At 47.8% G+C, this 72,089-nt stretch overlaps 1 protein-coding gene across 5 annotated transcripts; it reads right to left on the reverse strand.

The window, feature by feature from the left end:
• Nucleotides 1–21,141: 21,141 nt before the first annotated feature.
• LOC129716062 (protein rapunzel-like) lies at nt 21,142–46,595 on the reverse strand. Of its 5 annotated transcripts, none has more exons than XM_055665951.1 (2): nt 46,487–46,595; nt 21,142–22,998 (listed from the first exon to the last, which is right to left on the reverse strand). In XM_055665951.1, the coding sequence occupies exon 2, from the start codon at nt 22,950–22,952 to the stop codon at nt 21,780–21,782; it is 1,173 nt and encodes a 390-aa protein (XP_055521926.1). In that variant the 5' UTR covers nt 22,953–22,998; nt 46,487–46,595; the 3' UTR covers nt 21,142–21,779. The 5 variants fall into 5 exon arrangements, with proteins under 5 accessions (XP_055521926.1, XP_055521946.1, XP_055521937.1 ...); XM_055665971.1 differs by having other exon boundaries at nt 21,142–22,995; nt 46,487–46,579; XM_055665962.1 differs by lacking the exon at nt 46,487–46,595 and adding an exon at nt 31,002–32,034 and having other exon boundaries at nt 21,142–22,995.
• Between the last annotated feature and the right edge of the window lie 25,494 nt (nt 46,596–72,089).

Raw genomic sequence — 72,089 nt, forward strand, 5'->3', positions numbered from 1 at the left:
CAGTACTTTGTGTCTTTTGTCGTCGGCGTTGATGAGCTCGGCCGAAGGGCCTGTTTTGTGCTGTACCGTTCTGCAACTCTTGACTCCAAGTTGTGGGTAGTTTAAGGTGCAATACTGCCGCACGCTGGGCAGAGCTGGTATTACATTACTAACTGTGTCCGCGGGTGGGAATCGCTCCACTGAACAGACAAGGTAATTTCACACTTCTTCCAACCCATGACTACAACCCCCTGAAAGTTCAACACAACTCGCAGCAGGAAGCGTGAGGTGTTGCATTTTGGAAAGTCTAACATGCGCAGGACCTGCACAGTGAATGGTAGGGGTCTGGCGTGTTTTGTAGAGTACAGTAGATCTAGGAGTGTCGGTGCAAGGTTCCTTGAAGGTGGAGTCTCAGGTTGATGCGGTGGTCATAAAAGCGTTTGGCACACTGGCTTTCATGGGGGGGGGGGGGGGGGGGGGCGTGGAGAAGAAAGAAAACGGAGGAAGAGGAGCCCGAGGGCTGAGGGAGAGATAGGAAGGGGATGATATAGCAAGGGCTTACAAAATAGTAAGATTAAACGAGAACTTACCAGTTTGAAGTTTGATCTGTATTTTATGAGGAGTTACGATGAGGGATTACGTGAAGAGTCCGCTCAGCACGCATGCGCACATTTTTCAAAGCAGCGGTGTGGAATCACAGTTATTGAAATAAACATAGTCAAGAAAAGGAGACATCAGTTATCAGTTTTACCAATATTATTGAGGGTGGGAGCGGTGGGCACGTAATCCCTCATCGTAACTCCTCATAAAATACAGATCAAACTTCAATCTGGTAAATTCTCGTTTAATCTTACTATTTTACTTCGGAGTGACGTGAGTGACTACATGGAGATTTTAAAGCTCTGTAATTTCAAACCGTGTAACAGTTATTACTTCACTCACTGCCGAAGTCCTTGAGGGAGGAAGTGTGTTATCGTAATCAACCGATTAATCTGTTTGTACAAAAACACAATGGTATTTTTTAATAATAACAACAAAGAAATTAAATTGCTCCCCTGGGCTTAAATTAAATGCTTGCAGTCTGTAAAAAATGTTCTGCAAATAAAGCAGGTTTTGTCACCGGCATATTATAAAAAGTTCTGAACGTTCTTTCCTCCGACCATCCTGCTCTAGCCAGGATGAGGTCTATAGGCACGTCCATACTTTTGGCCGTCGACGTGGGTGCTACCCTGGTGGAGTGAGATTTAGAAACATAGAAACATAGAAATTAGGTGCAGGAGTAGGCCATTCGGCCCTTCGAGCCTGCACCGCCATTCAATATGATCATGGCTGATCATCCAACTCAGTATCCCGTACCTGCCTTCTCTCCATACCCTCTGATCCCCTTGGCCACAAGGGCCACATCTAACTCCCTCTTAAATATAGCCAATGAACTGGCCTCAACTACCCTCTGTGGCAGAGAGTTCCAGAGATTCACCACTCTCTGTGTGAAAAAATTCTCATCATCACGGTTTTAAAGGATTTCCCCCTTATCCTTAAGCTGTGACCCCTTGTCCTGGACTTCCCCAACATCGGGAACAATCTTCATGCATCTAGCCTGTCCAACCCCTTAAGAATGTTGTAAGTTTCTATAAGATCCCCTCGCAATCTCCTAAATTCTAGAGAGTATAAACCAAGTCTATCCAGTCTTTCTTCATAAGACAGTCCTGACATCCCAGGAATCAGTCTGGTGAACCTTCTCTGCACTCCCTCTATGGCAATAATGTCCTTCCTCAGATTTGGAGACCAAAACTGCACGTAATACTCCAGGTGTGGTCTCACCAAGACCCTGTACAACTGCAGTAGAACCTCCCTGCTCCTATACTCAAATCCTCTTGCTATGAAAGCCAACATACCATTCGCTTTCTTTACTGCCTGCTGCACCTGCATGCCTACCTTCAATGACTGGTGTACCATGACACCCAGGTCTCGCTGCATCTCCCCCTTTCCCAATCGGCCACCATTTAGATAATAAATTAGATAATTTGTACATGTTAGTGTTTATCCCAACAGATTTTAGCACCTGCTTGAGCCATCTCGAAATGGTTTGGCTCGTCACCCGACCATAAGGTTTTTTATGACTGACCCATAAGGCTTTTTCAATACCTCGAATATTTTTGGTTGTGTCTATGTAGGACAGTAGGTGGGTCATGGCACATAACCGTGGTTCTGGCGGGTAAGCCCGGAATTCCACGACTGAATTAGGTGTCCCTGGTCTGCTCTGTTTGATCATTCCCTGGATAATGACAGAGATCTGGTCTGGAGCTGTGAGCATGCTGTCCAGTCGCAATAGGTGTAGTGACTGGACCATCTGTGCAGATACAAGTGCCATCAACATGAGTGTTTTGAGCATAGATTGTTCCAAGTTGAGGGATCTGGCAGGTGGCCATCCCCTGAGGTATGTCAGGATCACACTGACATCCCATATATGGGTGTACCGTGGTCTAGGGGGTTAGAGTTGTAAATACTTTTCATTAGTTTGACCACCAGCGGGTGGGACCCCATGGCCTGCTGTCCTGGAGATTGTTTTAAATAGACAGATAGGGCACTTCCAGCTGTGTTGATGGCACTGCAGCCCAGTCCTTCAACGTGGTGAAGGTTCGCCAGGAATTCCAGTACGTTGGTAACTGTAGCGGTTGAGTAGGTGGTCCCTGTATCCAAGTAGCACTTCTCACATTTTTTTGATGCTGGACAAGTACTGTCTTCTTCTGGATGTTCGGAGGGATGTCGTGGAGTAATGGGAACCATGGCTGTGTAGGCCAGTCGGGTACTATCAAAATGCCTGAAGCAGAGTCCATTTGTACTGTGCATAGTACACGGCTGATGAGGCAGAAGGGAGGAAATGCATAGAAGAAGTCACGTCCCCAATCCAGCGCGAACGCATCCACCGCTGCTGCCTCAGGGTCTGGTTCCCAAGCGACATACATAGGTACCTGGTGATTTAGCCTTAATGCAAATAAGTCGATATCTGGCGTGCCATTTTTATTTTCTTTATTTTTTATTAATCTTTGTAAACACTTTGGGGTTTAACATCCATTCGGTGTTGTCATTAAATTTGCGTGACCTGGTGTCTGCCACTGTATTTAGCTTACCTGGCAGGTAAGTTGCTGATAGCCAAATATGTCTTTCGACACACCATTGCCAAATTGTGTTGACCAATTTGTTGCAAGATATCGATTTTATGCCGCCCATATGGTTAATGTAGGCCACCGCCATAGTATTGTCTATTTGTAACCGCACATGCAAGTGATGCATATTCTATGCATGTGCTTTTAAAACCATAAAAGGCACCCAACATCTCGAGATAGTTAATGCCCAGTGTAAGTAGTAATGATGACTCTACGTAAGTCCATCTACCACCTGTGCTGGATATGGAGTTAGTCGCTCCCCAGCCTTGAGTACTGGCATCTGTTTGGATAGCTAAAGTAGGGTTAATGATGATGATAGGGCTGAAACTATGCCAAACGTTTTCTGCCCACCACTGTAGTTCTGATATTGCTTCAGTGGTTACTTTCATGATCCGGTCATGACCTGCGTGTCGTTTTAGTGCCTGTACCTTTGCTCTTTGTAAGGTTTGATAGTGCAAAGGTCCAAATTGTGTAGCCGGAAATGCTGCAACCATTTCCCCACTTGTCGAATAGTTGGTCGCTCGTTGACCATTAAATTGTTGCATGATTGTGTCAATTCAGTTGTTTTGCCTTTTGGCAAAGTCACAGACATGTGGGCTGACTTAATTGTGAAGCCCAAACAGTCCATGGTGGTGGATGGCTTCAACCTAGATTTATCTGGATGTAAGACAAATCCCAAGGTTTTGAACGACTGTTTGGTAGCTGACACAGCTGACATGCCAATTCCATGGAGTTGCCTACTATTAAGATATCATCAAGATATGCCATGACCATATGTTGTTGTCTTATTAATATTGCCAGGGCTGGTTTTAGTATCTTTGTGAGAAATCTTGGGGCTGATGTTAACCCATCAGGTAATGATTTAAACTGCCATTGCTGCCCCATCCAGGTAAATGCCAGGTATCTGCGATGATCCTTATGAATGGGTACTGAATAGTAAGCATATTTGAGGTCAATGCTTGCAATGAAGTATCCTTTGGAAATCAGTTGTTTGGCAGTAACAAACGTTTCCATTTTGAAATGTACATTCTTAACAAAACATATTTAGCGAAGTTAAGTCAATGATGATGCGACACCCACCATCTTTTTTAGTTTTTGTGAATATATTTGACACAAATTCCAAGGGTTCATGTTTTTTTTTTCCCATGATACCCTTAGTGATTAGTTTCACCTGTTCAGCTTGTCCCTCTCGTTTCTCTTTAACTGAGAGGGAAAAGACCCTCTGGGGTGAACGTTGAACTGGTGGCAATTTATCTAGTATAAATTGTATTTTGTATTAACTAATTCTATTGAGTATATACTTGTCACTCATGATATACTCTCATGGTTCCTTAAACAGGTGTAACTTCCCCCCTGTTAGTATTGAGCCCCTATTTTCTATATGCTGGTAGGAACCAGACCCACCTACCTCCATGGTTATGGGTGTTTCTTCTGTCTCTTCCCAGACCAGCGAGTCTTGCGCGTTTTCTGACGTGGAGGTGTTGTTGGGGGGTGGCGCATTTTCCATGGGGTCCGCTCTGGGCCTTGGTCTAAAAAAGACCGGGTGATAAAATGCGGACCCCGAGCTTTCACCAGTCCCATATGGTAGACGACGACTGGTGGGTGCGGTGGGGTGCTGCCGCATGGGTATTGTTGTTTTGGGTTTGCTCGTCCCGGGGCCTGCCCTCATGGGACCAAAGGTTTTAGAGGCCTCTTCCATGATTTTTACTTTTTTCGTGAGGTGTTTGCCAAAGAGCAGTGTGTCTGGCTCAGTGGCTGGGGTTTTGCACAGCCCCGCGAATTTTGGATTTAGGGCAGGTCTTATGATTTATTTACGGAGGTTATTTATCTCGAACTGTGTGTTTGTACAACAGTGCGAGAGTGTCTTGTTGGTTAGTGGTCATCTCCGTATTGTCCACAGAACGAGTAAATGATGTGATGGCTGACGTCAGGAGCCTGAGGATCCGCTGCAGTATCAGCTCCTGGTTCTGAATATTTGTCCCGACGTGCCCCCAGATTTGGCTGTTGACCGCCGGCACTTTGAGGGACTCCCAATTTCCTGGAGCTGTGTACATTTTTAATGCCTCATTAACCACCTGCTCCTGTAGGGGCCTGTTGGAGAGGTGGTTGATGCTGGCCGCTAGTTTAGGCTCTAATGGCCCTCCTGCACGTGGGGCTGCCACGTAGCGGTCCTGCACACCCAGCAGATCTTCCTGGTCCTGCACGGCTTGCATACTCCCGACTTCTTCAGCCAGCGTCCCCTCTTCCTGACCAGCCCAGTCCTGGTCACCAAAGCTACCCTCGGGTAAGGAGGAAGCGATGACCAGTGCACAAGACACTGTGAAGGGAGTGCCTGAACTCCCCCTGCGAGAGCGCCCCACATGCAGCGCGTCTCGCTGGAGCACCTGGTCCAGGAGCCGCTCCATGCGGCTCGGGCGGCTGTCTCTCCCCCGTGCAGGTGGAGAGACGTCCCCGTCCGACAAGTCGGAAGCCAACGGCCTGGCGCTTCTTCGGTAGCTTTACATCCAGCCAGCTGTTCAGGCGCTAGCGGGACAGGGCTCGGCACGGTGTCGGAGCCCCCGATAAGCGGTCATACCGCCTGTTGCTCCTCCCCCCCCCCCCCACCACCAGATGGAACGCTCCTCCGTTGGAGTCGAGCGGGGGACAGGTTTGTTCAAGAGCCTGTGTTCTCTGCCTGTGAAACAAAGCAGAAGGCTCTCCTGTGAAAGAAAACCGACCTCAGGGTACTTACCTGACGGCCCGTTCTTTCATCCTGTAGCGGGAGCGCCTGATTCCCGTTGTGGCCGCTGCTGCACTGCTGAACGCAATGAGCACTGCTGAGCGAGCTCTTCACGTAGTCACTCACGTGACTGCGAAGTAAAATTGGGATAATTCAATGTTCATGCCCCCAGGATGCAGACTCCCTTAGCGGAATATGAGGTTCTGTTTCTCCAACTTTCGGTGGTGCTCGCTCCGGCCATGGAGGAGACCCACGACAGAGAGGTCGGATACGGAATGGGAGGGGGAGTTGAAGTGCTGAGCCACCGGACAGAACGGAGGTGTTTGCGAAGCGATCGCCAAGCCCCCGCTTGGGCTCACCGATGTAGAGCAGCTAACATCTAGAGCAGCGGATGCAATAGATGAGGTTGTAGGAGATGCAGGTAAACCTCTGTCGCACCTGGAACGACTGCTTGGGTCCTTGAATGAAGTCAAGGGGGGAGATAAAGCGACAAGTGTAGCATCTCTTGCGGTTGCAAGGGAAAGTGCCCGGGTAGGGGGCAGTACGGGAAGGAAGGGAAAATTGACAAGGGAGTTACGGAGGGAGCGGTCTTTGCGGAAGGCAACATGGGGGGAGATGGGAAGATGTGGTGTGATGGGAAGATGATATTGTGTTCAGTTCTGGGCACCATGTTATAGGAAAGATATTGTCAAGCTTGAAAGGGTACAGAGTAGATTTACGAGGATGTTGCCAGGACTAGAGTGTGTCCGCTAGAGGGAGAGGTTGCGTAGCTGGGACTATTGTTTGGAGTGAAGGAGGATGCTGGGTGATCTTAGAGAGCTGTATACAATCACGAGAGGAATATATTGGGTAGATGCACAGAGTATCTTGCACAGAGTTAGTTTAGTTTAGAGATACAGCGCGGAAACAGGCCCTTCGGCCCACCGAGTCCGCGCCGACCAGCGACCCCCGCAACCTAACACTATGCTACACACACTAGGGACAATTACGCATATACCAAGCCAATTAACCTGTAAACCTGTACGTCTTTGGAGTGTGGGAGGAAAACGAAGATCTCGGAGAAAACCCACTCGGTCACGGGGGGAGAACGTACAAACTCCGTACAGACAGCACCCGTAGTCGGGATCGGACTCGGGTCTCGGACGCTGCATTCGCTGTAAGGCGACAACTCTACCGCTGCGCCACCATGACCGTAGCCGGAGGACATCATTTGAAGGTGAAGGGGAAAGATTTAATAGGAATCTGATGGGTAGCTTTTTCACACAAAGGGTGGTGGGTGTAAGGAACAATCTGCCAGAGGAGGTATTTGAGGCAGGGAATATCCCAACGTTTATGATAGAGTTCGACAGGGACACGGATTGGACAGGTTTGGAGGGATATGGACCAAACGTGGGGCAGGTGGGAGGGGACTAGTGTAGGTGGGGTATGCTGGCTGGTGTGAGCAAGTTAGGCCAAAGGGTCTGTTTCCACGCTGTATCACTCTATGCCATAGTGTTAAAGAAGGCGTATGGTATACTTGCCTTCCCTGGTTGCCCATTGAGTATTTGAGCCAGGAGGTCATATTGCAGCTTTATAAAAAATCGGTTCGTCAACTCTATGGAGCATTGAGTTCAGTTCTTGTCGCCCTATTACAGGAAGGACGCGGAGGCTTTGGAGAGAGTACAGAAGTTTTTCAGAAGGCTATAATAGCATATAGTGCTGGAGTAACTCAGCAGGTCAGATAGCATCTCGGGATGGATGGATGAGCGCCATTTCGGCCCAGACTCGTCGTTGCACTGGGCCCATCCAGCATCGCCGCCGGACCGGGCCCACCTAACATCGCCGTCGCGCTGGGCCCGCCTAATATCGCCGCCACACCCGGCCTACCCAACATCGCCGCCGGACCGGAGCTCCCCGAACATGTACACCACAATGCACCCCACGCATCTCGTCGCCCTACCGGGTTGGTCGAGCCGCGACGCCCCGCCAACCTCATCTATTTCACCCGCTGCTCTAGATGTCAACTGATCTACATCGGTGAGACCAAGCGGAGGCTGGGCGATCGTTTAGCCGAACACTTGCGCTCGGTCCCCACTAACCAACGTGACCTCCCGGTGTCTCAACACTTCAACTCCCACTCCCATTCCCCATCCGACCTCTCTGTCCTGGGTCTCCTCCATGGCCAGAGCGAGCAACACCGAAAATTGGAGGAAATGCACCTCATATTCCGCTTGGGGTGCCTGCATCCTGCGGGCATGAACATTGAATTCTCCCAATTATGTTTGCCCTTGCTGTCTCCTCTCCTTCCTAAAAGGAGAGGAGACAGCACAGTCTGGTCACATCCCTCAGCCTTCGGGCTCCCCCTCCTTCTTTTTCCTTTCTTCTCCCCGCCACCCCCCATCAGTCTGAAGAAGGGTTTCGGCTGGAAACGTTGTCTATTTCCTTCGCTCCATAGATGCTGCTGCACCCGCTGAGTTTCTGCAGCATTTTCGGTCCAGACTCTTCCTCTTACCAGAATGCTGCATGGGTTAGAGGGATGAGGGTTTTCTTCTGTGCGTCGGTTATTGAGAGATGATTGGGTAGAAGTTTATAACATTGTAGAGTTTTCTCCCCAGGTTGGAAATATTAATTGCCAGATAGAATGTATTTGTGAGTCGAGAAACGTTTAAAGGAGATGTGCAGGACAAGTATTTTACACCCATAGTGAAAGGCGGCTCAACGGCGCGGGCAGGAGTCGTGGTGGCCGGACATACGATCGTGGCTTTTGAGACCACCTTGGTAGGTACGTGAGCGGGCAACTTGGACAGGTTGGGGGATTGGGCAGAGATGGGAAATAGTGTGGCAAATTGTGGAGTCATGCATTTTGGTAGTAGGAATAAAGACGTAAACACTTGTCTAAATCGTGAGGGAATCGGAGGTGCAAAGGGACTTGGGACTGTTGGTGCTGCATTCCCCCAAAATATAATCTGCAAGTCGAATCTGTATCAAAGGAAACAAACTCAATGCTAGCATTTATTTCAAGAGGGCTGGAATAAAAAACAATGTTGAGGCTCTTTCAGGCGCTGGTAAAGCCGCATTTTCAACACTTTTCAACATAATTGTATAAGGGGTAAGAATGTTGTAAAAACAAGCCTCAAGGCTTTGTGTCTCAATGCAAGGAGCATTCGTAATACGGTGGATGAGTTGTGGCAGATAGCTATTAATTACTATGATATAGTTGGGATCGCGGAGGCATGTCTCCAGGGTGACCAAGGCTGGGAGCTGAACATCCAGGGATATTCAATATTCAAGACGGATAGACAGAAAGGAAAAGGAGGTGGGGTAGCGTTGCTGGTTAGAAAGGAGATTAACGCAATAAAAAGGAAGGACATTAGCTTGGAGGATGTGGAATCGATATGGGTAGAGCTGCAAAACAATAAGGGGCAGAAAACGCTAGTGGGAGTTGTGTACAGGCCACCTAACAGTAGTACTGGAGATGGGGATGGCATCAAACATGAAATTACAAATGCGTGTAAAACAGTTATAATGGGTGACTTCAATCTACATATAGATTGGGTGAATCAAATTGGCAAGGGTGTTGAGGAAGAGGATTTCTTGGAATGTATGCGGGATAGTTTTCTCTACCAACATGTAGAGGAACCAACGAGAGAGCAGTCTATTCTAGACCGTGTATTGAGTAATGAGGATGGCTTAGTTAGCAGTCTGGCTGTGCATGCCCCCTTGGGCAAGAGTGACCATAATATGATTGAGTTCTTCATTAGGATGGAGAGTGACATAATTAATTCAGAAACAAGGGTTCTGAACTTAAATAAAGGTAACTTTGAGGATATGAGACGTGAATTGACCAAGACAGACTGGCAATTGATTCTTAAAGGATTTCGTTGCTTCAGGTGTGATAGAATTGGAGGGGCAAGAGGTGGAGGTGTTGTATTGCTTATCAGGGAAGATATTACAGCAGTGCTTTGGCAGGATAGATTAGAGGGATCGTCTAGGGAGGCTATTTGGGTGGAACTGAGAAATGGGAAAGGGGTAGCAACACTTATAGGGGTGTATTATAGACCGCCAAGTGGGGAGCGAGAATTGGAAGAGCAAATATGTAAGGAGATTGCAGATATCAGTAGTAAGCACAAGGTAGTGATTGTTGGAGATTTCAATTTTCCACACATAGACAGGGAAACACATTCTGTAAATGGGCTGGATAGGTTGGAGTTTGTAAAATGTGTGCAGGATAGTATTTTGCAGCAATACATAGAAGTACCTACTAGAGAAGGGGCGGTGCTGGACCTCCTGTTAGGAAACGAGACGGGTCAGGTGGCAGAGGTATGCGTTGGGGAACAGTTCGGGACCAGTGATCACAATACCATTAGTTTCAATATATTTATGGAGAGGGTCAGAACAGGACCTAGGGTTGAGATTTTTGATTGGAGAAAGGCTAACTTTGAGGAGATGCGAAACGATTTAAAAGAAGTAAATTGGGACAGTTTGTTTTATGGGAAAGATGTGGAAGAGAAATGAAAGACATTTAAAGGTGAAATTTTAAGAGTGCAGAACCTTTATGTCCCTGTTCGGTTGAAAGCAAATAGTAAAAATTGGAAAGAGCCATGGTTTTCAAGGGAAATTGGACACTTGGTTCGGAAAAAGAGAGAGATGTACAATTATTATAGGCAGCATGGAGTAAATGAGGTGCTCGAGGAGTATAAAGAATGTAAAAAGAATCTTAAGAAAGAAATTAGAAAAGCTAAAAGAAGATATGAGGTTGCTTTGGCGAGTAAGGTGAAAGTAAATCCAAAGGGTTTCTACAGCTATATTAATAGAAAAAGGAGGGATAAAATTGGTCCATTAGAGAGTCAGAGTGGACAGCTATCTGCGGAGCCAAAAGAGATGGGGGAGATATTGAACAATTTCTTTTCTTCGGTATTCACCAAGGAGAAGGATATTGAATTATGTGAGGTAAGGGAAACAAGTAGAGTAGCTATGGAAACTATGAGATTCAAAGAAGAGGAAGTACTGACACCTTTGAGAAATATAAAAGTGGATAAGTCTCCAGGTCCGGACAGGATATTCCCTAGGACATTGAGGGAAGTTAGTGTAGAAATAGCAGGGGCTATGACAGAAATAATTCAAATGTCATTAGAAACGGGAATAGTGCCAGAGGATTGGCGTACTGCGCATGTTGTTCCATTGTTTAAAAAGGGGTCTAAGGGTAAACCAAGCAATTATAGACCTGTTAGTTTGACGTCAGTGGTGGGCAAATTAATGGAAAGGATACTTAGAGATAATATATATAAGCATCTGGATAACCAGGGGCTGATTAGGAACAGTCAACATGGATTTATGCCTGGAAGGTCGTGTTTGACTAATCTTCTTGAATTTCTTGAAGAGGTTACCCGGGAAATTGATGAGGGTAAAGCAGTGGATGTTGTATATATGGACTTCATTAAGGCCTTTGACAATGTTCCTCACGGAAGGTTGGTGAAAAAGGTTCAATTGTTGGGTATTAATGGTGGAGTAGCAAGATGGTTTCAACAGTGGCTGAATGGGAGATGCCAGAGAGCAATGGTGGATGGTTGTTTGTCAGGATGGAAGCCAGTGACTAGTGGGGTGCCACAGGGATCTGTGTTGGGTCCACTGTTATTTGTCATGTACATCAATGATCTGGATATTGGTGTGGTAAATTGGATTAGTAAGTATGCAGATGATACTAAGATAGGTGGGGTTGTGGATAATGAAATAGATTTTCAAAGTCTACAGAGAGATTTATGCCAGTTGGAAGAGTGGGCTGAAAGATGGCAGATGGAGTATAATGCTGATAAGTGTGAGGTGCTACATCTTGGCAGGACAAATCAAAATAGGACGTACATGGTAAATGGTAGGGATTGAAGAATTTAGGTGAACAGAGGGATCTGGGAATAACTGTGCACAGTTCTCTGAAAGTGGAATCTCATGTAGATAGGGAGGTAAAGCAAGCTTTTGGTGTGCTGGCCTTTATAAATCAGAGCATTGAGTATAGAAGTTGGGATGTAATGTTAAAAATGTACAAGGCATTGGTGAGGCCAATTCTGTAGTATGGTGTACAATTTTGGTCGCCTAATTATAGGAAGGATGTCAACAAAATAGAGAGTACAGAGGAGATTTACTAGAATGTTGCCTGGGTTTCAACAACTAAGTTACAGAGATAGGTTGAATAAGTTAGGTCTTTATTCTTTGGAGCGCAGAAGGTTAAGGGGGGACTTGATAGAGCTCTTTAAAATGATGAGAGGGATAGGCAGAGTTGACGTGGATAAGCCGTTCCCACTGAGAGTAGGGAAGATTCAAACAAGGGGACATGACTTGAGAATTAAGGGACAGTAGTTTAGGGGTAACATGAGGGGGAACTTCTTTACTCAGAGAGTGGTGGCTGTGTGGATGCGCTTCCAGTGAAGGTGGTGGAGGCAGGTTCGTTTTTATCATTTAAAAATAAATTGGATAGTTATATGGACGGGAAAGGAATGGAGGGTTATGGTCTGAGCGCAGGTATATGGGACTAGGGGAGAATACGTGTTCGGCACGGACTAGAAGGGTCGAGATGGCCTGTTTCCGTGCTGTAATTGTTATATGGTTATATGGCTATATGGTTAATGGGTTGACGGTGGATATGCAATGGAAGGTATTTAAAGACCGCATGGATGAACTACAACCATTGTTCATCCCAGTTTGGCAAAAGAATAAATCAGGGAAGGTAGTGCATCCGTGGATAACAAGAGAAATCAAGGATAGTATCAAAACAGATGAGGCATACAAATTAGCCTGAAAAAAGCAGCCTACCAAAGGACTGGGAGAATTTCAGAGTCCAGCAGAGGAGGACAAAGGGCTTAATTAGGAAAGGCAAAATAGATATGAAAGAGAACTGGAAGGGAACATAAAAACTGGCTGCAAACGTTTTTATAGATATGCGATGAGAAAATGATTAGTTAAAACAAATGTAGGTCCCTCGCAGTCAGAAACAGGTGAATTTATCATGGGGAACAAGGACATGACAGACCAATTGAATAACTACTTTGGTTCTGTCTTCACTAAGGAAGACATAAATAAACTGCCGGAAATAGCAGGGGACCGGGGGCCAAATGGGATGGAGGAACTGAGTGAAATCCAGGTTAGCGGGGAAGTGGTGTTAGGTAAATTGAATGGATTAAAGGCCGATAACTCCCTAGGGCCAGATAGGCTGCATCCCAGAGTACCTAAGGACGTAGCCCCAGAAATAATGGATGCATTAGTGATAATTTTTCAAAATTCGTTAGATTCTGGAGTAGTTCCTGAGGATTGGAGGGTAGCTAATGTAACCCCACTTTTTTAAAAAGGGGGGAGAGACGACAGGGAATTACAGACCAGTTAGTCTAACATCGGTAGTTGGGAAACTGCTGCAGTTATTAAAGATAGGATATCAGCACATTTGGAAAGTGGTGAAATCATTGGACAATGTCAGCATGGATTTATGAAAGGTCTGACGAATGTCTGATGAATCTTAGATAATTTTTCGAGGATTTAACTAGTAGAGTGGATAAGGGAGAACCAGTGAATGTGTTATATCTGGAGTTGCAGAAGGGTTTCAACAAGGTCCCACATAAGGGCTTAGTATACCAACTTAAAGCACGCGGTATTAGGGTTCAGAATTGATGTGGATAGAGGACTGGATGGCAGACGGCAAACAAAGAGTAGGACTAAACGGGTCCTTTTCACAATGGCAAGGAGTGATTAGTGGGGTACCGCAAGGCTCAGTTCTCGGACCCCACCTATTTTGCAATATATATTAATGATTTGGACGAGGGGATTGAATGCAACATCTCCAAGTTTGCGGATGACACGAAGCTGGGGGCAGAGTTAGCTGTGAGGAGGATGCTAGGAGGCTGCAAGGTGACTTAGAGAGGCTGGGCAGTGGGCAAATGCATGGCAGATGCAGTATAATGTGGAAATATGAGGTTATCCACGTTGGTGGCAACAACAGCAAAGTAAATTATTATCTGAATGGTGGCCGATTTGGAAAAGGGGAGATATAATGAGACCTGGGTGTCGTGGTACACCAGTCATTGAAAGTAGGCATGCAGGTGCAGCAGGCAATGAATAAAGCGAATGGTATGTTAGCATCCATAGCAAAAGGATTTGTGTACAGGAGCAGAGAGGTTCTACTTCAGTTGTACAGGGTCTTGGTGAGACCACACCTGGAGTATTGTGTACAGTTTTGGTCTCCTAAGCTGAGGAAAGACATTCTTCCCGATAGAGAAGGTTCACCAGACTGATTCCTGGGATGTCAGGACTTTCATATGAAGAAAGACTGGATAGACTCGGCTTGTACTGGCTAGAATTTAGAAGATTGAGGGGGGATCTTATAGACACTTACAAAATTATTAAGGGGTTGAACAGGCTAGATGCAGGAAGATTGTTCCCGATGTTGCGGAAGTCCAGAACAATGGGTCACTGTTTAAGGATCAGGGGAAATCTTTTAGGACCGAGATGAGAAAAATATTTTTCACACAGAGTGGTAAATCTCTGGAATTATCTGCCACAGAAGGTAGTTGAGGCCAGTTCATTGGCTATATTTAAGAGGGAGCTAGATGTGGCCGTTGTGGCTAAAGGGATCAGGGGGTATGGAGAGAGGGCAGGTACGGGATACTGAGTTGGATGATCAGCCATGATCATATTGAATGGCGGTGCAGGCTCGAAGGGCCGAATGGCCTACTACTGCACCTATTTTCTTTGTTTCCACGTTTCTATTTGGGATATCGTGAGCAATTTTGGGCACCATATCTGAGGAAGGATGTGCTGGCTCTGGAGAGGGTCCAGAGGAGGTTTACAAGAATGATCACAGGAATTATTTGGTTAACCTATGATGAGCGTTTGTGTGCGTTACCCTATGATGAGCACTGGGCCTGCACTCGCTGTAGTTTAGAAGAATGAGGGGGGACCTCATTGATACATACAGAATAGTGAACGGCTTGGACAGAATGGATGTGGGGAGGGTGTTTCCACGAGTAGCAGTGCCCAGGACTAGAGGCCATAGTCTCAGAGTTAAAGGACGTTTTATTTCGGAAGGAGTTGAGGAGAAATTTATTTCGTCAGGTGGTGGTGAATCTGTGGAATTATTTGCCACAAAATGCTAAGGAGGCCAAGTCGGTTGATATTTTTAAGGCAGAGAGAGATGGATTCTTGATTAGTACGGGTGTCCGAGGTTATGGGTTGAAGACAGGAGAATGGGGTTTGGTGGGAGAGATAGATCAGCCATGATTGAGTGACGGAATAGACTAAATGGACCAAATGGCACGGGGCATGTCGGGGAACTCTGATTACTGGCTTTGCTTGGATTCACCCAGAGGTGATGGTAATGTCGGCTGTTTCCACGCGGAACCTCCACCGGGTAACCCGCACATTTGTTGAGGCACCAGAACATTTTTATAATTATTTTTGTTAACTAATAATGGTACAGATGTATGGATCTGATCCGCTCTGTCAGTGGACTGTTCGTACCCTTCTCTCCCGTCTTTATCTCCTCTTCTCCAGCCAACAATGGACCATTGTGGGCTAAACCCTTCTCTGGTCATCTGTTGCCGGCCCCAGTTGGTGTTAGCCATTACCTACCTCCGGTTACCCCCCACCTCCCCACCCCACCTCCCCACCCCCCTCCCTGACGCTACTTTCTATCTGAAGAAGGGTCTCGACCTGAAACGTCACCTGTTTCTTTTTCTCCAGCGATGCTGCCTGACCCGCTGAGATACTCCAGCACTCTGTGTCTATCTATCTTCGGTATTAACCAGCATCTGCAGTTCCTTCCTACACAAGTTCACACCCCCCCCCCCCCCTCCCGGCCTCCCAATATATTCCATCAAATATATTCCATCGATATGGAGTACCAAGTGTATATATCCGTTGTGCTGCTGCAAGTAAGAATGTCATTGTTCCGATAATAAAACACTCTTGAATGTTGAGGTGAAGAGACGGAGGGAGGTGCAATTACAACGTGTCCAGCGCGATGGGACTGGTACTTCGATTGGAAAGGTGGAGAGGTGTCTGATCTAATTCGGACAAATGGGATTGGCCTCGAGTTTGTATTATTATATAATAATACAAAACATTGTTTTGTATGATTATATATTATCTATTTGTTATTCAGTTTGCAGGCTTTTAAGCTGCTGCAAGCACGAATTTCAGGGTTCCGTTGTGGTTACAAATTAGAATTTTATTCGGAGTCACCTGAGTGACTACGTGAAGAAGCCGCCAGGACGCATGGGTGTCATATCATCTAACGCATTGCGCAACGACAGGCGGGGTGGAGCGTTCGCCCACAGCGGTGAGTTTAAAAACCAAGACCGGCAGGAAAGTGCTTTACTCTGCGGGCACTTTGTTCTTCCTGTGTTGGTTTACAGGAAGATCCATGGACAAATCCAAGAAGTCCACAAGGGCTGCGTCTAGGCTGGCTGGGGATGACCGCGCAGTAGCGGGCAGCCAGCAGCGGCCGACTGCACCGGAATCGCTAATCGGGCGATCAGCAGTTCCCGACTTGGCACCTGCGCCGGCCAGATCAACACCACGGCCGGGCGGGAAAGTGAAACAAAAAACGGACAGGCCCGTTGACTCGAGCTAGTGACCGTGATCGCTTACGCCGGTGGAGCAGATACTCCAGCGTAACAGACTCCGGGAGATGTAGTCGAGTCACCATGGGTGTTTTAATATTCCCATGGCATCAGCTTCCACATGGCTGCATAGTGCATCTCCCTCGACAGAGGGGAGTACTAGGAACCATTTCTGGGCTGGCTGCGAAGAGGGGTTGGCTGAAGACTCAACAAGTGTGCTGGGGGTTACACAAAAACGCTGGAGAAACTCAGCGGGTGCAGCAGCATCTATGGAGCGAAGGAAATAGGCAACGTTTCGGGCCGAAACCCTTCTTCAGACTGATCGGGGTGGGCGGGGACAAGAAAGGAAAAAGGAGGAGGGGCCCGAAGGCTGGGGGATGGGAGGAGACAGCAGGGGGACTGAGGAAGGGGAGGAGACAGCAAGGACTAAGAAAATTGGGAGAATTCGATGTTCATGCCCCCAGGATGCAGACTCCCCAAACGGAATATGAGGTGCTGTTCCTCCAATTTCCGGTGCTGCTCGCTGTGGCCATTGGGGAGACCCAGGACAGAGAGGTCGGAGACGGAGTGGGAGGGGGAGTTGAAGTGCTGAGCCACCGGGAGGTCAGCTTGGTTATTGCGCACCGAGCGGAGGTGTTCGGCGAAACGATCGCCCAACATCCGCTTGGTCTCACCGATATAGATCTGCTGACATCTAGAGCAGCGGACACAATAGATGAGGTTGGAAGAGATTGGAGGTTGGAGTGTGCTAGGGGTGCAAGAACAGGATATGCTGCTGGATATGGTGTCCAAATTTGCATTGCCAGCGCAGACAGGAGAGCCATTGCAACCCAAGCTAGCAGAAAGCATAGATCACCTCTCTTTTAACCAGCTGCAAGAGCAGGCTGTGTTGGACACAACTGCCAAATACATGGCACCAGAAAATTGTGTCTCCATCAACGTTCCCGTGGTGAACAGTACCATCTGGGGGTACATCGGTGCGGGCGTCAGATGCCAGGAGGTCAAGCTACAAAAAATCTTGAAGCTATTGTCTTCAGGAATTACATCGTTTGCCCGGTCGCTGGATGGCAAGCAGATGTCAGAATGACAGCAAGACGCTCGGGCACTCTTGTGCAATACGCAGTTTGAGATTAACAGTCTCAGGTAGAACGCCAACCGTCCGGCCTTAAACCCCCAGTTTGCAGGGCTGTGTAAACCTGGTAATACAAAGCCACCAATATTGCTATGTGGAGAACCTGTCTGAACAGGTCAAAGAGTTCGACGAGGAGGCTAAAGCCATCGGGCTCATGAAGGCTGCATTGGGCGACAACACCCCTACGCCCCCACCAGTAGATCAAGATACACCGACGCTGGTGAAAGCTCAAAGGCCGGGCAACAAGGACAGAGGTCTTTGTTAGGCCATGGCCTAGACCGGCCTACGTGGAAGATGCACCAACTCCACACTCCAGTGCCTCTACTTCTTTGGCGACAGAAGAACAAATAAATAAATACTCCACTGGTAACCATGGAGGTAGGTGGGTCTGGTTCCTCCCAAAACACAGGGGGTGTAATTGATACACAAATTGGTGGTAGGTTAAACTTCTTTTGGGAGGCATGATGTGCTATAACTACTGACGCCTATATCCTGCACAGTATTCAGAGTATGAAATCGAATGTGTGCACAAAAACCATCCTCCGGTTCAGCATGCACCGAACCGAACGTTTGTGCTTTCACGACAGGAAAAACGGGGAGCACATGCTGAGCTGGAGAGGCTATATGCTAAGGTGGTAATTGAGAGGTCCCAACACGATTATCTAGAAAATCGTGTCTAATATCTTTACAAAAAATAAAAAAGATGGTGGTTGCCACATTATTATAGATTTGACCAAACTGAATACATGTGTGCAGTATATTCATTTCAAAATGGAAACCTTTGTTACTGCCAAACAATTGATTTCCAAAGGCTACTTCAGGACTTGCAACGATTTAAAAAATGCATACTATTAGGTGCCCATACGGAACGATCAACGGCGATATTTAAAGTTTAACTGGATGGGGCAGCACTGGCTGTATAGAGCACGGCCTAATGGTTTAACATCTGCCCCCAGACTATTTACCAAGAATTTGAAACCAGCCCTAGCGTTTCCTCGGAAATAGAAACACATAGTCATGGCTTACCTAGATGACATATTAATTGTGTGGAAAACTTTGGATTTTGCCATATCAGCTGTATCAAGTCACCAAACAATTGATCAAAAACTGGGGTTCATCATCCATCCAGTTAAATCTAAGCTGGCACAATCCACTACTATGGATTACTTAGGGTTCACCCTTGATTCGGTTCACATGACGGTGACTTTACCTAAGAGCAAGGCAGCGGACTTAACTGAGGCCTGCAACAGCCTCATTGGCATCAGTGAACCATCAATTCGACAGGTAGCAAGGGTGATTGGCAAAATTGTGGCTGCTTTTCCAGCCACACAGTTTGGACCTTTGCGTTACCAACAATTTACAAAGGGCAAAGGTGCAAGCACTCAAATTCAATACTGGTCATTTCGTTATACCAATGAAGCTGCCAGCTAAAGCAATTTTGGAATTACAGTGGTGGAGGCAAAACATTCGGCATTGTTCCAGCCCTATCATTGTCAGCAACCCTTCAGTGGTGCTACAAACTGATGCCAGTGCTCACGGTCGGGGTGCTACTAATTCCATCTCCAGTTGTGGAGGTAGATGGGATGCACATGAGGCATCTTTACTTCAGCCACGGCATAAACTACTTAGAAATGTTGGGTGCGTTCTATGGGCTAAAGGCATATTGTTCAGAAATACATCACCTGCATGTCCACCAACAACTTGACATCACCACCGTGGTGGCATATATTAACCATATGGGTGGAATCAAATCGATATCATGTGATGATCTGGCTAACACAATGTGGCAATGGTATATTCATAAAAATATTTGGATATCAGCTAGTTACCTGCCAGGTAAACTCAATACAGTGGCAGACACCAGGTCACGAAGATTCAATGACAACACCACAAAGGTATTGGACCACAATATCAATTGTAGCAAGATATGGAACACCAGATATCGATCTATTTGCATCTCGGCTTAACCACCAATTGCCAAATTATGTTTCTTGGGAACCAGACCCCGGGGCAGCAGCGATGGATGCTTTCTCGCTGAACTGTAGGTAATTGCTTTTCTATGCATTTCCTCCTTTCTGCTTTATCAGTCGGGTCTTACGCAAAATACAACATGACTCGGCGTCTGGTATTTTGGTAGTGCCCGGTTGGCCTACTCAACCATGGTTCCCTGTGATTCTCGACATGGTCTTGGAACCATGTATCTCCATTTCGAAACGGCCAGATTTGTTGGTCCATCCTGTAACGGGCGAAAGCCACCCATGCCATGACAGGACAAATTTGTTGATTTGTAGAATCTAAAAATACCACTTCTGGACCTGGGGCTGATGGACCGAACTATGAATATGATCACGGCGGCTCACAGGCAGTCCACCAAACAACAATATCTGGCATATATCAGGAAGTGGGAGAAATATTGTTCAAGGACCTACATCATGTACTCTATGGTGAACGTAACGTCTGTTCTGGAATTCCTGGCTAGCCTTCACTATGATGAAGGGCTCAGTTATAGTGCCATTAGCTGCGCCAGGAGTGCCCTTTTAGCATATCTGTGGCAAGGATCAGAGCATCACTCTGTTGGGTCTCACCCCCTGGTAACTAAAATAATGAGGGGAATATTTAATACCAATCCCCCTAGGACCAGGTATTCCCATATCTGGGATGTGAGTATATTCAATTCAATTCAATTCAAAGCACTTTATTCGTCCCCGAGGGGCAATTTAAAAGGGCGCATTACAGTAGCTTTTTAAAAAGGGACACAATCAACAAACATAAGCAGCACGCACACTGCACAATCAACCAGCACACGCACGTTTGATTTTTATTTTATGAGGAGTAACGTTGAGGGATTATGTGCCCTCCACGCCCACCCTCGATCATAAAGTCGACTGGCATCCTAGTTCTATAATCTTACTATGTTCAGTTCACTTACTGCTATCTGTGGTTTCACACCGCTGCTTTGAATATTGACACGAACGCATCCTGGCGGGTTCTTCACGTAATCACCCAACGTTACTCCTCATAAAATGAAGATCAAACTTCAAACTGGTAAGTTCTCGTTTAATCTTACTATTAAACAATTGATTCGTGACTCGAATTTATTGAACTGATTACCGTGTACATCGTCTTTATTTTCACAGAACCGATTAATCACTTTAAGCACAGCCAAGCAAAGACAACGATTTATCTACAAGGATAAAGGGCATTAGAAGACCCCGCTGCCGGTGGCCATTGTGTTGTTTGCCGGGCAGCGGCTGCTGAGTGCAGGAGGTAACCAGACAGGGTCGTGTCTGCAGCGTTTGGTGTTCAGCGGACGGTCAGTAAACTGGGGAAGCGGCTGCTCACCGGTTGCACACCGACGGTGTTACAATCCGACGGTGACCTTTGATTGGACTCTAAGCGCCTAATTGTAACGCTGATAAATCTAGGATGCGGACACTGACCTGATTGGGTCCGGATTCATTTTAATCACCTATTTGATCAATTTAATTTCTACCATATCCCGCCATGACGGGACGTCGTGGTTTTAAGACTCAAATTTGGATAAGATGACACAGGCACGGAGAATTCTTCAAGGAGCCGAAAGCCTTTATTTGCAAATATTCAGCTGGAACATTCAGAGATGACATCACCTGTCCGTTATCTAATTGCTCTTCGATTCACAGAAACAAGCAGCTTTTATTAAACTCTTTCAGCCTTATCTCTGCTACACTATATTTCATGCTGCACCCCTTTGCATCAATCTGTCTTTGATTCTAGTATTCACTGTCTCGCCACATTTACTTCGGACCTTGGTTCAGTTTTATTAAACGTTACATTTCCCGTCATATCTCGTCCCTCACTCGCCACCCTTAAAATCAACTTCTAATGTCCCAGCTTTGTCCTGCCATTATGTTTCAGTTAAAGCCAAGGCTACACAAGCCAAGGCTTCCCACACCATATTACATTGTTACATATTGGTTTATTTATGTTTACACACAAAGATACACATGTATTTATTAAGAATATTGATACACAAAAGTAAAAATAAGTAAAAATAAGTAACTGGTTTAGTGCATTGATTACTAGATAAATTTAACGCTGCAAAACTAACAATCACGTGAGTCTGAGTACAATAAGCTGATCACGTAAAATAGTTGACTGTGATAAATGTCTTAAATAAGTCTTCTATAACTTCCATAGGGACCGGCTTTCCCCTGGGGCCATCATGTGGAGTGGACACAGAGGGTGACCCCACTGTAGTTCTCCCAGAAGTGGCAGTTGTCGGGGAAGTTATTGTTCAGCCACAGGCCATTGTAGCGCCTGACCGCGTGGATCATGTAGTTGCCCGGGACGTTGGCGGAGATGAAGTTGACCACTTTTCTGGCGTCACTCCAGCCATCCCTGCCCTGCATCAACCGGCGGATCTGCGCCTCGTTTATGGGCTTTGGGTCAATGGCGTAGGACACAACCACGTTGACGTTATTGAGCCGGAAAAAATGAAAGCGGTTTGGGCCATCAACACAGTGATAGTCAAAGCCCCCGATTGGATTATAGACGCGCACTGACCAGCGGACCCAGTCGTATTTCTTCATTAGTCTCTCCAGGATAAAGCCGACGCACTCCTCGTTATCTCTCTCCCCCTTGTCCTTCACCATCTTCTCGACATCTATCTCTGCCTGCTGCGCAAACTCGTTAACGCACTGATCTACCATGGATTTCATTTTGGCTTCTACTTGCGCCAGTTTCTGGTTCCACTCTTTCTTCAACGCCTCCACGTCGTTGCCGGTGACGGCGGCGTGGCCCAGGAGAGCGATCAGACCGATGCAGAAGAGCTCCTTCAGCCGGCAACACATGACTTCCATCAGGCGCCGGTTCCTTTGGTCGTAGCTCATGGCCGTCTCCAGGATGGGCTTCCCAAAGACGGCGGAGAAGCCCATGACCGCGTCGAAGAGCGTGTGCAGGTTCTGGTCGCCCTTGGTAGCGTCGTAGTGTGCGAGGAACTCGTCTCGCTCCTTGTCGCGAAACTGGGGCGCTGAGCTCAGGATCTCCATGTATTTGCGGAACTGGTTCTTGAGGTTCTCCTCGATGGGGAAGTACTGGTTGTTGATCGTGCTCCTCTCGATCTCCAACAGCACCTGCCCGATCTGATCAGAAATCACATCCAGTTTGTTCCTGACGATCTGGAACTGCTCCTTCATATATTTCAGCTCCGGGCTGTCCTGGTTTCCCATCACCAGCTTCAGAATGGCGCCGCCCACCTGGAAGATTCCCGACAACACACCGGCCGTGGCAGCGAACTTGGCTACATCCTGCAACAGCCCCATCGCTACACCTGCCTTCGCCATGTTCTCCGCTAGCTGCGCCGAAGCTCTAAGCAGTTCCGCGCTGTTCTCCATGACTGGGCCTGGATCCTGGGACTCCGTGGTCTGCGCCGCGCCGCTGCTGGAAAGAAACAGTTCAAACAGACCCAGATTAACGGAGACACGAAAAACTGAAGATGCTGGAATCTCAAACAAAAACAACAGCGTTGGAGCAACTCGGCGGCTCAGGCAGCACCTGTGGAGGTAATGGACAGACAAAGATTCGGGTCGCGACCCTTCTTCAGTCTGACCGGGTGCGGGGAGGAGGGGGGGGAGGGCTGGAAAACAGGTGGGGCAGGACAAAGCCTGGCAAGTGATAGGTGGATACAGGCGGGAGGGTCATTGGCAGATGGGCTGAGTAGGTGCAAAAGGCTGGCGGTGAAAGGGGGGTAAAGGGATGTCAGATAACGGGAGAAGGGGGGGGGGGGGAATTGTAAAGGCGGAGGGAGGGAGGTGGGGGAAAGGGAAAGTGGGGGAAGTTAATAGAGAACAAGATTAATGTTTGAACTAAATCCTGTGCCATGTCGCGGCTACGGAGGTCAAACTCGAATGAAGCAGACGGTCACGCCAAGAGCAGACAGGTGACGAGTCACTGAGAGATACAGCACGACAACAGGTCCTTAGGTCCATCCAGACATAGTCACAGATTAATACAGCACGGCAATAGGCTCTTACATGGAAAATAGGTGCAGGACTAGGCCATTCGGCGCTTCGAGCCTGCACTGCCATTCAATATGATCATGGCTGATCATCCAACTCAGTATCCCATCCTTACCTTCTCTCCATACCCCCTGATCCCTTTAGCCACAAGGGCCACATCTAACTCTTAAATATAACCAATGAACTGGCCTCAACTACCTTCTGTGGCATAGAATTCCACAGATTCACCACTCTGTGTAAAAAATGATTTCTCATCTCGGTCCTAAAATACTTCCCTCTTATCCTTAAACTGTGACCCACTAGTCCTGGACTTGCCCAACATCGGGAATAATCTCCCTGCATCTAGCCTGTCCAACCCCTTAAGAATTTTGTACGTTTCTATAAGATCCCACCTCAATCTTCTAAATTATAGCTCGTACAAGCCGAGTCTATCCAGTATTTCTTATTATGAAAGTCCTGCCATCCCAGGAATCAGTCTGGTGAACCTTCTCTGTACTCCCTCTATGTTAAGAATGTCTTTCCTCAGATTAGGAGACCAACACTGTACGCAATACTCCAGGTGTGGTCTCACCAAGACCCTGTACAACAGCAGTAGAACCTCCCTGCTCTTATACAGCGGTTCAGAACTGCTGTAGATTTGGGAGGAACAGCAGCAGCAGATTAGCAAAGGATACGACTGATTGGCTCTAGCCCAAGTGGGAGGAGAGGGGTGAAAACAGTTTAAGTAAAGGCCAAGGCCAGGCAAGTCTTTGTTCAGAACTGCTGTAGATTTGGGAGGAACAGCAGCAGCAGATTAGCAAGAGATACGACTGATTGGCTCTAGCCCAAGTGGGAGGAGAGGGGTGAAAAAAGTTTGAGTAAAGGCCAAGGCCAGGCAAGCCTTTGTTCAGAACCGCTGTAGATTTGGGAGGAACAGCAGCAGCAGATTAGCAAGAGATACGACTGATTGGCTCTAGCCCAAGTGGGAGGAGAGAAGTGAGTCAGTGTGGTAAAACAGTTGAAAACTGAGGAATTTGCTTTGTAAATTGGTAAATCAGGCAATTTATCAGTCAATTTAAGCAAGACGGCTCTTAGCGAGCGGCAGTGAGGAGCGGCCTAGTGAGGGAAGTCCTCTGTGAGTAAAGTGCGAGACTTTGGAGAGGAGACCACGCAATACGCTTGAGAGGTAGAGACGAAAGAAGGAGATGTCAGGCAAGCTGATTCAGTGCAATGCTTGCAGTATGTGGGAGGTCAAGGACACTGCTGGTGCCTCTGGCTCCTACAAATGCGAAAAATGCATCCAGGTGGAGCTCCTGAAGGGCCGTGTTGGGGAACTGGAGAAGCAAGTGGATGACCTCCGGTTCGTACGAGAAACGGAGTCGTTCCTCGACAAGTCCTACAGTACGATTGTTACACCTAAGGTACTGGAAGAGAGAAGGTGGGAGACAGTGAGAAAGGGAGGGAAGCATGGAATGCCAACGTCCCCGGGTGGTGTACCTCTTGTAAACAGGTTCACCCGCTTAGAAGCTGTTGGGACAGAAGACGTGTTTACACTGAGCGGCGGACTGGCTTGCGATGCGAATAGGGCTGTTGAGCCAAAACCAAAAAGGCCTAAGGCAGGCAAGGCCATTGTAGTGGGAGACTCCATCGTGAGAGGTACGGACAGGGGTTTCTGCGGCAACAGACGGGATGCGAGGATGGTGTGCTGCCATCCCGGTGCCAGGATCCAGGATGTCACGGACAGAGTGCAGAAAATCCACAAGGGCGAAGGTGAACAGCCGGAAGTGGTAGTGCATGTCGGCACAAACGATGTCGGAAAGAAGGGGATGAATATTCTGTAGCGTGACTTTAGAGAGCTCGGAAAAATGTTGAAAAGCAGGACCTCCAGGGTTGTTATCTCCGGTTTGCTTCCAGTTCCTCGTGCTGGCGAGAGCAGGAACAGGGAGATACGGGACCTGAACGCGTGGCTGAGGAATTGGTGCACGGGGCAGGGATTTAGATTCTTAGATCACTGGGATCTGTTTTGGGGTAAGGGGGAACTGTACAAAAGGGACGGATTGCATCTTAACAGGTGTGGGACCAGCATTTTGGCAGGCAGGTTTGCCACTGCTACACGGATGGCTTTAAACTGAATAAGGGGGGTGGGGTGTCGAATGGGATAGTGGAGGATGGAGTTAAAGGGAAAGGGTTTCTTAAATGTGTGAGCGTAGAGACCGAGGGGTGTAACATGAGGGTAGAAGCAATAGGTAGCAAGGTAAAAAGTAAAAGTGGCAGGCAGACAAAACCCGGGCAAAAAATCAAAAAGGTCCACTTTTCAACATAATTGTATAAGGGGTACGAGTGTTGTAAAAACAAACCTGAAGGCTTTGTGTCTCAATGCAAGGAGCATTCGTAATAAGGTGGATGAGTTGAATGTGCAGATAGCTATTAATGACTATGATATAGTTGGGATCACGGAGGCATGGCTCCAGGGTGACCAAGGCTGGGAGCTGAACATCCAGGAATATTCAATATTCAGGAGGGATAGAGAGAAAGGAAAAGGAGGTGGGGTAGCGTTACTGATTAGAGAGGAGATTAATGCAATGGAAAGGAAGGACATTAGTTTGGAGGATGTGGAATCGGTATGGGTAGAGCTGCGAAACACTAAGGGACAGAAAACGCTGGTGGGTGTTGTGTACAGGCCACCTTACAGTAGTAGTGAAGTTGGAGATGGTATCAAACAGGAAATTAGAAATGCGTGCGACAAAGGCAAAACAGTTATAATGGGTGGCTTCAATCTACATATAGATTGGGTGAATTAAATTGGCAGGGGTGCTGAGGAAGAGGATTTCTTGGAATGTATGCGGGATAGTTATCTAAATCAACATGTAGAGGAACCAACGAGAGAGCAGGCTATTTTAGACTGGGTATTGAGTAATGAGGAAGGGTTAGTTAGCAATCTTGTTGTACGTGCCCCGTTGGGCAAGAGTGACTATAATATGGTTGAGTTCTTAATTAGGATGGAGAGTGACATTGTTAATTCAGAAACAATGGTTCTGAACTTAAAGAAAGGTAACATTGAGGGTATGAGAAGTGAATTGGCCAAGATTGACTGGCAATTAATTCTAAAAGGGTTGACGGTGGATATACAATGGAAGACATTTAAAGACTACATGGATGAACTACAACAATTGTTCATCCCAGTTTGGCAAAATAATAAATCAGGGAAGGTAGTACATCCGTGGATAACAAGGGAAATCAGGGATAGTATCAAAGCGAAGGATGATGCGTACAAATTAGCCAGAAAAAGCAGCATACCGGAGGACTGGGAGAAATTCAGAGACCAGCAGAGGAGGACAAAGGGCTTAATTAGGAAAGGAAAAATAAATTATGAAAGAAAACTGGCAGGGAACATAAAAACTGACTGCAAATGTTTTTATAGATATGTGAAAAGAAAGAGATTAGTTAAAACAAATGTAGGTCCCTTGCAGTCAGAAACAGGTGAGTTGATCATGGGGAACAAGGATATGGCGGACCAATTGAATAACTACTTTGGTTCCGTCTTCACTAAGGAAGACATAAATAATTTTCCGAAAATAGCAGGGGACCGCGGGTCAAAGGAGTTGGAGGAATTGAGTGAAATCCAGGTTAGCCGGGAAGTGGTGTTGGGTAAATTGAATGGATTAAAGGCCGATAAATCCCCAGGGCCAGATAGGCTACATCCCAGAGTACTTAAGGAAGTATCTCCAGAAATAGTGGATGCATTAGTAATAATCTTTCAAAACTCTTTAGATTCTGGAGTAGTTCCTGAGGATTGGCGTGTAGCAAACGTAACCCCACTTTTTAAGAAGGGAGGGAGAGAGAAAACGGGGAATTACAGACCAGTTAGTCTAACACCGGTAGTGGGAAAACTGCTAGAGTCAGTTATTAAAGAAGGGATAGCAGCACATTTAGAAAGTGGTGAAATCATTGGACAAAGTCAGCATGGGTTTACGAAAGGCAAATCATGTCTGACGAATCTTATAGAATGTTTCGAGGATGTAACTAGTAGCGTGGATAGGGGAGAACCAGTGGATGTGGTGTATCTGGACTTCCAGAAGGCTTTTGACAAGGTCCCACATAAGAGATTAGTATACAAACTTAAAGCACACGGCATTGGGGGTTCAGTATTGATGTGGATAGAGAACTGGCTGGCAAACAGGAAGCAAAGAGTAGGAGTAAAGGGGTCCTTTTCACAATGGCAGGCAGTGACTAGTGGGGTACCGCAAGGCTCAGTGCTGGGACCCCAGCTATTTACAATATATATTAATGATCTGGATGAGGGAATTGAAGGCAATATCCCCAAGTTTGCGGATGACACTAAGCTGGGGGGCAGTGTTAGCTGTGAGGAGGATGCTAGGAGACTGCAAGGTGACTTGGATAGGCTGGGTGAGTGGGCAAATGTTTGGCAGATGCAGTATAATGTGGATACATGTGAGGTTATCCATTTTGGTGGCAAAAACAGGAAAGCAGACTATTATCTAAATGGTGGACGATTGGGAAAGGGGGAGATGCAGCGAGACCTGGGTGTGATGGTACACCAGTCATTGAAGGTAGGCATGCAGGTGCAGCAGGCAGTAAAGAAAGCGAATGGTATGTTAGCTTTCATTGCAAAAGGATTTGAGTATAGGAGCAGGGTGGTTCTACTGCAGTTGCACAGGGTCTTGGTGAGACCACACCTGGAGTATTAGTACAGTTTTGGTCTCCAAATCTGAGGAAGGACATTATTGCCATAAAGGGAGTGCAGAGAAGGTTCACCAGACTGATTCCTGGGATGTCAGGACTGTCTTATGAAGAAAGACTGGATAGACATGGTTTATACTCTCTAGAATTTAGGAGATTGAGAGGGGATCTTATAGAAACTTACAAAATTCTTAAGGGGTTGGACAGGCTAGATGCAGGAAAATTGTTCTCGATGTTGGGGAAGTCCAGGACAAGGGGTCACAGCTTAAGGATAAGGGGACATCCTTTAAAACCGAGATGAGAAGAACTTTTTGCACACAGAGAGTGGTGAATCTCTGGAACTCTGCCACAGAGGGTAGTTGAGGCCAGTTCATTGGCTATATTTAAGAGGGAGTTAGATGTGGCCCTTGTGGCTAAGGGGATCAGGGGGTATGGAGAGAAGGCAGGTACGGGATACGGAGTTGGATGATCAGCCATGATCATATTGAATGGCGGTGCAGGTTCGAAGGGCCGAATGGCCTACTCCTGCACCTAATTTCTACGTTTCTATGTTTCTATACTCAAATCCTTTTGCTTCGGCCCACCCAGAGATACAGCATGGAAACAGCTCCTTCGGCCCACCCAGTCATAGTCACAGATAGATACAGCACGGAGACAGGCCCTTCGGCCCACGCAGTCATAGTCACAGATAGATACAGCACGGAGACAGGCCCTTCGGCCCACCCAGTCATAGTCACAGATAGATACAGCACGGAGACAGGCCCTTCGGCCCACGCAGTCATAGTCACAGAGAGATACAGCACGGAAACAGCTCCATGGGCACACGGAGTAAGCGCCGTATTCATTAAAAATAACAATGCCAAAAAAAGCTAAAGAATAGACTGCAGATGCTGGAATCTTGAGTAAAAAACATACTAGAACATCCCTGCCCGAACCCATGTTAGGGCGGCGAACAGTACATAGATCCATTGCCTTGGAGTTGCGCAGCGTAGGTTCAATCCTAACGTTAGGTGTTCGATGCGCGGGGTTCACATGTCTCCGTGTGACAGCCGTGGGATCCCCCCGCGTGTTTACACAGACGTCCTCGTCGGTAGGCTAATTGACCGCCCCCCCCCCCCCCCCCCCCCCCCTCCCAGAACCCGTGCAGGTTAGCGGTGGAATCTAGATAATTCCTGTGAATTTGGGGAGAATAAAATCAGAACACAATCACGGACGGAAATCTCCCATGTTTTGGGAGGTGGGCGATAATGCTTTGTAATCCGGATTTTGAAATTCGGTGAAAAACATTTTAATTAAAAACTTACGCTTTCCGCGAGACAGTGGGGGTGGGGGAGTGATGATCGAGGGCGCCGATTGGACGAGAGAGGCGTCTGTCAGCAGGCAGTGGGGGTTGGACATGATGATTCAACGCGGTGATTGGAGGAGGGAGGTGTCGGTCAGAGGCGAAGTGGGGGGTGTGACTGCGGGAGACGTCCTTGTGGAGCAAATATCATAATGAGGAGATTCCGCTAACTTACTCCTCTGCACTGGGTAACACACGCACACGGGGTGGGCTGTGGGTCGCTCTCCTCCCTCCCTCGACAACTCTTTCCCGCCACCACCTTTCCAGCGGGCAGGGTGCGAGCGGAGCAGTCGCGGGGCGAGCAGTAAGTATGATGACACGCAGCGAGAGGCTGCTCAGCCCATCCAATCTGTTCGAGTGCCAGTGGACCAATCTCCCCAGTCCCACACCCGCCTATCCTGTGTGTGATTCTCTCTCCGTTGCCTGATCATCTGAGACTCTGTGGATGAGGCACTCTGTTTCCAAGTGTCCTTGGTTCTTCTTGGTTACTTGGTCCTCCAAAATATTCCATCTGGAATTTAAACTGGAGGTGGTGAAGGGAGGGATTAAGCCAGGAAGGGTTATTGGGAAGAAAGTGCTACTTTAAATTTACTGCACTGCCACACATTGGGGTAACTACACTGTGTCACACACTGGGGTAACTACACTGTGACACACACTGGGGTAACTACACTGTGACACACACTGGGGTAACTACACTGTGACACACACTGGGGTAACTACACTGTGACACACACTGGGGTTGCCCTGCACTGTGTCATATACTGAGGTAACTACACTGTGACACACACTGGGGTAACTACACTGTGTCACATACTGGGGTAGCCCTGCACTGGAGGGGGGGGGGGGGGGGGCTTCTCTCCATTCTGGGGACTCCATTGCTGCCATAGAACCACTTGTGTGTCCCCCAACTAAGGAGTCAGCTAGCACTATGCCACCCTTGCCCGTTGTGCCGCAGCCAGGCCTGGTGCCACAGACCCAGTTGCTACTGCTGCTTTCCGCATACCAGCATCTCCCCAACAGTATCCAAAGTAATCTACCTGTTGTGGAGGGGAATGGCCCTGGAGGATTCCTGCCTCTCTTCCTCCTCCCTTCCCCTTTTCTCTCTGCCTGCGCCTCAGGCGTGATCACGTCCCACGCCCACATTCCCCAGTACCATGCTGAGGTGACCAGCTCCAGCCACTCGACATGGCCAGTCAAGGGCTGCAGCTAGACCGCTCCTACATCTGTAGTCCAAACAACAAGAGCTGGAGCAGACCAGCACAGCGGACCAGGCAGCATCCATGGCAGCTCTGCCCTGTGTGACAAAGTCTACACTCTACTCCTCTAAACCATCGCAGCATTTCATAGTTATCTCTCCCTCGTACTCACCCATGCCCGCCATCATTCAGCTAAACCTTTACCTTGTGTCGTATATACTTTGTGTCGCCTCCTTCCTGCTGCTTTCCGCGAAGTCAGAGCTCTCCCCACTGCCTCCCTTCAACAGCTCTGCTCCCCCCCAATGCCTTTCCCCGCCTTAAGTAGCAGCGCTCGCCCTGTTGTTGTGGGGCAGATGAGGGCTGGAGCCCCTCCCCCTGGAGCTTCCCTCTTCGACCACGTCTTGGAGCCTCCACCCTCGACCACATCCTGGCCAAAGGGGCGTTTGTCACGAGATCAACAAAACTGGGCGGGTGATTAATGGCAGCGATGGAGATATCAGCAATAAAATTAACTCACGGTTTATTGGTTACGATTTATTATTGTCACGAGAATGGACAAACTGTGAAACATGTTGTTTTGCGTGCTGGCCAAGGAAATCACAACACATACCCTGGTGTGTAGGATAGTGTTAGTATGCGGAGATCGCTGGTCGGCGTGGATTCGGTGGGCCGAAGGGCCTGTTTCCGCACTTTATTTCAAAACTAAACTAAACTGACACTTGATGGAATAAGGTTTTTTTTAATGTAAATTGAATAGTTCGCTGCTCTCTTACATGTTTATTTAGGAAGTTGAAGAGGTTAATCAGATAAGAATGGGCCCAGCGGATGTCACTGCGGTGACTGGCTTTCGACTTGGCAGTAAAGAAAGCGAATGGTATGTTAGCTTTCATTGCAAAAGGATTTGAGTATAGGAGCAGGGTGGTTCTACTGCAGTTGCACAGGGTCTTGGTGAGACCACACCTGGAGTATTAGTACAGTTTTGGTCTCCAAATCTGAGGAAGGACATTATTGCCATAAAGGGAGTGCAGAGAAGGTTCACCAGACTGATTCCTGGGATGTCAGGACTGTCTTATGAAGAAAGACTGGATAGACATGGTTTATACTCTCTAGAATTTAGGAGATTGAGAGGGGATCTTATAGAAACTTACAAAATTCTTAAGGGGTTGGACAGGCTAGATGCAGGAAAATTGTTCTCGATGTTGGGGAAGTCCAGGACAAGGGGTCACAGCTTAAGGATAAGGGGGGACATCCTTTAAAACCGAGATGAGAAGAACTTTTTGCACACAGAGAGTGGTGAATCTCTGGAACTCTGCCACAGAGGGTAGTTGAGGCCGGTTCATTGGCTATATTTAAGAGGGAGTTAGATGTGGCCCTTGTGGCTAAGGGGATCAGGGGGTATGGAGAGAAGGCAGGTACGGGATACGGAGTTGGATGATCAGCCATGATCATATTGAATGGCGGTGCAGGTTCGAAGGGCCGAATGGCCTACTCCTGCACCTAATTTCTACGTTTCTATGTTTTTATACTCAAATCCTTTTGCTTCGGCCCACCCAGAGATACAGCATGGAAACAGCTCCTTCGGCCCACCCAGTCATAGTCACAGATAGATACAGCACGGAGACAGGCCCTTCGGCCCACGCAGTCATAGTCACAGATAGATACAGCACGGAGACAGGCCCTTCGGCCCACCCAGTCATAGTCACAGATAGATACAGCACGGAGACAGGCCCTTCGGCCCACGCAGTCATAGTCACAGAGAGATACAGCACGGAAACAGCTCCATCGGCACACGGAGTAAGCGCCGTATTCATTAAAAATAACAATGCCAAAAAAAGCTAAAGAATAGACTGCAGATGCTGGAATCTTGAGTAAAAAACATACTAGAACATCCCTGCCCGAACCCATGTTAGGGCGGCGAACAGTACATAGATCCATTGCCTTGGAGTTGCGCAGCGTAGGTTCAATCCTAACGTTAGGTGTTCGATGCGCGGGGTTCACATGTCTCCGTGTGACAGCCGTGGGATCCCCCCGCGTGTTTACACAGACGTCCTCGTCGGTAGGCTAATTGACCGCCCCCCCCCCCCCCCCCCCCTCCCAGAACCCCGTGCAGGTTAGCGGTGGAATCTAGATAATTCCTGTGAATTTGGGGAGAATAAAATCAGAACACAATCACGGACGGAAATCTCCCATGTTTTGGGAGGTGGGCGATAATGCTTTGTAATCCGGATTTTGAAATTCGGTGAAAAACATTTTAATTAAAAACTTACGCTTTCCGCGAGACAGTGGGGGTGGGGGAGTGATGATCGAGGGCGCCGATTGGACGAGAGAGGCGTCTGTCAGCAGGCAGTGGGGGTTGGACATGATGATTCAACGCGGTGATTGGAGGAGGGAGGTGTCGGTCAGAGGCGAAGTGGGGGGGTGTGACTGCGGGAGACGTCCTTGTGGAGCAAATATCATAATGAGGAGATTCCGCTAACTTACTCCTCTGCACTGGGTAACACACGCACACGGGGTGGGCTGTGGGTCGCTCTCCTCCCTCCCTCGACAACTCTCTCCCGCCACCACCTTTCCAGCGGGCAGGGTGCGAGCGGAGCAGTCGCGGGGCGAGCAGTAAGAATGATGACACGCAGCGAGAGGCTGCTCAGCCCATCCAATCTGTTCGAGTGCCAGTGGACCAATCTCCCCAGTCCCACACCCGCCTATTCTGTGTGTGATTCTCTCTCCGTTGCCTGATCATCTGAGACTCTGTGGATGAGGCACTCTGTTTCCAAGTGTCCTTGGTTCTTCTTGGTTACTTGGTCCTCCAAAATATTCCATCTGGAATTTAAACTGGAGGTGGTGAAGGGAGGGATTAAGCCAGGAAGGGTTATTGGGAAGAAAGTGCTACTTTAAATTTACTGCACTGCCACACATTGGGGTAACTACACTGTGTCACACACTGGGGTAACTACACTGTGACACACACTGGGGTAACTACACTGTGACACACACTGGGGTTGCCCTGCACTGTGTCATATACTGGGGTAACTACACTGTGACACACACTGGGGTAACTACACTGTGTCACATACTGGGGTAGCCCTGCACTGGAGGGGGGGGGGGGCTTCTCTCCATTCTGGGGACTCCATTGCTGCCATAGAACCACTTGTGTGTCCCCCAACTAAGGAGTCAGCTAGCACTATGCCACCCTTGCCCGTTGTGCCGCAGCCAGGCCTGGTGCCACAGACCCAGTTGCTACTGCTGCTTTCCGCATACCGGCATCTCCCCAACAGTATCCAAAGTAATCTACCTGTTGTGGAGGGGAATGGCCCTGGAGGATTCCTGCCTCTCTTCCTCCTCCCTTCCCCTTTTCTCTCTGCCTGCGCCTCAGGCGTGATCACGTCCCACGCCCACATTCCCCAGTACCATGCTGAGGTGACCAGCTCCAGCCACTCGACATGGCCAGTCAAGGGCTGCAGCTAGACGCTCCTACAGCTGTAGTCCAAACAACAAGAGCTGGAGCAGACCAGCACAGCGGACCAGGCAGCATCCATGGCAGCTCTGCCCTGTGTGACAAAGTCTACACTCTACTCCTCTAAACCATCGCAGCATTTCATAGTTATCTCTCCCTCGTACTCACCCATGCCCGCCATCATTCAGCTAAACCTTTACCTTGTGTCGTATATACTTTGTGTCGCCTCCTTCCTGCTGCTTTCCGCGAAGTCAGAGCTCTCCCCACTGCCTCCCTTCAACAGCTCTGCTCCCCCCCAATGCCTTTCCCCGCCTTAAGTAGCAGCGCTCGCCCTGTTGTTGTGGGGCAGATGAGGGCTGGAGCCCCTCCCCCTGGAGCTTCCCTCTTCGACCACGTCTTGGAGCCTCCACCCTCGACCACATCCTGGCCAAAGGGGCGTTTGTCACGAGATCAACAAAACTGGGCGGGTGATTAATGGCAGCGATGGAGATATCAGCAATAAAATTAACTCACGGTTTATTGGTTACGATTTATTATTGTCACGAGAATGGACAAACTGTGAAACATGTTGTTTTGCGTGCTGGCCAAGGAAATCACAACACATACCCTGGTGTGTAGGATAGTGTTAGTATGCGGAGATCGCTGGTCGGCGTGGATTCGGTGGGCCGAAGGGCCTGTTTCCGCACTTTATTTCAAAACTAAACTAAACTGACACTTGATGGAATAAGGTTTTTTTTAATGTAAATTGAATAGTTCGCTGCTCTCTTACATGTTTATTTAGGAAGTTGAAGAGGTTAATCAGATAAGAATGGGCCCAGCGGATGTCACTGCGGTGACTGGCTTTCGACTTGGCAGTAAAGAAAGCGAATGGTATGTTAGCTTTCATTGCAAAAGGATTTGAGTATAGGAGCAGGGTGGTTCTACTGCAGTTGCACAGGGTCTTGGTGAGACCACACCTGGAGTATTAGTACAGTTTTGGTCTCCAAATCTGAGGAAGGACATTATTGCCATAAAGGGAGTGCAGAGAAGGTTCACCAGACTGATTCCTGGGATGTCAGGACTGTCTTATGAAGAAAGACTGGATAGACATGGTTTATACTCTCTAGAATTTAGGAGATTGAGAGGGGATCTTATAGAAACTTACAAAATTCTTAAGGGGTTGGACAGGCTAGATGCAGGAAAATTGTTCTCGATGTTGGGGAAGTCCAGGACAAGGGGTCACAGCTTAAGGATAAGGGGGACATCCTTTAAAACCGAGATGAGAAGAACTTTTTGCACACAGAGAGTGGTGAATCTCTGGAACTCTGCCACAGAGGGTAGTTGAGGCCGGTTCATTGGCTATATTTAAGAGGGAGTTAGATGTGGCCCTTGTGGCTAAGGGGATCAGGGGGTATGGAGAGAAGGCAGGTACGGGATACGGAGTTGGATGATCAGCCATGATCATATTGAATGGCGGTGCAGGTTCGAAGGGCCGAATGGCCTACTCCTGCACCTAATTTCTACGTTTCTATGTTTCTATACTCAAATCCTTTTGCTTCGGCCCACCCAGAGATACAGCATGGAAACAGCTCCTTCGGCCCACCCAGTCATAGTCACAGATAGATACAGCACGGAGACAGGCCCTTCGGCCCACGCAGTCATAGTCACAGATAGATACAGCACGGAGACAGGCCCTTCGGCCCACCCAGTCATAGTCACAGATAGATACAGCACGGAGACAGGCCCTTCGGCCCACGCAGTCATAGTCACAGAGAGATACAGCACGGAAACTGCTCCATCGGCACACGGAGTAAGCGCCGTATTCATTAAAAATAACAATGCCAAAAAAAGCTAAAGAATAGACTGCAGATGCTGGAATCTTGAGTAAAAAACATACTAGAACATCCCTGCCCGAACCCATGTTAGGGCGGCGAACAGTACATAGATCCATTGCCTTGGAGTTGCGCAGCGTAGGTTCAATCCTAACGTTAGGTGTTCGATGCGCGGGGTTCACATGTCTCCGTGTGACAGCCGTGGGATCCCCCCGCGTGTTTACACAGACGTCCTCGTCGGTAGGCTAATTGACCCGCCCCCCCCCCCCCCCCCCCCCTCCCAGAACCCCGTGCAGGTTAGCGGTGGAATCTAGATAATTCCTGTGAATTTGGGGAGAATAAAATCAGAACACAATCACGGACGGAAATCTCCCATGTTTTGGGAGGTGGGCGATAATGCTTTGTAATCCGGATTTTGAAATTCGGTGAAAAACATTTTAATTAAAAACTTACGCTTTCCGCGAGACAGTGGGGGTGGGGGAGTGATGATCGAGGGCGCCGATTGGACGAGAGAGGCGTCTGTCAGCAGGCAGTGGGGGTTGGACATGATGATTCAACGCGGTGATTGGAGGAGGGAGGTGTCGGTCAGAGGCGAAGTGGGGGGTGTGACTGCGGGAGACGTCCTTGTGGAGCAAATATCATAATGAGGAGATTCCGCTAACTTACTCCTCTGCACTGGGTAACACACGCACACGGGGTGGGCTGTGGGTCGCTCTCCTCCCTCCCTCGACAACTCTCTCCCGCCACCACCTTTCCAGCGGGCAGGGTGCGAGCGGAGCAGTCGCGGGGCGAGCAGTAAGAATGATGACACGCAGCGAGAGGCTGCTCAGCCCATCCAATCTGTTCGAGTGCCAGTGGACCAATCTCCCCAGTCCCACACCCGCCTATCCTGTGTGTGATTCTCTCTCCGTTGCCTGATCATCTGAGACTCTGTGGATGAGGCACTCTGTTTCCAAGTGTCCTTGGTTCTTCTTGGTTACTTGGTCCTCCAAAATATTCCATCTGGAATTTAAACTGGAGGTGGTGAAGGGAGGGATTAAGCCAGAAAGGGTTATTGGGAAGAAAGTGCTACTTTAAATTTACTGCACTGCCACACACTGGGGTAACTACACTGTGTCACACACTGGGGTAACTACACTGTGACACACACTGGGGTAACTACACTGTGACACACACTGGGGTAACTACACTGTAACACACACTGGGGTAACTACACTGTGTCACACACTGGGGTAACTACACTGTGACACACACTGGGGTAACTACACTGTGACACACACTGGGGTAACTACACTGTGACACACACTGGGGTAACTACACTGTGACACACACTGGGGTAACTACACTGTAACACACACTGGGGTAACTACACTGTGTCACACACTGGGGTAGCCCTGCACTGGAGGGGGGGGGGGCTTCTCTCCATTCTGGGGACTCCATTGCTGCCATAGAACCACTTGTGTGTCCCCCAACTAAGGAGTCAGCTAGCACTATGCCACCCTTGCCCGTTGTGCCGCAGCCAGGCCTGGTGCCACAGACCCAGTTGCTACTGCTGCTTTCCGCATACCAGCATCTCCCCAACAGTATCCAAAGTAATCTACCTGTTGTGGAGGGGAATGGCCCTGGAGGATTCCTGCCTCTCTTCCTTCTCCCTTCCCCTTTTCTCTCTGCCTGCACCTCAGGCGTGATCACGTCCCACGCCCACATTCCCCAGTACCATGCTGAGGTGACCAGCTCCAGCCACTCGACATGGCCAGTCAAGGGCTGCAGCTAGACGCTCCTACAGCTGTAGTCCAAACACCAAGAGCTGGAGCATACCAGCACAGCGGACCAGACAGCATCCATGGCAGCTCTGCCCTGTGTGACAGAGTCTGCACTCTACTCCTCTAAACCATCGCAGCATTTCATAGTTATCTCTCCTTCGTACTCACACATGCCCGCCATCATTCAGCTAAACCTTTACCTTGTGTCGTATATACTTTGTGTCGCCTCCTTCCTGCTGCTTTCCGCGAAGTCAGAGCTCTCCCCACTGCCTCCCTTCAACAGCTCTGCTCCCCCCCAATGCCTTTCCCCGCCTTAAGTAGCAGCGCTCGCCCTGTTGTTGTGGGGCAGATGAGGGCTGGAGCCCCTCCCCCTGGAGCTTCCCTCTTCGACCACGTCTTGGAGCCTCCACCCTCGACCACATCCTGGCCAAAGGGGCGTTTGTCACGAGATCAACAAAACTGGGCGGGTGATTAATGGCAGCGATGGAGATATCAGCAATAAAATTAACTCACGGTTTATTGGTTACGATTTATTATTGTCACGAGAATGGACAAACTGTGAAACATGTTGTTTTGCCAAGGAAATCACAACACATACCCTGGTGTGTAGGATAGTGTTAGTATGCGGAGATCGCTGGTCGGCGTGGATTCGGTGGGCCGAAGGGCCTGTTTCCGCACTTTATTTCAAAACTAAACTAAACTGACACTTGATGGAATAAGGTTTTTTTTAATGTAAATTGAATAGTTCGCTGCTCTCTTACATGTTTATTTAGGAAGTTGAAGAGGTTAATCAGATAAGAATGGGCCCAGCGGATGTCACTGCGGTGACTGGCTTTTGGCAAAGAATGAAAAACAACTCCATATAGAAACATAGAAAATAGATGCAGGAGTAGGCCATTCGCCCCTTCGAGCCAGCACCGCCATTCATTGTGATCATGGCTGATCGTCCCCCATCAATAACCCTTGCCTGCCTTCTCTCCATATAGAGGTGTCTAAGATCATGAGAGGTATAGATCGGTGAGATGCACTAAGTCTCTTACCCAGAGTAGAATCGAGGATCAGAGGACATAGAAACATAGAACATGGGTGCAGGAGTAGGCCATCCGGCCCTTCGAGCCTGCACCACCATTCAATATGATCATGGCTGATCATCCAACTCAGTATCCTTTACCTGCCTTCTCTCCATACCCCATGATCCCCTTAGCCACAAGGGCCACATCTAACTCCCTCTTAAATATAGCCAATGAACTGGCCTCAACTACCTTCTGTGGCAGAGAATTCCACATATTCACCTCTCTCTGTGTGAAAAATGATTTTCTCATCTCGGTCATACAACTTCCCCCTTATCCTTAAACTGTGACCCCTTGTTCTGGACTTCCCCAACATCGGAAACATTCTTCCTGCATCTAGTCTGTCCAACCCCTTAAGAATTTTGTAACTTTCTATAAGATCCCCCCTCAATATTTTAAATTCTAGCGAGTCCAAGCCGAGTCTACCCAGTCTTTCTATATATGAAAGTCCTGACATCCCAGGAATCAGTCCATATATTTATCCAGAAAAGCTGGAGAAACTCAGCGGGTGCAGCAGCATCTATGGAGCGAAGGAAATAGGCAACGTTTCGGGCCGAAACCCTTCGTCTGAAGAAGGGTTTCGGCCCGAAACGTTGCCTATTTCCTTCGCTCCATAGATGCTGCTGCACCCGCTGAGTTTCTCCAGCTTTTCTGTGTAACCTTCGATTCTCCAGCATCTGCAGTTCCCTCTTAAACATATATTTATCCAAATGTTTTAAAAAATCAGAATATTCTCAATTTTACGGTTCGCTCTGGCAGAGCATCCCAGATGCAGACTCCCTCTAAGTGAAATAGTTGCTCCCAAGGTGCCTCTTAAATCTCTCCCTTCTCACCTTACACTTAATCCCTCTGGTTAGATACATTGGCACTGGATCTTGTACACCTCAACAAGGTCACCTCTTCGCCCCCTATGCTCCAAAGATAACAGTCCTGGCCTATCCAACCTCTCCCTGTAACTCAAGCCGTAGGTTTAGGAATTCCGGCTGGTCACGTAACTGAAATTGCATTCTGTACACCGTGCACTGTGCGCTGGTGTGGAGGGAGGGACTGTATGGGTGGTGGATGCGGTGCTGATCGAGCAGGGCTGTTATATTATGGCTTATGAAAGCTCCATGTAGTAGCTCTTGGAGTTGAATCATCCCCAACCCGGATCGCCACTGTAGGAAAACATCCTGTTGGAAGAACGCTGGAGGCAGAGGGGTGGGTGACGCTTCGATTCAAGAGTCAAACGTGTTAACTTCATTAGTTCATATGTTATAGGAGCAGAATTCGGTCATGAGGCTGAAAAAGTTCACTTAAAAAGATTGCCAAAGACCATACAAAGTAACTCAGCAGATCAGGCAGCATCCCTGGAGAACATTGATAGGTGATGTTTGGGGTCGGACCCTCAGGTAGTGTTGAGGAGAAAATAAGCAGAGTGAAGAATATAGTGTTACATCTACAGAGAAATGCAAGCACAACAAGTGCATGGCCCGCAACGAGGTCGGTTGAATGATCGTGAGTACATTCTAGCTTAGGCAGGACCATTCAGTAGCCTGGTAACTGCGGGGAGGGAAAGCTGTTCCTGAATCTAGTGGTGCAGGAGGATGGGGGGGTGATCATATAGAAACATAGAAAATAAGTGCAGGAGGAGGCCATTTGGCCCTTCGAGCCAGCACCGCCATTCATTGTGATTATGGCTGATCGTCCCCCTTCAATAACCCGTGCATGCCTTCTCCCCATATTTTTAATACCCCTATCTAGCTCTCTCTTGAAAGCATCCAGAGAACCGGCCTCCACCGCCCTCTGAGGCAGAGAATTCCACAGACTCACAACTCTCTGGGTGGAAAAGTTTCTCCTCATCTCAGTCCTAAATGGCCACAGATTCACAACTCTCTGGGTGGAAAAGTTTCTCCTCATCTCAGTCCTAAATGGCCGACCCCTTATTCTTAAACTGTGTATGGCCCCTGGTTCTGGACTCCCCCAACATCGGGAACATGTTTCCTGCCTCTAGGATGTCCAAACCCGTGACAATCTTATATGTTTCAATAAGATCACCTCTCATCCTTCTAAACTCCAGAATATGCAAGCCCAGCCGCCCCTTTCTCTCTGCATATGACAGTCCTGCCATCCCTGGAATGAACCTGGTGAACCTACGCTGGGCTCCCTCAATAGCAAGAATGTCCTTCCTCAAATTAGGAGACCAAAACTGCACACAATGCTCCAGGTGTAGTCTCACCAGGGCCCTGTACAACTGCAGAAGGACCTCCTTGCTCCTATACTCAACTCATTTTGTTATGAAGGCCAAAAGGCCAAAACTGCATACAATACTCCAGGTGTTGTCTCACAAGGGACCTGTACAACTGCAGAAGGACCGTTTTGCTCCTATACTCAACTGCGATGGTTGGGACTGGGTTGGGCCAGACGGGGCTGGACGGGTGGGGACCCTGGACCCCTATGAGCACCCAAAGGTGCAGACTCACTCATATAGAAGTGTATAAGATCATATGAGGGATAGGTACACACTCATATAGAGGTGTATAAGATCATGAGAGGAATAGAGCGGGGAGATGCACTAAGTCGCTTGCCCAGAGTAGAATCGAGGACCAGAGGACACAGGTTGAAGGTGGAGAAAAAAAAATGAATGGAATCGGATGGGTAATTTTTTACATAGGTGGGTGTATGGAACAAGCTGCCAGAGAAGGTAATGTGTAGGAAAGAACTGCAGATGCTGGTTTAAATCAAAGGTAAACACAAAATGCTGTAGTAACTCAGCGGGACAGGCAACATCTCTGGAGAGAAGGAACGGATGACGTTTTAAAAAATAAAAAAAAACCTTGCATGATAGGAGTTGTCCAAATCCCATCATGCATTACAATTGGCTCTTTACAACAGGAAAGCCTAAATATGACCAATCAATTAATACCTAACCCCACGCCTCTGGACCACCACCATCGGGTCCGCTGACCCGCGCCACTCCACCTCCCCCCCTACAACCAACAGCCGTCGCCTTACCTGGAGCCTGGACTCTCCACTGGGCCTGAAGCCCTCACGCTGCTCACTCCCTCTCTCCTGGGTTTGACTCCACTGGGTCCTAGTGCTAGTCGACCCAGCCTTGCTCACCTCAGTGGCAGTTCGACTGAGTCTCCTCCCCCCACCCCCTCTAACTGTGAGTCTCCTCCCCCCACCCCCTCTAACTGTGTGGCCCCTGCTCTTCCCCACCCACACCACAGCCCTCTCACCCCCCCACCCCCCTGACCACCCACCACACCCCCCACCACACATCGCCTCGTCCCCACCTGCCTTCCTCCGGACCCAACCCCCATCCCTGTCGAGTGTTTCACCATCCCCCCCGACCTCCCCCTCTCCAACACCGAACGGTCTGTCCTCAACAGAGGTCTTACCTTTGTCCCCCTCCGTCCCCACCTCAATGAATTCCGCGCACACCACGACTTGGAGCGCTTCTACCGTCGCCTCCGCCTCACAGCTTTCTTCCATGGGAAGGAGTCCTCGCCCCCCACTGATGACCCCTTTTCCCGTCTCCAACGCACCCCCTCCTCGTGGAACCCCCCTCGTGGCCAATTTCCGGCTTTAGAACTTTTTATCAATAACTGCCGTCGCGACATCAACCGCCTCAACTTCTCCACTCCCCTGTCTCACTCCAATCTCTCACCACAGGAACGCTCTGCCATCGACTCACTACGCAACAACCCAGATTTGGTTATCAAACCCGCTGACAAGGGAGGTGCCGTGGTAGTCTGGCGCGCCGATCTCTACAAAGCTGAGGCCACGCGCCAACTATCGGACACCTCCTCCTACTTACCCCTGGACCATGACCCCACTGACGAGCACCAGGCCACCATCTCCAGCACCATCACCAACTTCATCCACTCCAATGCCCTACCCGACCGAGCCTCCAACCTCATCGTTCCCCAGCCCCGCACAGCCCGATTTTACCTTCTCCCTAAAATCCACAAACCAGATTGTCCCGGAAGACCCATTGTCTCCGCCTGTTCGTGCCCCACCGAACTCATTTCCAAATACCTTGACTCCATCCTATCACCCTTGGTTAAATCCCTCCCTACCTATGTCCAAGACACCTCAGACACTCTCCGTCGTCTCCGCGCATTCAATTCTCTAGGCCCTCACCCCCTCATCTTCACCATGGACGTCCAATCACTATACACCTCCATCCCCCACCACGATGGTCTCACAGCCCTCCGGTTCTTCCTCGACCAGAGAAGCAACCCATACCCAGCCACTGACACTCTCCTCCGCCTAGCGGAGCTGGTCCTTACCCTCAATAACTTCGAGTTCGACTCCTCCCACTTCCTCCAAATACAAGGCGTAGCTATGGGCACACGCATGGGCCCCAGCTATGCCTGCCTATTTGTAGGTTACGTCGAACAATCCTTGTTCGATACATACCAGGGCCCCATCCCCAACCTCTACCTCCGCTACATCGACGACTGCTTTGGTGCCACCTCCTGCACCCGCACACAACTGACTGACTTCATCCACTTCACCACTAATTTCCACCCGGCACTGAAATACACCTGGACCATCTCCGACACTTCCCTACCATTCCTTGACCTCACTATCTCCATTGCAGGTGATAGACTTCTAACCGACATACACTATAAACCCACTGACTCCCATGGCTATCTGGACTACACTTCTTCCCACCCTGCTTCCTGTAAGGACTCCATCCCCTACTCCCAATTCCTCCGTCTACGCCGTATCTGCTCCACGGATGAGGCGTTCCACACCAGGACATCTGAAATGTCCTCACTATTCAGGGAACGGGGGTTCCCCTCCTCCACCATAAATGAGGCTCGCACCAGGGTCTCTTCCATACCCCGCAACACTGCTCTCTCTCCCCATCCCCGCACTCGCAACAAGGGCCGAGTCACCCTAGTCCTCACCTTTCACCCCACCAGCCATCACATACAAAAAATAATCCTCCGTCAGTTTCGCCACCTCCAACGTGACCCCACTACTGGCCACATCTTCCCATCTCCCCCCATATCTGCCTTCCGCAAAGACCGCTCCCTCCATAACTCCCTTGTCAATTCTTCCCTTCCCTCTCGGTCCACCCCCTCCCCGGGCACTTTCCCTTGCGGCCGCAGCAGATGCAACACTTGTCCCTTTACCTCCCCCCTCAACTACTTTCAGGGACCCAAGCAATCGTTCCAGGTGCGACAGAGGTTTACCTGCATCTCTTCCAACCTCATCTATTGCGTCCGCTGCTCTAGATGTCAGCAGATCTATATCGGTGAGACCAAGCGGAGGTTGGGCGATCGTTTCGCCGAACACCTCCGCTCGGTCCGCAATAACCTAGCTGACCTCCCGGTGGCTCAGCACTTCAACTCCCCCTCCCACTCCGCCTCTGACCTCTCTGTCCTGGGTCTCCTCCATGGCCACAGCGAGCAGCACCGGAAATTGGAGGAACAGCACCTCATATTCCGTTTGGGGAGTCTGCACCCCGGGGGCATGAACATCGACTTCTCCCAATTCTGTTAGCCCTTGCTGTCTCCTCCCCTTCCTCAGCTCCCCTGCTGTCTCCTCCCACCCTCCAGCCTTCCGGCTACTCCTCCTTTTCCCTTTCTTGTCCCCACCCACCCCCACCCCTGATCAGTCTGAAGAAGGGTTTCGGCCCGAAACGTTGCCTATTTCCTTCGCTCCATAGATGCTGCTGCACCCGCTGAGTTTCTCCAGCTTTTCTGTGTATCCTTCAAGGCCAATCCAGCTTCCCCGCCATTCAAACAAGGCTGAACTATCTTTACCTCTCAACTCCATTTCCTGCCTTCTCTGACGCCCTTACTAATCAAGAATCTATCAATCTCCACCTTAAAAATATCCAATTACTTGCTTTGACAGGACAAAGGCTTTGACGTTTCGGGTCGAGACCGTTCTTCAGACCAGAAACTGTCTTGACCCAAAACGTCAACCATTCCTTCTCTCCAGAGATGTTGACTGTCCCGCTGAGTTACGACAGCATTTTGTGTCTACCTTCGAATTAAACCAGCATCTGCAGTTCTTTCCGACACATTACATCCTCTGGCAGCTTGTTCCATACACCCACATACTGTGTAACAAATCACCCCTCAGATGCCAATCAAACCTTTTTTCTCCACCTTCAACGTATGGAAAGGAAGGGTTGAGGGCGATATGGGCCAAATGCAGGCAATTTGGACAAGTCCTGCATGTGAACTTGGTTGACATGGACAAGGTGGGCGACAGACCCTGTTTCTGTGCCAGACAGTTCTAGAACCCTATGACTTGAACAACCAATAAAGACAAGGTGAGGGTTATCCGAGGAACAATCTATTGGGCTCCTTCTAACTCACACTCCACCCTGATTTGGAAGTTCTTCAGCTAGTTCTTCCTCATCACTGGGTTGAAATCCTGGACATCCCTACCAAAATCTCTGAATGGGCTCGCCCCGCCTTACCTCTCTGAGCTGCTCCACCCATACACTCCTGCCCGGTCCCTCAGGTCAGCTGGTCAGCTGCTCCTGGAGGTACCGAGGTCTAGTCGGAGGCTCAGAGGGGATAGAGCCTTCTCTGTTGCTGCTCCGGCACTCTGGAACAACCTGCCGCTGCACATCAGACAGGCCCCCTCACTGTCCATCTTCAAATCCAGTGTTAAAACGCATTTGTACTCCCTGGCTTTTGACCATGCCTGAGGCTTTGCTTCTGTTTGTGGTGTTTTTGATGTTTCTTTATTTTAAATGTCTTTTCCTACTATTTCTTTTGATTGTTATTTTTGGTGTGTATTAATTTTTTGTCAATGATTAGTGATGTACAGCACTTTGTTGCAGCTATGTTTGTTTTTAAAGTGCTCTATAAATAAAATTATTATTATTATTATTACTGCCTTAATCAGCAGATCAGTAGTTCCAGGCTCACCCCACCTTCTCCAGGACTAGTTACGTAATGGGCAATAAATGCTGTAATCCTAAACTATGTCACACAGTTTTATATAGCTACCAGACTAAGTGGGACCAGCATCACACGGGAGGGCTGGTTACTCAACGCAATATTCCACCTCTGCACCAATTCCAATATTGCTGGCCAGTGGGGGGGGGGGGGGGGGGGGGGGGGGGGGGGGGGGGGCTTTCGGTTGCGCTCGTTTGTACTATTTGTTGATCACAAACACCCTCCACCTGACACACACACACACACACAGACTCTCTCTCTCTCTCTCACACACACACACACACACTCACTCACACACTCTCTATCTATCTCACACACACACACACACTCACACTCACACTCACACACACACACACACACTCTCTCTCTCTCTCTCTCACACACACACATTCACACACACACACACACACAGACTCTCTCTCTCTCTCTCACACACACACACACACTCTTCCACGCACTCTCACTCACACACACACACACACACTCGCACTCACACACATTCACACACATACAGGCTCATTCACTCACGCACACTCACCAAATACTAAAATGCCAAGTAACTTCTGAACGTGTTGAATATACAGTGTGTAAAATGAATGTTTAAAGCCTCCTGGATGGGCAGCTGGTGCCGAAGCAAAAACGTGCCTTAAATAACATCCAACAAACACACTCACCATGGAAAGAGCCGTCAGATCTCTTGAATTACTCAACGGCGCCTGCACTCGGCGCCATCTTGATTTCATCCTCTCGCTTCTTGACACGAACCGGAAATGACGCACTCAGTGCCAGCAAGCCGCTAACCGGAAATGACGTCATCGGCGCCATCTTGCAACTAAGCGAAAATCACAGATTGAGCGCCAAATTTGAAATTAAACACAGTGCTGATCTAATAAAATGTTTATTAACGCTATATCCATCCGAAAACTGTTGCAAATAAGCCATTTAAAAGCCAAGCCGATTGGACAAAAACACTTTGCAAGCCAACAAAACACATTTGCTGAAAGCTCTTTAAAAAAGCAACCCAATTGGGCAAAAATACTTTACAAGACACCAAAACACATTTGCTGAAAGCCCTTTATAAAGCCAACCCAATTGGACAAACATTTACAAACAACAAACACATTTACTGTAAACCACATCTCGGTGACTCACCCGTGGAGTAGACGTCTGTTCTGTGTTATTCGCTGCTCAGAGAGCCGTGACCCTCTCGCTTCCTCCGTCTGGCAGAGACTGAGTGAGCCATGACACTTCCGGGTATATAGTCCCTCCCCCCGCCACCTGCGGGGGCAGCAGAGAGAATGGCGATTAAAAAAAAAACATTAATATCTCACTGATTTTTCATCGATGTGAAAATTCCTCCGGTGCAATCGGTGGAGGGGGGGGGGGGGGGGGGGGGGGGGGGGGCGGGGGGGTGGGGGGGGGGGGGCGGGGGGAGGGGGGGAGGGGGGGGGGGGGGGGGGGGGGGGGGGGGGGGGGGGGGGGGGCATTGGGTGGGGGGGGGGGGGCGAGCGGGTGCCACAAATGATGGCCGTAAGTGGCGGCGTTCTCTAGGAAATCACATCACAGTAAATCAAAAGCGGTCAAGATCTTACTTTTCGTAATATACAGTGGCTTGCAAAAGTATTCATACCCCTTGAACTTTTTGTCACGTTACAACCACAAACGTAAATGTATTTTATTGGGATTTTATGTGATAGACCAACACAAAGTGGCGCATAATTGTGAAGTGGAATTAAAATGATACATCGTTTTCACATTTTTTTACAAATAAAAAACGGAAAAGTGTGGCGTGCAAAAGTATTCAGCCCCCTTTACTCTGATACCCCTAAATAAAATCCAGTGCAACCAATTGACTTCAGAAGTCACCTAATTAGTAAATAGAGTCCACTTGTGTGTAATCTAATCTCAGTATAAATACAGCTGTTCTGTGAAGGCCTCAGAGGTTTGTTAGAGAACAATAGTGAACAAACAGCATCATGAAGCCCAAGGAACACACCAGACAGGTCAGGGATAAAGTTGTGGAGATGTTTAAAGCAGGGTTAGGTCATAAAAAAATATCCCAAGCCTTGAACATCTCACGGAGCACTGTTCAATCCATCATCCAAAAATGGAAAGAGTATGGCACAACTGCAAACCTACCAAGACATGGCCGTCCACCTACACTGACAGGCTGGGCAAGGAGAACATTGATCAGAGAAGCAGCCAAGAGGCCCATGGTAACTCTGGAGGAGTTGCAGAGATCCACAGCTCAGGTGGGATAATCTGTCCACAGGCCAACTATTAGTCGTGCACTCCACAAATCGGGCCTTTATGGAAGAGTGGCAAGAAGAAAGCCATTGTTGAAAAAAAGCCATAAGAAGCCCCATTTGCAGTTTGCCACAAGCCATGTGGGGGACACAGCAAACATGTGGAGGAAGGTGCTCTGGTCAGATGAGAGCAAAATTGAAGTTTTTGGCCTAAATGCAAAACATTATGTGTGGCGGAAAACTAACTCTGCACATCACCCTGAACACACCATCCCCACTGTGAAATATGATGGTGGCAGCAGCATGCAGTGGGGATGCTTTTCTTCAGCAGGGAAGGGAAGCTGGTCAGAGTTGATGGGAAGATGGATGGAGCCAAATACAGGGCAATCTTGGAAGAAAACCTGTTAGTCTGCAAAAGACTTGAGACTGGGGCGGAGGTTCACCTTCCAGCAGGAGAACGACCCTAAACATACAACCAGAGCTACAATGGAATGGTTTAGATCAAAGCATATTCATCTGTTAGAATGGCCCAGTCAAAGTCCAGACCTAAATCCAATTGAGAATCTCTGGCAAGACTTGAAAATTGCTGTTCATAGACGCTCTCCATCCAACCTGACTGAGCTTGAGCTATTTTGCAAAGAAGAATGGGCAAAAATGTCAGTCTCTAGATGTGCAAAGCTGGTAGAGACATACCCCAAAAGACTTGCAGCTGTAATTGCAGCGAAAGGTGGTTCTACAAAGTATTGAATCAGGGGTGCTGAATACGTTTGCACGCCACACTTTTCCGTTTTTTATTTGTAAAAAAATTTGAAAACCATTTATCATTTTCCTTGCACTTCACAATTATGCACCACTTTGTGTTGGTCTATCACATAAAATCCCAATAAAACACATTTACCTTTGTGGTTGTAACGTGACAAAATGTGGAAAAGTTCAAGGGGTATGAAAACTTTTGCAAGCCACTGTATATACTGGTACATAAACTCATTAACAGATAATTTAGACACATAATTAATCCATGAGAAAACGTATTTACTTCCTCTGATTCAGCGTCTGATTAAGTTCACATTTAAAGGATGATCATGCTGTAAAGGACAGAGTCATGGATTGATAGAACAGGGAAACAGGCCCTTCAATGCATCGGGTCGGTGCTGTCCATGAACCACCCTACATAGGCAGGAATGTTTTGGAGGAATATGGACCCGGTGCAGGCAAGTGTGCAGGTTCAGCATCATGGTGGGGACTGACCTTTTGGGCAGTAGGGCAGGCTTCTGTGATGTACAGTGAGATTCTTTGACTCTATAGCTCTCAGAGTCACAGTCAGGGAGTGATACCATGTGGAAACAGGCCCTTCGGCCCGTGCCAACCATGTCCCAGCTACACTAGTCCCACATGCCTGTGATTGGTCCATATCCCTCAAAACTGTCTTATCCATGTACGTGTCAAACTGTTTCTAAAATGATGGGATTGTTCCAGCCTCAACTACCTCCTCTGGCAGCTTGTTCCATACACGCTCCCCCCTTTGTGTGCAAAAGTTACTCATCGGATTCCTATTACATCTTTTCCCCTTCGCCTTGAACCTATGTCCCCTACTCTGGGCAAAAGACTGTGCATATACCCAATCTATTCCTCCCATGATTTTGTATACCCCTATAAGATCTCCCCTCATCCTCCTGCGCTCCATGGAATAGAGACCCAGCCTACTCAATCTCTCCATATAGCTCACACCCTCTAGTCCTGGCAACATCCTCGTAAATCGTGTATGAACCCTGTCAAGCTTGACAATATCTTTTCTATAACATGGTGCCCAGAACTGAACACAATATTCTAAATTTGGTCTCACCAACGTCTGATACAACTGCAACGTGACCTCTCAACTTCGGTACGCAATACACTGATTGATGAAAGCCAAAGTGCCAAAAGCCTTTTTGACCACCTTATCTACCTGCGACTCGACCTTCAAGAAACCATACACATGTACTCCTAGATCCCTCTGCTCTACAACACTCCCCAGAGGCCGAACATTTACTGTGTAGGTTCTGCCCTTGTTCGACGTCCCAAAATGCAACACCTCACCCATCTCTGTATTAAATTCCAACAACCATTCTTTCGCCCACCTGGCCAATCGATCCAGATCCTGTTGCAATCTTTCACAACCATCTTCACTGTCTTCAAAACCACAAACTTTTGTATCAACAGCAAACTTGCTAATCTTGCCCTGTACGTTCTCGTCCAAATCATTGATGTAGCTGACAAACAGTAATGGGTCCAACACCGAATCCTGAAGCACACCACTAGTCACAGGCCTCCATTCTGAGTGGCAATCTTCCACAATCACTCTCTGCTTCCTTCCATGGAGCCAATTTTCTATCCATTCAGCTATCTCTCCTTGGATCCCATGCGATCTAACCTTCCATGCAGCCAACCATGCGGAACCTTGTCGAAAGCCTTACTGAAGTCCATGTACACAACATCTACAGCTCTGTCCTCATCAACCTTTTTGGTCATGTCTTCAAAACAATCAATCAGATTTGTGAGGCTCAATCACGCACAGACTAATCCATGCTGACTGTCCCTAATCAGCTCTTGCCCATCCAAATGCCCGTGTATCCTGTCCTTCAGAATACTCTCCAGTAACTTACCAAATACAGATGTTAAGCTCACCTGCCTATTTCCCCTGCATCCCTTCTTGAAAAGATGTACAACATTTGCCACCATCCAGTCTTCCTGCACCTCTCGTGTAATTAAGGACGACTCGTAAATTTCAACCAGGGCTCCCACAATTTTCTCTATAGTTTCCCTCAATGTCCTCTGATATTTCCGATCAGGCCCTGGAGATTTGTCTATCATCAAACACGACAATACCTTCAGTAATTCTTCGACAGTAACCCTGACTGCTCCCAAGTCGCTTCCAGTGACTGCACCAATTTCCTCCGTCCTACAGTCTTTCTTCTCCGTAATTACAGAGGAGAAATACTCATTTAGGACATTGCCCATCTCCTGTGGCTCCACACAGAGGTGACCACTTTGGTTCCTGAGAGGTCTCACTCTCTCTCTACCTACCCTTTCCCCCCTTATGATGGATAGCAACGCTGTTGCACAAGCTCCCTACTATGTGGACCAGAGAGCCTGACATCTGGTTCGAGCAGGCAGAGTCACAATTTGCTGTGAGAGGTATAGGGGGGTTTCACGTAAGGTCACTGGGTCATAGAGGTTTACGCACGAAGCCTCTCAATCCATCTGAAGGACATCTGTAACTTCCGGTATATGTTATTAATGCAAGAAACACGTACTTTCATACGTTAAAAACCGCCAAAATGTTGAATGTTTGCGCTGTAAAAAATTGTGGAAGTCGGGGTAAGTATGAGAGACATGTACCCAACTTCAGAATTCCAAACGTGAAGCGAAATGAAGATAAAGAGAAGCGAGAGCTGAATGGACGACAACAGCTAAAGTGCTTGGCGAACATTGGCCGTGCAGACATCGGAATTGAAAATATTGGGAATTATCGCGTTTGCTCACTGCATTTCATCAACAGTAAGACTATTTGCGTTTTTCTTGATTCCTTATCTAAAAAGCCTCAGAAGTGATAAATCTGGCTGTAAATTGTGCTTCAGAGGCATTTTCTTTTTGTATGTAAAAACCCCTTGAGAACCATGGGCGATTTTAAAATTTTACAGCCAGATTTATCACTTCTGAAACTTTTTAGATGCCAAAGGAATCAAGAAAAAACACAAATAATGCCTTATTGTTGATGAAATGCAGTGAGCAAACGGCCAATGCTCACCAAGCACTCTGGCTGTTGTTGTCTCTTCAGCTGTCGCTTCTATCTCCCGTCATTTCTCTTCACTTTTTGAATTCTGAAGTAGGCTAAATGTCTCTCACGCTTATCCCGATTTCCATAATTATTTACAGCGCGCAAATTGACCATTTCGGCGGGTTTTAACGGGCCCGCTACGCTGAAAACAATGGTAAGTGCTTATCTGCAGTTCATCGCTTGTACTACACTTGACGTAGGGTAGCAACAGTACGGGTCATGGGTCGTGACACGACCGCCGTGAAACCCACTATTACAGCGGATGAAACAAAATACTATTACGTGGTGAGTGCGCTTCACCAAGCGACTGCGAGGCGAGTTAAGCCTTTCCCCAGTGCTCCCGTTAACTAACAAATATAGGGGCCTTAAGGAATTCCTTATCAGGAGGTTTGGCCTTGGTGACTCTGAGCCGGGCAGCTCGGATTCTCCGAATGGACGGCCTGGGCGACCGGCGTCCGTCTTCCTCCTGGAGGACATGCTCACCCTAATGGAGGACCACGAACCTTGCTTCCTATTTAAGTTTTCTTACCTGCAGCAACCCCCGCCTGACATCCGCCTGCAGCTCACCAGAGATCCCTTTACTGACATGCAGGAACTGTAGATGTCTCGCCAGCGGGACCTGGAAGCGCTGACCATCCTTCCCGTGGCGTTTGGTGGCTCAGAGCAGGTCGGGGCCGCGATCCACCGGGTCTCCGCTGCTCACAGTCTGTCCCCGCGGCAAAACCCGGCCGTCAGTGGGCATTGAAGCCCAGACACGTCTTTCCAGCACGTTGCAGTTCCATGCAACGCCAGCAGAGGGGGGTAGTGCTATTACCGTCGTCGCTGGGAAGCTGCAGTCAGGCAATGTCACTCACCCTGTTCATTCCCGGGAAACGAAGGGGACGGTCGTCAGTGATTCCTTCGGCTGCCGGCAAAATCCATCGCGTCTTTGCCTGGGATCACCGCACTGTAGGTCGATTCCTCGTGGACGCTGGTGCGGAAGTGAGTGTTCTGCCTCCCTCCATCGCTGACATCCGTGAGGGCAAACGGGGCCCCCTCCTCACCACGGTGAACGGGAGTGCTATTCGCACCCACGGGGTTCGCACCATCTCCCCCAACTTTGACCACAGCTCCTTTTCATGGGAGTTCGTCATTGCCGACGTTTCCCAGCCGCTGGTGGGTGCCGACTCTCTTCGAGCCCATCCACTGCTCGTGAATGTCAAGCGGTGGCGCCTGGTGCACTCCGTCACGCTGGAGCCCGTCTCCTTCCACATTGGTGATCCCGTATCACGCCCTGATGGCCCCCTGTCGTCCGTGGATGCAACTTTCACGCGCATCCTGGTGGATTTTTCGGACATCCTTGAACCCCACTTCCACTCCTCCACCCCTAAGCACGGGGTGGAGCACCATATTCCTACTACCAGCCCGCCTGTGCACGCCCGGGTGCACTTTGTCTCGTGCCAGACAAGCTTCGTCTGGCTCGGGAGCAGTTCTGCCTGATGGAGGAGATGGGCATTGTGCGTCCCTCTGATAGCCCATGGGCGTCACCGCTCCACATGGTCCCCAAGGCAGACGGGGGCTGGCGCCCATGTGGAGATTACCGTCGCCTGAATGATGCGACGGTCGCAGACAGGTACCCGGTCCCGCACATTCAGGACTTCAATGACCATCTGGCCGGAGCATCGGTAATCTCCGAGGTGGACCTTGAGCGAGGGTACAACCTAATTCCGGTCCGCACTGATGATATCCCGAAGACGGCCATTATAACGCCATTTGGACTATTACGAATTTGTACTGATGCCGTTTGGGTTGATGAACACTGCGCAGGCCTTTCAGCGGCTTGTGGACTGTGTGTGCCGCTGCCTGGACTTCGTCTTTGTATACTTGGATGACATACTCGTGGCCAGTCACTCATAGCAGGAGCGTTGCATACATCTCCATCGGTTGCCTCAGCGCCTCAGCGATTTTAATATCCGTCAACTTGTCCAAGTGCCGTTTCGGGGTGACGGCTATCGATTTCTTCGGCAACCGCGTAACTCGACAGAGGGAGGTGCCTCTGCCGGCCAGCGTGGATGCTGTCTGCAGGCCCTGGTAGCCTCCCTCTTCATGTGGCATGGGCTGCAGAAGGAGGTTTGACATTAGGCGCGCTCTTCCATCCCGTGCCCGACTGCCAAGGTGCAACGACACGTGCGCGCGCCGTTGTAGGAGTTTGCCGTCCCTCGGCAGCGGTTGGACCACATTCATGTGCACAACATGGGGCCGCTGCCGACATCTCAGGGCATTTATTCACCGTCGTGGACTGCTTCATGTGGTGGCCTGAAGCCATTCCGCTACCTGATTCTTCAACGGCAACTTGTGCTCGAGCCTTGGTGGCGCACTGGATCGCCAGGTTCGGGATGCCACTGGGCATAACATCCGACCGGGGGCCTCAGTTCCCGTCGACACTCTGGTCAGCCATGGCACGCCTCCTGGGTGTTCGGCTAAACCAAACGACAGTGTATCATCCGCAGGCGAATGGCCTGGTGGAGCGGTTTCATCACCAACTCAGGATGCCCTGAGGGCACGGCTCAGTGGTCCGGACTGGGTGGACGCTCTGCCCTGGGTTTTGCTGGGGATCCGCACTGCACCGAAAGGGGACTTGGCCTCCTCCTCCGCCGAGTTGGTGTATGGGTCCCCGTTGACGGTGCGCGGGTAGTTCATCCTACCGGCACGTGGCCAGGTGGAGCAGCCTTCGGTCTCTCTGAAACATCTTCGGCAGACGGTGGGCGAGCTGGCGCTGGTGCCCACGCCTCGTCATGGGTCCTTCCGTCTGCACGTTCCCTCTGCTCTGGAGGACTGCCAGTTCATCTTCCTGCGCGAGGATGTGCATTGGACACCCCTCCAGCGGCCGTACGAAGGTCTCTTTCGGGTTCTGGAGCATGGATCGTCCACATTTCAGAGTGTCAGAGTGAGACTGTTTCGGTTGCGCGGCTGAAGCCGGCACATATTGATATTGATCAGCCGGTGCTTGCAGAGCGGCCCCGTAAGCGAGGGCGCTCTCTGTCTAGGGTGGCTCCTTCTCTGGCTACTCCGTCCCCTGCACCTGTTGATCAGTTGCCTGTTCCTGTGCCGGGCATGGTATGCACCCGGGCTGGCCGCCGTGTATGCCCTTCTGTCCGTTTCATGCCTAGGGTACTTGGGGGACGTGGGGTCCTGTGGCGGTCCCTGGGTAGTAGGCCACTCCTTGGATCATCCCCCTCCCCAATTAAGGGACAGGGGCGTTGTTCTGTCACGGGGTTTCCAGACCACCCTGGGTGTGTGTTCTCAGTGTGTGTGGTGTGCTCTCGATTAAAGACTATTGTTTGAGCCTGCCTGGCGTCTGGCATTTTCCTGACATCGTCCAGGCCGCTACAATGATCTGCTTCAGACTAAAGTGTCAGACTAGGAGTCAGGGTAGGGGGAGACACAAAGATAAGGAAATGTAAGGTGTGAAAATGAGACATCAAAGGGGATGAGGCCAATGGCAAATGTAGAATAGATCTTTGTTAGATAGGAGAAGGTAACAACGAAGCAAACAGAGATAAGATGTAATCGGGAACAGTGTGGTTGGAGAATTAGGAAGGAGGAGGGATGAAGGGAGAGGGAAAGCAAGGATTACTTGAAGTTAACGATGTCAATATTCATACCGTTGGGGTGTAAGCTGCGCCAGTGAAATATACTCAATAGTCTGACAGATGAAGGCCAATGTGACAAAAGCCATTTTGACCACCCCATTTACCTGCGACTCAATCTTCAAGGAATCATGCTTTGCAACACTCCCCAGAGCCCTACCACTCATTGCGTAGGTCCTGCCCTTATTAGACGTCCTAAAATGCAACACCTCTCATTTTTCTGTGGAAAATTCCATCAACTATTCCTCAGCCCAACTGGCCAATTAATCCAGATCCAGCTGCTATTATTTACAACTATCTGCAAAACCACCCATTTTTGTATCATCTGCAAACTTGCTCATCTTGCTTAATATGTTCTAATCCAAATCATTGACAAACAGTAACGGGCCCAGCACCGAACCCTGAGGCACACCAATAGTCACAGTCCTCCAGTCCGCGAAGCAACCTTTCATCATCATCCTTTGCCTCCTTCCATGAAGCCAATTTTCGATCCATTCAGCTATCTCTCCTTGGATCCCATGCGATCAAACCTTCCAGAGCAGCCTTGCATGTGGGACCTTGTCGAATACTTTGCTGAAGTCCATATATGTAACATCTACAGCTCAGCCCTCATCGACCTTTCTTGTCACGTCTTCAAAAAACTCAATCAGATCTGTAAGCACGACATCCCATGTACAAAACCATGCTTGCTATCCCTAATTAACCCTTGTCCATCTAAATGCACGTTTTGAGATAGTTTGCGGAAATATAGTCCACGCTGACCAATGATCCCCACACACTAACACTATCCTGCACACGAGGGACAATTTACAATTTTAATGAAGCCAATTAACATAAAAACCTGTACGTCTTTGGAATGCGCAAGGAAAATGGAGCACATGGAGAAAGCCCACATGGTCACCGGGTGAAGGTACAAACTCTGTACAGACAGTCCCCGTAGTCAGGATCAAATCCGGGTCCCTGGCACTCTAAGGAAGCAACACTACTGGTGTGCCACCATGCCGTCTATGTATAATCCTCTCTCTCAGAATACTCTCTAGTAACTTTCCAACTACAGATGTGAAGCTCACCAGCCTATAGTTCCCAGCATTTTCCCTGCAGCCCTACTTGAATAGAGGCAGAACATTGGCCACCCTTCAGTCTTCGGCACCTCTCCTGTATTTGAAGACGACTCGTAAATTTTAAACAGGGTTCCAGCAATTTCCTCGCAGGTTTCCCACAAAATCCTCAGATATATCTGATCAGGCCCTGGAGATTTATCCACCTTCAAATGTGATAGTACCTACAGCACCTCTTCGACCGTAACACTGACTGCTCTCAAGCCACTTACATTGACTGTCCCAAGTTCCTCCATCTTCCTGTCTTTCTCCTTGGTAAATACTGAGGTGATATACTCAGTGAGGACCTTGCCCATCTCCTGTGGCTCCACACAGAGATGACCGCTTTGATTCCTGAGGGGACCCACTCTCTCTCTAGTTACATTCTCTCCCATGTATTTATAAAATCTCTTGAGATTGTCCTTTATGCTATCTGCCAGAGCTATTTCATGGTCCCATTTTGCCCTTCTCATTTCCTTTTTGAGTTTGCTCCTTAGTTCCCGAAACTCCTCCGGGGGTACAAGTGATCCCAGTTACCTGTCCCATGCATCCTTCTTATTCTAGATCAGAGCCTCCATTTCCCTTAACAGCCAAATGTCCTTACGTTTGCCTGCCTTGCCCTTCACTCTATCAGGGTTGTGCTTATCCTGAGCTATCTTCAGTACACATTTAAAAAATTCAACTTGGCAGATTTTCCTTTCCCCTCTAATAACCTGCTCCAATCAACTTGAGCGAGACCTTCTCTCATACCATCAAAGTAGACCTTAACCCAATTTAGCATTTTAACACGTCTCTGTCCTTATCCATAACTATCTTAAATCTAATTGAACAGTGATCACTGGTCCCAAAAGGCTCCACCACGAACACTACCTTAACTTGTGCTTCCCAATTTCCCAAAACTAGATCAAGTGTTGCCATCTCCTGTGTGGTGACCTCTACATGATGCTGGGAAACTCTCCTGAACACCTTTGAGAAATTGCACCCATCTAAACTCTGCACACTATGGTTCTCCCAGTCAATATTGGGAAAGTTAAAATCCCCTACTGCAAACAACCTTATTTGACCTGCAGCTGTCTGCAATCTCCTGGCATATTTGTTCTTCTAATTCCCGTTGACTATTTGGGGATCTATATTACACCCCCAACAAGGTGATCATCCCTGCTTTGTTCCTCAGCTCTACACATACAGTATAGCCTCACTAGACGAATCTCTGCCTTGACATTCTCCTGAACCAATAATACATGCCCCCATCCTCTTTTACCCTCAGCCCTGTCTCTCCTGGAGCACCTGTACTCCGGAACATTGAGCTGTCAGTCCTGCCCCTCTCTTAACCAGGTTTCCATCAATCAATCAATCCATCCATCAATCAATCAACCAACCAATCAATCAATCAATCAATCAATCAATCAATCAATCAATCAATCAATCAATCAATCAATCAATCAATCAATCAATCAATCAATCAATCAATCAATCAATCAATCAATCAATCAATCAATCAATCAAGCACTTTATTCATCCCCAAGGGGCAATTTAAAAGGGCGCATTACAATAGCTTTAAAAAAAAAAGAAAGAGACACAATCAACGAAGAGACAAACATTCAAAGCTACTCTCTGCACCTACCAGTCGACCGCACGAGCAGTGACCCGGCAAGGATTGGGTTGTCAGCAGCGATACAATAATAAAGAAAACTCAAAATGTAACACAAACATCCACCATAGCATTCATCACTGTGGTGGAAGGCACAAACAATTGGCCAGTCCTCCTCCATTTCCCCCCCGTGGACAGTACCAGAGTCCAGAGTCAGTCCAGGATCGGCTCTTCCTCACCGAAGACTGCGGCTTTAGATTGTTGTAGGCCGCAGGCCAGCGGTGAAGATTTAAAGTCTTCCGCCGCAGCCAGAAGCACCGTAGACTGCAGGGCCGGCGGTACAAGCTCCCCTCCAGGGGTGATGGTGAGTTCCTGCCGGCCCCGCGGTAGAAGTTGGCCGCGGGCCGGCAGTGATGGCTTCTTCCTCCCCCGGGTCCCCCACGAGGGATCCCGGGCTGTAGACGCCGCACCAGCTGGAGCTCTGCAGACCGCGACTTCAGGCCGCGACTTCAGGCTGCCGGCTGCCCCGGGCCAGCGAAACGGAGCGCTCCCCTCCAGCAAGCCCCAGCGAGGGCTCACCCGCTCCATGCCGAGAGTCCACGCTGCGCCCGCCACTGAAGCGCCGGGCACGTCTCCGGGAAAGGCCGCGCCGATCCTCGTTGTTAGGCCACGGGGGAGGCGACCTGAAAAAACTCGCCTCTCCATGGAGGAGGCGACCAAAGCGGTTTCCCACTTACCCCCTTACCCCCCCCCACCCCCACACAAGACACACAGAAATACATTAAATACACACTTTAAAAACATACTAAAAAAAAAAAAAAAGTTGAAAAAACTGACGCACTGCTGACAGGCTGCTGCCAGAACAGCGCCCCCCGATTTGTTTATGGACTTCACTAATGGCTACAACGTCCCAGTCGCACGTAACTATCCTTGCCTTAAGCTCATCTGCCTTACCAGTCAGGCCCCTTGCCTTAAAATACGTGCAGTTAAATCAACCCTCCTTCCTCAATCTCCACCATTCTCCTGCCTATTCTCTCCTCTAAATTCTTTATACCGATCCCACAAAATGTCGATTTGTTTAATCTCCCCACTTTATCATTGATCACCCAGATTACAGCACCCACCTACACCGTGGAGACGGTTTACAGAGGACAATTGTATGCACAGGCCTGCACGTCTTTGTGATGTGGGGGGAAAATTGGTGCACCATTAGGTCACAGGGAGAACGTGCAAACTCCACACAGTCTGCACCCGTGTCATGATGGAGACTGGGTCTCCGGCACTGAGACAGCAGCTCTACCAGCAGCGAGAGCATTGCCCAAATCTTGGATAATCAATAAAATGAATAATATTATCGAATCAAATCCATACAACACAGAAATTGGCCCTTCGCCCCCCCTAAAATACTAATCCCATATTTCTGCACTTGGAGCACATCCTTCTATGTTTTGCTATCTATGCATGTCTAAATGTCCCTTAAACATGACGATTGTGTCTGACAACCGACTCCTCTGGTAACAAGTTCCAGATATCAACCACTCTCTTGTCAAATCTCCTGTCACACAGATTCCCTTTAAAATGTATCGAGTTCAGATAACAAGCTACTCATCCACTTGGCATTCTCTTCTGAAAAGCAATCTCCAGAAAAGTCAAATCAAGTTTGTCCAACCTCTTCTTACAGCTAATATTCTCTAGTCCATGCTAGCAAACCTCTTCTGAACCCCGTCTAAAGCCTCCACATCCTTTTTGTAATGGGGTGACCAGAACTGCACACAATTCGTCAAGTGTGGCCTAACCAAAGTGTTGTAAACATGGAACAGTACAACAATTCCCTTCAGCACACAATGTTCATGTCAAACATGATGCCAAGTTAAACTGATCTCATCTGCTTGTACATACTCCATAATCAGGCTATTAACGTATCCCTTTATAAACTCGCCATCTATACCGCAACCTTCTTTGTGAATCCAAAAAAGTATTCAGTTAGGACCATGCCTATCTCACGCGGCTCCACAAATAGATTACCCCTTGTTCACAAAGTGCGGGATTAACACAGTCGGTCAGTCAGCACCTGTGGAGGGAATGGACAGACGACGTTTCAGATTAATGGAGTGGGAGTCGGGGTGATGGTGTGAGGGGAAGCACTTGGGTAACTTACAACCGTACTATGTGATCACTGATGTCTTTAATTTAAAGTAATGTCATCCTCGTACACCTGAAGCGAAAAACAAGTAGTAAAGATTATGTTGCAGGCAGTAGAAAAACAGCAAATAAGGAACAGAGAGAGACAGGATGATGAGGGATTTACTCCCGAAAGTAGCTGATAAGAAGACGGCAAAGGCCGGGGACAAGAGTGCAGGACAGGGAGAAAATATAAAATGAATAATCTATTTAAAGTAAGAACGGAACGAATGTGATTTTTATGTAAAAACCGGTTTGGAACGAATGGTTGTAAGATGAAAGGTTGGAATGAGCACTGTAGTTAAAAAATACTGCAAGCCGTGGGGGATTACGAACAAGCTGTAAAATTAATTCTTTGTATCCTCGTAACCTGAAAAATGGAAGTTGTAAAAATCATCTTTTGATTTTCTTTTAATCGTTTCTTGATGTTCTTTTAGATTTCTTGTCAGTAAAGTTAATTTGGAAAATTGTTACTAGTGCTAGGAATTGTACATTTAAAATAATGGTGAATATGGATTGAAATAAATGGAACATTAATTGATGAAACATGACCAGCTTTTATGGTTTGTTGTTTTATGGTAGACATTCAAGTTGAGAAAGAGAGAGAGAGAGAGAGAGAGAGAGAGAGATACAGAAACAGAAACACAGAGAGAGATACAGACAGAGAAACAGAGAGAGAGAGAGAGAGATACAGACACAGAAACAGAGAGAGAGAGAGACAGACACAGAAACAGAGAGAGAGAGAGAGAGAGAGAGAGAGAGAGATACAGACAGAGACAGAGAGAGAGAGAGAGACAGAGAGAGACAGAGAGAGAGAGAGAGAGAGAGAGAGAGAGAGAGAGAGAGAGAGAGAGAGAGAGAGAGAGAGAGAGAGAGAGAGAGAGACACAGAAAGAGAGAGCCAGACACAGAGAGAGAGAGAGAGAGAGAGATACAGACACAGAGAGAGAGGAAGAGACAGACACAGAAAGAGAGAGAGAGAGAGAGAGACAGAGAAACAGAAGTAGGAGACGTCAGGATGACACAGATTATCCCTTGGAACACCCATAAACTGAGAGGGTTAAAAAAAATAATAGTAAGTAAGTAAATAAATAAATAAATAATAAATAAATAATAAAAATACCTCACTCCATATCCCTGATGGGGAATGAAATGGATTAGAGCTTTGGAGGAGGAGAACGTGGGACGATTATTGGCCATGAAAGATTTGAAGGCACCATTGGTAAAAGTGGTGGGAACCGCTAAGTGTCAGATAAAGATGATGTAAATTGTTACAACCGGGCCGACAAAAGACTACAAACATGGCCGCCGCTCACAAACATACCGGCAACAGCGCCACCGTCAGATCAGCTGCCATCACTGCAGCCTGACTACCGCCTACAGCGCCATCGTCTGGTTGGATGCCGTCACTGCAGCCTGACTACCGGCCACAGTGCCATCGTCTGGTTGGATGCCGTCATTACCCACTTAAGGTGAACCCCAAGGAATAAAGGGGAAATACACAAGGAAAGGGAAATAATGTAGCCTATCTGGAAAACCAGCTGAAAAGGTGGAGAGTTGAACATGAACAAGAAATAGAAGGCAACCAATGAACATTATATTATGAACTATTGTGGTGGAAGTCATTCTCCTTGAAGACAAGCAGAATTTAAGGAGGTGGTGGGATTGTCATTTAATTCCAACCCCCGATTCAGCAAACAGTTGGTCTCTGCAGTCGATGTCAATGAACAAAGGACCTGGTTGAAAAGGCTGAAATAAGTGATGAACTGACACAAGTGAGTCCTATGACGGAACCAAGCAGGGCCAGAGAATTACATGCCAATAATACATGTCTTGGGGAACATTTCCTCGAAAAGTCCTATTAGGAGTGAAATTAATTTGGAGATGGCCTAACAGGACTGGGGTCCCCAAGAGAGAGAACGGGATTTAAAGGAGGATGTCAAGAAAGGCTAGGATGAGGCTTTGACCTCGACTTCGGGAGAGGAATGGAGAGCAGGGGAGAGACAAGACTTTGCCTTCCATCACAGTGAGGAGGAGACTCACTGTGATGGATGTTTGTGTAAATTGCGTTGTTGTGTGTCTTGGTTCTTTTCTTGTAGGGCTGCGGAAACCAAATTTAAATTGAATCTCATGTGAGGTTCGAATCATAAATAAAAGGTATTGTATTGTATTTTATTATAGTGTTTGGAAACTATACCCTTAGACAGTATTTGATGATGTGGACAATTTGTTGGTTTGTTCCACAAGTGAAGAGAGAGAGAGAGAGAGAGAGAAATACTTCAGAATATAAGACTGCAGATGATGACCTTGGGAAAGGCAGGATATAGTTCAGACTAGATTGGAAAATATGTTGAAATTATATGGTGAAACGGAAAAAGTACATGTCAAATAAGTTAAATTAAAATGCAGACAAAGCAGCTGGAACAGCATCTGGAAGATATGTCTAGGGTAAGTCTGAATCGATTTAGGTATGAGCATTGTAGTGTCGTTTATGATGAATAATGTAATTAAGAGGTTTGGCAGACCTACAGAAATCAGCTTTGACAACGGATTGTTTTCACTTGATGAAAAGAATAAATGGAACATTGAAGGTTAATATAAATAAGATTTGTGTAATGCTCTGCCATTGGCACTGAAGAAATGTTGCATGCAAACTAACCAGCAGGTGGCACAATGGAGAAGTCCCTACAAGGGACCGAGTTTGGAACAGTTAAAGATAGAATTTAAAAAGTAAACATTTAATCTAGAATTTCTCTCTGTTCTGTATATTGTTACTTTGTTCTACCAGCAGTCTGGCTTCTGCTGACACCTTATTTCATTCTAAGTTATATATTTCAGAGTTCTAGTATAAATCAACCATCCCTATTAACCCTTTTCTCACAATCCACCATTTTTCTTTTTGCCACGATAAAAAGTAGCAAACAGATAGAAACTTCAGCAGAAGCCTTAGGAGTCTTTGACGTCAGGAGATGTTCCGAGACATTCTGAGACGTTCTCGTGGGAATATAAACCTTAGTGTTCTGATTGGAAGAAGCTCAATGGGGAGAGACGAGGGTGTGATAATAGTGTGAATGAAATGTATAAAGATAGAAAGCATCTCCATCTTCGTGGTGCCTCTAGGGGACATCAGAGGAGAGGCACCTATTCTGCAGAATATGAAATTAATAAAAACACTTCTTTGCCTGAATTTGTCTCAAGAGCGTTTGTGATTTTGAATCTCATAGGCTCATGGCACTGGTTCAGCGCATAGGGTCCAGTCATTGCATACCGTGACTGGTCAGCATGGTTAAAGCTGCAGACAAATAACTATTTATGTTGTGGCTTAGTCAAGTAGTGTAGACCAGGGGCATCAGGTCTGTAACTACAGTTTGGGCATACCACATGCACCTTCGGTTATGTGTGGTCATCTACTACTATACGCTAGGTCACTTAGAGCCTTAGGAGCACGGATCTAGCAATGTTGTCAGTTAGATAAACCTCATATAAGGTATTCGTATAGACCATCTCCAGGTTAAACGGGTTCTGGCTTATGCAGGAGTGACTGACTTTAGAATCTTACTCCACCACGGCTGTAACAGTTCAGCAGTAGGGGTATGGACGTTCTATGGTACCACATCCTAGTGTCTCCAGGGTGGCCAAACGAACGATCTTTCAATATATTGCCAGACCGGGGGTATTTGCCAACTCAATTAGTTCTGTCGATAGTTGCTCCTGGATGACATGGGTTACTATTGTGATTATTGGTTCATAGAAGAGCATCAGCATGTCTACATCTATGACATGTCTGAATGCATGATTATGTTTACTCATCCTTGGTCAATTGATGTAGTGTGTGACGCTTGGACTCGTTCCACGGCATGAAGTCACAGAGCTTTCAAATCTTCACGCAGTCACTCACGTGACTCCGAAGTAAAATAGTAAGATTAAACGAGAACTTGCCAGTTTGAAGTTTGATCTTTATTTTATGAGGAGTTACGATGAGGGATTATGTGCCCTCCGCTCCCAACCCTTCCTCATAAAACTCATCTGGTAGTTCTAGTTTCTCGAATCTTTCTATTGTCAGGTCAATGTTTCCTGTCTGACTTCACACCGCTGCTTTGAAGTTTACGTGCATGTGGGCTGACGGGGTCTTCACATAATCCCTCATTGTAACTCCTTACAAAATAAAGATCAAACTTCAAACTGGTAAGTTCTCGTTTAATCTTACACATTTTCAGTTGATTTCTCTAACTTCAAGTAACCCCGGCATTCCCTCTCTAACCCTGCCCCTCAACAAGTCGCACCAGATTCTCGTTTTCGCGCAACAAACAGTTAACACTTGCCTGTTTCCTTTATCATCGTTATTGTCTTGCATATATTTAATTCATTGTTCTTTATCTGACCCGGTGCTCCAAGCTTGTGATCCCTTTTCCAGGGATCGAAGCTCCAACCGCGGCGCCTGTGCACGTTAACATGGTGATGCCCGCAGTCTCTGGTAAGAAGAGAATGGCTCGGGAGCTCCATGCCGCGGAGAGAGTTTCAATCGCCCTGACGCAGGAGGTTCGATTACAACGACAGGGGCTTCGACCGCCGGCTGCGGGGCTTTGATGGCCCCGACTGTGGATAGGTTGGCTGCCCCGCCCGCAGGAGAATAAACTGTATTGCCTCCCATCACAGTAAGGAATGTGGAACCCATGTGGTGGATGTTTATGTTCACTTTTATGTAGTTGTGTGTCTCGTTGCTTTTCACTTAGTATGGCTGAATGGTAACCTAAACTATACTGTACGTTAACTGATACACGTGACAATAAACACACCTTGAAACCTTCTCTCTACTTCATCCTCCGCATCTCTCATTTCCCTTATACCTTAGTCTGAAAAAAGGGTCTCGACCCGAAACGTTACTCATTCCATCTCTCCAGAAATGCTGCCTGTCCCGCTGAGTTACTCTAGCCTTTTGTGTCTATCTTCGCTTTAAACCAGCATCTGCAGTTCCTTCTGAACAGCGAGAGCCAACTTCAACCGCGAAATTAGGGAAGCAAAGCGCGCCCACAGACAGAAAATCCAGGGTTTCTTCCAGGATGGTAACAACACCAGGAACATGTGGGAAGGCATCCGGGCCATAACAAACTACAAGGCCCGTCAGATGTCTTGTAAAGATGACACGGACTTTCTAAATTAACTAGATAATCATTTCGGCAGGTTTGAGGCACTGAACACCACTACAGTGAGGAAATTAGAGCCACAACCAGGAGAAGAGACACTGTCTTTTGAAACTGCTGAAGTCCGCAGAATCCTGGAGGGCATTGACTAGCGAAAGGCAGCCGGACCGGATAACATACCGGGGCATTTGCTTAGGGGATGTGCCGACCAGCTGGCTCTGGTTCTGACCGACATTTTTAACATCTCCCTGAATCAGGCCATTGTCCCATCATGTTTCAAGAAAGCCACCATCATACCAGTTCCCAAAAAGTCCACAATAACCTGCCTGAATGATTATCGGCCCGTAGCACTCACACCAATAATAATGAAGTGCTTTGAGAGGCTTATTAAGGAGTGCATGGTCTCTAAACTCCCCTCCAGTTTTGACCCGTTCCAGTTTGCTTATCGCCTGAATCGCTCCACAGAGGATGCTATCTCCTCTGCAGTCCACCCGAGCCTACAACACCTGGGGGAGAGGAACACCCACGTGCGGAGGCGGTTTGTTGATTTCAGCTCAGCATTTAACACTATAATCCCCCAGCATCTGGTGAGCAAACTGGCACCTTAGGATTCAATACCAGACTATGCAACTGGGTTCTGGATTTCGTTTCTGAAAGACCCCTGTCTGTGCGGGTTGGGAAGAACACCTCCTCTGTCATCACAGTGAGCACGGCTCCCCTCAGGGCTGTGTCCTGAGTCCGCTGCTCTTTACATTGATGACACATGACTGTGTCGCCAGGTCCACTACTAACCATATCATGAAATACGCGGATGACACAACAGTAGTGGGCCTCATCCGCAATAACGCCGACCAGGCATATAGAGAGGAGGTGGAACAGCTGGTGAGCTGGTGCAGCAGGAACAACCTTCTCCTAAATGTGAACAAAACCAAGGAGATTGTCGTCGATTTCAGAAGGAAAATTCAGCCCAGTCACACTACACTTTGCATCAACAACTCAGCAGTGGAGCAGGTGAAAAGCATCAAGTTCCTGGGGGTGCATATAACGGACACCTTAAACTGGTCCACAAACATCACATCTCTGGTAAAACGGGCACAGCAGCGGTTGTACTTCCTCCGCAGGTTGAGACGTTTACACCTCCACCCTCCCATCCTCGCCACTTTCTACAGAAGCACAATTGAGTCGGTCATGACCAGCTGCATCTCTACGTGGTGCGGCAGCTGTACAGCTGCGGACTGGAAGTGCCTTCAGAGAGTGGTGAGGACAGCGGAAAAAATCATTGGGACTTCTCTTCCTTCCATCATGGACATGGGGTACAAGCGCTGTCTGATTAGAGCTAAGGGCATTACCAGAGCCCCCACACACCCACAATTTGGACTGTTTACACTGCTGAACTCTGGGAGGAGGTACCGCAGCATGAAGAGCGGGACAACCAGGTTCTGCAACAGCTTCATCCCCCAGGCCATAAGATTACTGAACAATCAACAAAACCGAGGCTAGGACTTTTTAAATATTGACACTTTAAAAAAACTTTTGATATATATTTATTTTACAGAACCATGCGCATGAGGTATTTTTATGGACGCACCTAGAACTTTTAACTATTACCTGATTTTTCAGAGTAAAATGCAACGAAATTTCGTTCAAGGTGCACTGTGTCTAGGTGTATATCTGAATGACAATAAAGTTTTCATTCATTCATTCCTACATTTACCGACATTATACATAAAATGCTGGAATAACTCATCAGACAGGCAACATCTCTGGAGAGAAGGAATGGCTAAGGTTTTGGATTGTGACCCTTCTTCAGACTAGTCAGGAAAGGGGAATGATATAGACAGTGATGAAGAGAGATATTGAACAAATCATAATCATGATCGTAATTACATATATACACACACACACATACAATTCCAAGTATGTTTTGCAACTTACGAGGAATTTGGTTTGTCATCAAAACAAAATGCAACAAGACACACAACTACATAAAAAAAGACATAAATATCCACCACGGCAGCCCCTCCCCATTCCCCTCCGTGATGGAAGGCAATAAAGTCATCTTCTTACAGCGTCGGGGCGGCAGAAGCTCCCGCGGCTTGGAGTTCCCGAAGTCCGTCTCCAACCAGAGACCGCGAGCTCCACGATGTTTAGTCCGCAGGCTCCCGCAGTTGCAGCCCCCAAGAGGGCGCCAGCTCCACGGTGTTAGGCCATAGTGCAGACGGCAAAACGATACGGAAAAAGCCGCATCTCCGTCGAGGTAAAAGATAAAAAAGTTTCCTCCACCTCTACCCACATAACACAAAACTAGAGATCAACTTGGGTGGGGGTAGCGATGGAGAGAGAGGGAGTGCAGCGGTTACTTGAAGTTAGATAAATCAATATTCATACCACTGGGTTGTAAGCTGCCCAATCAAACTATGAGATGCTGTTCTTCCAATTTGCGATTAGTCTCATTCTGATAATGGAGGAGTCCTGGGACAGAAAATGTGGGAATGGGAAGGGGAATTAATGTGTTTCGCAACCGGGGAATCTGGTAGGTCCAGGATTAATGAACGAAGGTGTTCAGCAAAACGATCACCCAGTCTACGTTTGGTCTCGCCGATGTGTACGAGTCCACATCTTGAACATCGGATACAGTAGATGAAGTTGGAGGTGGTTTTTCCCTTACGCTCCCTCTCCCTAGTCTCAACCAAAGATCCTAGAGGAGCAAGATAGACCACTCCTCGAAAAACGCGTAGTATGACGTGTGTGATCGTCGACGCCATTTTTTGAGGCATTTTATTGAGCTTCTCCCACACTGTCATGGCGTCCTTATCTAAATTTCATCTCACTGCTCTGCTATCAAGTATTCTAATCGTAAATCTAAACGACCCGACCTGTCATTCTTTAGGTTCCCCCAATAAAAAAGAAAGGTGAGAAAATATTTTTATTATTTTCAGTCGATATTCTGTCGTGAAAATGTTATTTTCTGTTCTCCCATCAACGGCCATTGGGAAACTGGGTTTGTCGGTACATTAGAAAGTTATTAGACTTATTTTTAATAGATCTTAACTTACCATAATAATAAAGACAATTTTAACACTCCTGTACGTTTTTGGTTTTGTTCTTGTAAGGGATTGGTCTCCATAATATGGCCCGCGGGACACATTAGGCCCAGTGACCAGGAGACTTTTCGAGCTCAGATTCAAGTCCGAGAACGGGCGGCTGTTACCCGTTATGTCCCTCGAATTGTCAAGACATCACAAGCAAAGATCACAAGCCCGCCGTGAAGAAGGGTGCAATCAAATATTATACAACTCTGCTCTATCATCTTTGGTGCAATGGTGGGGATCGGTGGCGGCGGCCGTAATCAAAGATACTAGTGGAGCTCTGCTCTATAATCTTTGGTCGGAATGGGACGGCTGCGCGTTATAATGTGCTATCGTTCCACTCTCCCTGTCCCCCTTCTCCCTCTCCCCTTCTCCCTCTCCCCCCTTTTCCCTCTCCCCCTTCTCCCTCTCCCCCCTCTCCCTCTCCCCCCTTTTCCCCTTCTCCCTGTCCCCCTTCTCCCTGTCCCCCTTCTCCCTGTCCCCCTTCTCCCTCTCCCCCCCCCTTCTCCCTCTCCCCCCTTCTCCCTCTCTCTCGCTCCCCTCTCTTCTCTCGATCTCTCTCTCTCTCTCTCTCCCCCTCTCTTCTCTCGATCTCCCTCCCTTCCCTCTCTCCCTCCCTTCCATCTCTCCCTCCCTTACCTCTTCGTGAGAGTTGGCAGCTCTGCTATGCCTTGGGTCCAAAAGAGGATAGAAAGAAAATACTTAATGGTCTGTGTAAGAAGATTTTAATAAGCTCTTCTACATTTAAGATAAATTGACATATTAGAGGCAAAAAGCATCTTCAATATACAGGTCTCTCCACACAACTGAAAACAATTGCATTTAAGTGATATATCATCCATTGTTCAGGCATGTAGCACTAGGTTACAATAAACTTCCTACATATTCCAGGAATGCATCTCATACAAATGGGAGGCTTAAATGCATTGTAAAATCATAAATCCATGTTGACTTGGACTAATCCTTTTACTGCTATCCAAATGCTCCATTATTACATCTTTAATAATTGACTCCAGCATCTTTCACACCACCAAAGTCAGGCTAACTGGTCTGTAATTCCCCGTTTTCTCTCTCGCTCCTTTCTTGAAAAGTGGGATAGCATTAGCTATCCTCCAATCCACAGGAACTGATCGTAAATCTATTGATCGTTGGAAAATGATCATATGTATAAATATATATGTATGTGTATATATGCATGTATGTGTATATATGCATGTACATGTGTGTATATATGTATGTATATATATGGTTATATGTATGCATATAAATGTATCCATATGTATGCGTGTATTTGTATGTGTGCATATGTATGTGTATACGGATGTATGTGTATATATGTATGTGTGTATACCCTGTATATGTATGTGTATATATGTGTGTATAAATATATATATATATATGCAACAACTAAGTTACAGAGATAGGTTGAATAAGTTAGGTCTTTATTCTCTGGAGCGCAGAAGGTTAAGGGGGGACTTGATAGAGGTCTTTCAAATGATGAGAGGGATAGACAGAGTTGATGTGGACAAGCTTTTCCCTTTGAGAATAGGGACGATTCAAACAAGAGGACATGACTTCAGAATTAAGGGACAGAAGTTTAGGGGTAATATGAGGGGGAACTTCTTTACTCAGAGAATGGTAGCGGTGTGGAATGAGCTTCCAGTGGAAGTGGTGGAGGCAGGTTCATTGGTATCATTTAAAAATAAATTGGATAGGCATATGGATGGGAAGGGAATCGAGGGTTATGGTATGAGTGCAGGCAGGTGGGACTAAGGGGAAAAAATGTTGTTCGGCACGGACTTGTAGGACCGAGATGGCCTGTTTCCGTGCTGTAATTGTTATATGGTTATATGGTTAATTATATATATAATTGCCTTTATGGTTTATGTATATCATCTTACAAGACAAATAAATTAATAGTGATTATTTAAATCAAAGTTGCTTCTGATCCATGAGAATAAACTTAATTATCTCTAACTTGCCTCTCACACACAGGCACACATTCATATAAATATATAAAATATGTATACGTTAAATTTAATTTTGTGCAGTGTGTGTTAAAGCAATACAAGGGAAACTGCACAATACAATGCAAGGGAAACTACGCAAAGGAGGGGGCTGTTCCCGCTACAAGATACTCGAGGATCTTTGCTTTGGATCAAAGATTATAGCGGAGCTCTATAATCTTTGCTTTGGATCACAGCGGGTGGCATACCGGAAGTCGCGTGTCGCATTAAAAAATGGCGGCCGTGACGTTCCGTCACGTACTACACGTCAGTCCATTGGATTTCGGAGGAGTGGTCTATCTTGCTCCTCTAGGATCTTTGGTCTCAACAGGGACAGTGTCCCCCCTCGTCCTTACCCAGGGATCCCGACAGTCCTTTCAGGCTAGGCAGGGGTTCATGCACTTCCACCATCCTCATCTATTGTATCCGTTGTTCAAGACTATCCTCTAACTGGTATGAAGAAGGGTCTCGACACAAAACGTCATCCATTCGTTCTCGCCAAAGATGCTGCTTGTCCCGCTGATTTATGCCAATCGTGTCTCATTTACATACACGCACGCACGCACGCACACACACACACACACACACACACACACGCACGCACGCACACACACACACACACACACACACATAATAGCATATCTATATTACTAAAAGTCTGATCTTGACAGCTTTTGGCCCAAAGCACCCACGCCATCATTTATAGTAAGTAGTGCCTTTCAACTTCAAGCCAAAACACCCAAGCCACGATTTGCAGTAAGCAGTGCCTTTCAACTTCTATGAGGCAATTTGAGGCTCTGGTCTAGAATACGAAGGAAGCATTAGGCAGGTAACTGGGATCAAGTGTACCCCTGGAGGAGTTTCGGGAACTAAGGAGCAAACTCAAAATGGAAATGAGAAGGGCAAAATGGGACCATGAAATAGCTCTGGCAGATAGCATAAAGGACAATCTCAAGAGATTTTATACATACATGAGAGAAAATGTAACTAGAGAGAGAGTGGGTCCCCTCAGGAATCAAAGCGGTCATCTCTGTGTGGAGACACTGGAGATGGGCAAGGTCCTCACTGAGTATCTCACCTCAGTGTTTACCAAGGAGAAAGACAAGAAGATGGAGGAACTTGGGACAGTCAATGTAAGTGGCTTGAGAGCAGTCAGTGTTACGGTAGAAGAGGTGCTGAAGGTACAATCACGTTTGAAGGTGGATAAATCTCCCGGGCCTGATCAGATATATCTGAGGATTTTGTGGGTAACCTGCGAGGAAATTGCTGGAACCCTGTTTAAAATTTACGAGTCGTCTTCAAATACAGGAGAGGCGCCGAAGACTGGAGGGTGGCAAATGTTCTGCCTCTATTCAAGATGGGCTGCGGGGAAAATGCTGGGAACTATAGGCTGGTGAGATTGACATCTGTAGTTGGAAAATTACTAGAGAATATTCTGAGAGAGAGGATTATACATAGACGGCATGGTGGCACACCGGCAG

Source organism: Leucoraja erinacea, chromosome 2 (assembly GCF_028641065.1).
Source record: "Leucoraja erinacea ecotype New England chromosome 2, Leri_hhj_1, whole genome shotgun sequence".
In the NCBI taxonomy this organism is placed as follows: domain Eukaryota; kingdom Metazoa; phylum Chordata; class Chondrichthyes; order Rajiformes; family Rajidae; genus Leucoraja; species Leucoraja erinaceus.

What these genes read in the sequence shown, in the direction of transcription:
- LOC129716062 (XM_055665951.1), bottom strand. Translation starts at nt 22,952, where the DNA reads ATGGAGAACAGCGCGGAACTGCTTAGAGCTTCGGCGCAGCTAGCGGAG.